This window comes from Alosa alosa, chromosome 10 (assembly GCF_017589495.1).
Source record: "Alosa alosa isolate M-15738 ecotype Scorff River chromosome 10, AALO_Geno_1.1, whole genome shotgun sequence".
In the NCBI taxonomy this organism is placed as follows: Eukaryota; Metazoa; Chordata; class Actinopteri; order Clupeiformes; family Clupeidae; genus Alosa; species Alosa alosa.
The window spans coordinates 4,275,535-4,347,623 of record NC_063198.1 but is presented as its reverse complement, the minus strand read 5'-3'; the positions used below and the strand labels follow the sequence as shown (position 1 = coordinate 4,347,623).

The 72,089-nt window shown below is 41.1% G+C and overlaps 2 protein-coding genes across 6 annotated transcripts in view; both read left to right on the top strand.

Moving 5' to 3' along the window:
• Positions 1-13,828, top strand: part of camkva (CaM kinase-like vesicle-associated a) — a 22,940-nt gene extending 9,112 nt beyond the window's left edge. For both annotated transcript variants that reach the window (XM_048253785.1, XM_048253786.1), the window contains exons 2-11: positions 7,451-7,558; positions 7,921-8,052; positions 8,338-8,412; positions 9,763-9,901; positions 10,280-10,400; positions 10,560-10,635; positions 11,157-11,293; positions 11,507-11,585; positions 11,761-11,848; positions 13,432-13,828. In XM_048253785.1, the coding sequence (XP_048109742.1) occupies positions 7,464-7,558; positions 7,921-8,052; positions 8,338-8,412; positions 9,763-9,901; positions 10,280-10,400; positions 10,560-10,635; positions 11,157-11,293; positions 11,507-11,585; positions 11,761-11,848; positions 13,432-13,716 (1,227 nt within the window). In that variant the 5' untranslated portion in view covers positions 7,451-7,463 and the 3' untranslated portion in view covers positions 13,717-13,828. The remainder of the gene's footprint in view (positions 1-7,450; positions 7,559-7,920; positions 8,053-8,337; positions 8,413-9,762; positions 9,902-10,279; positions 10,401-10,559; positions 10,636-11,156; positions 11,294-11,506; positions 11,586-11,760; positions 11,849-13,431) is intronic.
• Positions 13,829-18,731: 4,903 nt separating this feature from the next.
• LOC125301809 (RNA-binding protein 6) lies at positions 18,732-35,248 on the top strand. 4 transcript variants are annotated; one of them, XM_048254560.1, is made up of 23 exons: positions 18,732-18,807; positions 20,299-20,405; positions 21,901-23,491; positions 23,689-23,778; positions 23,936-24,005; positions 25,215-25,288; positions 28,360-28,434; positions 28,951-29,251; positions 29,484-29,641; positions 29,772-29,872; positions 30,024-30,090; positions 30,312-30,399; positions 30,526-30,584; positions 30,948-31,077; positions 31,258-31,355; positions 31,597-31,905; positions 32,714-32,866; positions 32,990-33,058; positions 33,288-33,512; positions 33,826-33,900; positions 34,070-34,161; positions 34,283-34,334; positions 34,702-35,248. In XM_048254560.1, exons 2-23 carry the CDS (start codon positions 20,359-20,361, stop codon positions 34,792-34,794), a joined length of 4,017 nt encoding a protein of 1,338 aa, XP_048110517.1. In that variant the 5' UTR covers positions 18,732-18,807; positions 20,299-20,358; the 3' UTR covers positions 34,795-35,248. The 4 variants fall into 4 exon arrangements, with proteins under 4 accessions (XP_048110517.1, XP_048110516.1, XP_048110515.1 ...); XM_048254559.1 differs by having other exon boundaries at positions 34,052-34,161; XM_048254558.1 differs by having other exon boundaries at positions 33,826-33,969.
• The last annotated feature ends 36,841 nt before the right edge of the window (positions 35,249-72,089 follow it).

Sequence of the window (72,089 nt, the reverse complement as noted above, 5' to 3'; positions counted from 1 at the left end):
ACATTTCTGACTTTTATATTCATTTCATCCTTGGCGAGTCCTTGGTCAGTCTATGATTGACAGTGGCATGGATTTTTTTGACTGAAGTTTATATTCAGCACTGCAAGCAAATAAAGCCCTAATTGGACACGTTGGCAGGAAACAGATGGTATTGGATACATATGACCAGTTGAAATCTTCCAGAAGTTGCTTGATATTTTCGTGACAACAGGAGGTGTAACTCCCATTTAGCTGTCATGAACATCCTCTCCTCTCCTGTCTTAGTTATACTGTGGCCAAACATATATATATGTAATATAATATAAAAAAAATAATTAAGCACAGGGTTTCATTCCCCAACTCTCTGTGATTTGGTGAGGTACTGGATAGTTGTGTATTGGAAGTGTGTATTGGAATGTTGATGGTACACTGGCTTGCAATAGGGAGAATGGTGTCCCTTTCAGTGCCACAGCATGCCTGGAACACTATTGCACTATACGACTCTAGTGAAGTGGGCTGCAGTATGACACTTTTTATCTCTTTTTAACAAACTTAGCGCCAAAAATAACACTACAGGGGGCACCCAGTACGATAAACAGTGACAATGAGGGGTAAATACCCATTTTTGCATGATGGTGTTGCTCTAAGTGCTACTAGCAGGATTTGTGTTTTCATCCGTAATGTTGGCTAGGCTGTGATCTGGCTGTGAGCTAGAATTCTCAGATTTAAAATGTATCTTGTTTTTTGCAGTGACTGTACAGGCTTTATAAATCGCCCATTGTAATGTCACAGTAATGTCTGCTTAGGTTCTCAAAACATGGCTAAAACATGTCCAAAGTTCACTAAATTCTACACCACTCTATCATTCATCCCATAGTTCTAGGACCACTTTGTCAAATTACCTTATTGTATAAACACAGACCTTGAAATATGCTGTTAAGACTACACATATAATGAAGTAATTAAAGTAAAGAGTGAAGATTGAATTGATGAGTGAATAGAAATGTAGCCCATACAGCCCTTGCACTGTAGGCTGCATTACATCCTCGGAGGCCACAAGCCAAGCCATTCTGCAAAAGTGCTGTATGAATGTGAGGGAACAAGATGGGAGATTCAAACACCTTCATTTGAACAAGATGGTGCAGTAGTTAAACTCTTCTAATGCCCAGGGCCTCTGACACTGTTGGAAATGAGCTGTGAGAAGAATTGTTGAGGAAAAAAAATGATCACATATTTCTGTCAACTTTAATTTCCCAACTATAAGCTGAGGTTTATACATTGATTTTGCTAAATTTCTTCAGCTATGAGGTTAATACACGGGGGCATTTAATATAGTTTTCTAGTGTCTGGCTATACATAAGCTTAATTACATACTCGGTGCATCTACGGTAAGCGAGGAAATCTTTATTTGCTCCATATAATGTTTTTAAACAACCTTCAAAATGTGAAGTACTTGATGGTGTTCATGTGAAAGCACTTACATTTTGTATCGAAGACTTGTTCACGTGTGGAACTTAAGCCAGATTTGTTTAATGTTCATGAGCAGAGAGGGACAGAGAAGCCTTTTTATACTGACCAATCTTTCCCAGGACACGGTACAATGTGCAGGTATAATGAAGGCAAAATCCCATCTACATATCTGAATGTACGGGAAATTGGACAGCCAGTTATTTATGCTTGTATTCCCTTGCATTTATCTGGTGGTTCATAGATGCCATGTTGTCACTGTCAACATCCGACATGGTAGATGTGGAGATGTAGGCAGTCTCTCTTAGCCTAAAGGTCACTAGACACTGATTTCAATGTAATGTGAGTTCTCACCTAGCATACAGTACCCCCTAAGCTGATTAAAGAGCTGGGTCAATGCGCTGCTGGGTCTTATAGCTTTCAAATCGACTCCTGAGTTGTGATGTTTCTAGGGCCAGAGTCTTCAAAACATGCGGTTCCTGGACATGGTTCTCCACTTTGGAAAATTACGATTCCTCTGAAACAATGCTCTGAGTTAGTTGATTTCTCACATTTCTGAACAAACCATTTGAACCCATTTCATGTTGTTCACCTTCTGAGCTCAGATGTCAGAATGTAGAATGTCCACTGATCAGTGGAGCCATAGAATATCAAGGCTCCTGCCCCTTTGTGGTAACTTTCTCTTGGCGCTAAAGCTGCCGGAATTCCATTTAGAACTGCTGAACTGCGCGTGGACCTGTATAGCTAAAGTGACATTTCTCAAAATCCTGCTTTAGAAATATGTTAAATTTCTTTGCTTCTACAGCCTTATTTCCATAACATGTCTGACAGACTTATGTAATATGAGCATGAAATTCAACATTAACGTCAACACCAACAACCAAAATGAACGTGCACGTCTCAAGCCATACCTGTTGTCAGTATTAATAGCAGTAATACTGAGATTTAGGACATCAGATTAGGCTTGTGCCGTCCAGGGCCGGTCTGCTGTGGTAATTGTACTTTTTTCAGTCTATCAGTTTGATACTGAATTATTTGGTCTCTGTGCTGCTCTCAGATGATCCTGCCCTTTTAAGTGGATGGAAATATTTAATGTCCAGATTGCTTAACATAGAAGCAGAGACAGGCACTGTGTGTGTGTGTGTGTGTGTGTGTGTGTGTGTGTGTGTGTGTGTGTGTGTGTGTGTGCGTGTGCGTGCGTGTGTGTGCGCGTGCGTGCGTGCGTGTGTGTTCAGGCAAACGATCAGTGCGGCAGACTGCTCTTTGTCATGCATGCGAAGATTCACACATTCAGATGAATTCATGATGTGTGAAGCTTGGAGGGCAGACTTGGCCAGATTAATGGCAGAAATGTCTGTGTGTGTTGTGTCCTGTGTGATGACTGCTGAAATGTCAAAACCAGACATGAATCTGAAGGCTGTTAAAGCTTTACATTTTAATTTAAAAAGATATAGGTACGACTAGGGGGGCATAGTGCCTTATAACCCCGGTAAAGCTCAGAGGGTATGATCCAGTCAGGGCTGAGTGATAAGACAAAATGTCTAACTTCACATGCGGGGACTTGTTATTATCTGTTCCAAGTCCTAAAGGCTCTCCACTGTGCCCCTCTCTTCTTGATTTTTGAAATATCTGTTGATTGGTTCCCCCTGACTTCCATTTGTAAGCCACTGTTCGTTCTCCCACATAATCTGCCATACTTGTGTTCCAGGTTGATGCTCTCCAGCAACCCTCTCAACTCCTCTTATTTGATTAAACCCCATCCAAAAGCATTAGCATTAAAAATAATGGAATACAGTTAAGAATGGAAAAATAACACAGAAAACAATAGACTCCTTATGGGTCCTCACGCTGTGTCCTTACGCATATTTTGGCATTCAGTGACTCACAGTTCTCATTTAACTGAAGGGGACACTGGACTGAGACCAAAGGTTTATGTATCCTCTACTGAGTTTTAGGACACAGTTTAGGAAAACCTTGAGTTAAGGCCCTGTTGTCTTTTGTCCTTTGAAATCCATTCACCAGTCATTCAATCATTCAGTCTCCAGCTGCCACATAATAAATTTAACAATGCATTTTTATTGTTGTCATACAAAATGACATCATGTAATTTCCCCCTGGTGATGTCATCTTCTAGGTGTCATGGCATGAGTAGTCTTGAGTTGTTATGCAACTACTTGGGATATCTTTTGTCAATCTGAAATTAAGATGAGTCCAAACATACATCAATTGAAATTGCACAATTAGTACAAACTCAAATAAATCCTTTATAAAAACATCCATGCAATGTTTTAAATGAGGTTCTACATTTAAATGAGGTTCTATTTATAATGTGTATTAATATATCTCCATGCTGCCACTTCACATAACATAATTTGTGTCTGTCCTCATATCCTAAGGGACCTAGAGATGGACGAATATGCTAAGCAGATATTTGCGTTGGAAATGATTCACATACTTGTGCTGTTGTCATCTCTCTCAAGAGGATTAGTGTTCGCACACACACACACACACACAAACGGTGTCATTTGGATGTTTCACAATCATGCCACACAAGGCATAGTTATCATGCACATTTGTTCTCCAGCCACTCAGCTGGCCACCCCAGTGTTGCACTGAGGCTCAACTGCTCCGTGAGCTAAAAATACCCCCCAAAAATACACCATGAGTATCAATGCTTTGTGCTGATGATTGCGCCTTCATTGGCTACCTCGCCACTAACCGATTGTTTTGTTGTCCTGCACACAAAGACTGGCATGTTTGGGCAGTTGAGAGATAAATGAGCGAGTTAATAAAACATAAGGGTCCACGTATTGCACACTTGAAATTGTTTCTAAAAGCCCCCCCTGTGTTTCCACTGCAGTGTGGAAATATGAGAGTGCATAATGGGATTGTAGAACAAAGTGTCACTAGGGGCAACATCATCGAAAAAGCTGCAGTAGAATAACTTAATTTGTGCATTTGTGTGTGTGCGTGTGTGGGGGTTGGATCTCATCATTGTCGATGCAACACATTGGTAAAACTGCCATCAAAAATCAAAATAGCATTTTCCATTTGAGAGTACAAAATGGTTATTATGCTACTTTATCAAATCTGAGAGGTTCAGTTTCAGATACGGACAAATTTAGTTTAGATCTTCCTGATGATGATTTTCAGGACATTTCCATGTTATTCCACCACCACTTTCTACACGATCCCGTATAAAAATGACACTAAAGCCCAGATGAACAATGAAAGCAGTTGCTCTGTCCTGTGAGATCTATGAAATCGTGTGTGTGCAACTCTTCTGCTTTATTTGGCTTGAGGTACGAAGTATTTTGTAATACTTCAGTGTTCTGGGCTTGCAGAAGGAGATCTGTGCTATGCTTTGGTTTTTCTCTGCAGGCAGAGGCAGATGTTCTGAGGCAGTTGTGATGCGTGATCAGATATGCAGAGTGATAACCTCTATCTCTTTTTATGCACCAAAAATGTGCACCCTGGTGAGAGAATAGGTTTTCAGCATTTTTGGAGCTTGCATAAAACTGATGAGCTTGCTGGTGTTATGCTAATTTCCCCAGTTAGTCTTAATAGCCCAATACTGGTGCTCTCCGCTTTGCCTCTAACTCCTCTGGTGACAAGAACGGAATAGCATTGCCATCTGTAAACAGTCTAATTGAGGTGCAGAACGACCTTATTGATGACTGAACAAATAAACACTAGAGCAAAGAAACAAGTGGAAGACTAACTAATGCACCTGGATCTGTGTGCAGGCAGGCTGCGATGCTTTGAGGCTGCAGGGTGGAGGACGAGTGGAAGAGTACTCGGCATGACCGTCAGACTATTTCTGCAGAGCAAAAAGCAGGCATCACAAAAGCAATCGGATTTGAAATGTTTTGCTTTACGTTCATGAATAATGAATCAAGCCCACAGTTCAGCCAATAGATGGAATTAGTCGAGGACCACTGTAGGTCCTCCATTCCCTCCACTAATAATTACATCTGCAGATCCCACTGTTTTGTTCAGCTATTTTCTCTGATGTGCAAATGTGCACCATCCCCACAGCCGAGGTGAGGTGTATCAGAAATTCAGCACCTCTTGTGATTCATCGCAGCGCAAACCCCAGAAAAACTGACAATATTTTAATGCGAATGATGCACTTATTGTCAGATCCGTGCTCAGTGGATGTCCATGCATTAGCATAGGAGGGGCGGGCTGGCAGGCAATGCAGCAGTCTATTCAAATGGTCCATTTCCTAACGTGGAAAAAAGTTTTTCACTTTGAAAAGTCCTGAAAGGTGCTTGTGTATGTACTTTGTGCATTAAATATAAGACCTGGGCACTTGTGTAACTCAGGGCATACTGTAGTATTTGGTGTGTCTCGTGGAATAGCTAGGGATGAGCGGTTTTATACAGAGCTGCACTGGCAGTGGATCTTGCTCTTGGCATTTTCAAAAATACCTTTTTCCAACACTACTGGGGGATCATCTGTCTGACAGACAAACACAGCATCACTCTGCCTCTCACTCTGCAGTATAGCTCCCATATGCAACCTCCTATAGCATGGCAAGGCTCAGAGCCTGCAAATAGTTGGGAATAAAATACTAACACTCGTGGAAGTAAATAAATATCAGGAATTTCCCGGAAACATGGTGCGATGACAACCTCCTGTTGTTTGAGTTCTGCTTGGCTCAACAGATGCATAATTCATGCTTACTTCACTGAAAGTCGACACCCGCATTGTTTGCTTTTCGTCTTCTGTCCTCTGGAACAGTTTTACACTTTCATCTGCCAATGGACAGTGCTCCTCTGAGGTCATCTCTGTCTCTCGCTCTCGCAGCCTCTCTCAGGCTCTTTGCACACCGGCCATAATCAATAGTCAGCCCAGACGTGCGCGCAGGGAGCAGAGTAGCCTGCGAGTGAGTCAGGCTCGGCAGCACGGAATACATATCTGCTATTTTACTGAAATAAAGTGAATGTGTGAATAAAATGATGGGATTATAATAAGCATGAATGATTGATGACAGTGCACTAGCAAAGAGCTGAGGTTTTGGGAAGACGATACTGATGGATAGCACTAAGGCAGTTGCCCAGAATACATGGCCCTGGTTATCTACCTGGCTCTTGTACTGGTGCCTTGCATTATGTCCCAGTAGAAATCCTGGATGATTAAGAACACTTTCTTGACTACAGTATACTGTCATACATACTGCATACAAAGACTGCAATGCAAAGTCAAACTAAAAAGATACTCTGAGGTTATGCATAGAGGTGTGCATGGTATAGATAGAGCACATATATTGCCCACCTATAGGTGTGTGCAGATAACTACCGATTGATCTGAGCATTCTGCGGCCTTGTAGTGTCCTATGAAGGCGTCAGTCAAGGGACCGATCGAGGAGGTTTTCTGCTCTTTGGGAAGCAACAGATTTATTGTGTTGGAGGTGTGATGAATAGGGCTTAAGTGCTGCAGCTTTACATCCCAGCGAGTGCTAGCACATTAGCGCCATGCAAGGTCATGACTCCAATATAATCCATACACTTGTAAAGAGGTCATTCAAATTTACTGGACAATGGTTGTTGGCTCCTTTGCTGCTGACACATAAACTCATAAAATGAATTAAAGTACCACAGGACTATAAAATACTGCAGTGTTGTTTGGTGTCAAGAGAATGTAAATTAAGATTTGAATGATTGCCTTGTTGTGGGTTTTGCATATCACAATATGTGATTATATAGAGTAGAAAACATAGGCAAATATCTGAACACAGCATGGAGACAAATAGGAAATACGCAGGCACAAATTTTTGTTATATTGAGCTTATAATCTTTCACAACACCTCCTTTAAAACAAACCCTGATAACATCAGAGATATAAAAAAAATACTGCTCTTCCATCCATTTTGTTTATCTATGTATCTTTTTTTTAGTTTCAAAATGTTTACGGCTTTGAGCTTAGCTGAAAGAGTGTGATATCCGTTGCATGTTGCATGTTTTTCATGTGAAGTCCTGTCTGTCTGTGTTGTGTGTAGGGCTGCTGCAGCCATGCCGTTTGGCTGTCTAACCCCTGGGGAGAAGAAGGATTACAACAACCCCTCAGAGGTCACTGACAAATATGACCTGGGCCAGGTCGTCAAATCGTGAGTGCCCTTCCAAGCAGCTACTCATCTCACAATTTCTCTTAGAAACCTGCTGTGTTTGCTTTCCGTGGTTTGTTGTCGGAGTCGTCATATGTGCCTCCTAATGCCCACTATGCACTTTGATTGTTGGGTTGGGTATTGCTTGTAAAGCTTTTGTTCCTGACTGGACAGAAATGGAGAGAAGCTCTCCTGTGTGTGTGTGTGTGTGTGTGTGTGTGTGTGTGTGTGTGTGTGTGTGTGTGTGTGTGTGTGTGTGTGTGTGTGTGTGTGTGTTTGTGTTTGTGTTTGTGTGTGTGTGTGTGTGTGTGTGTGTGTGTGTGTGTGTGTGTGTGTGTTTTTACATGTGTATGTGGCTGTTGCAGGGAGGAGTTTTGTGAGATTTTCCGGGCAAAAGACAAGAATACTCTGAAAATGTACACCTGTAAAAAGTTCCTGAAGAAAGATGGGAGAAAAGTGCGGAAAGCAGCCAAAAATGAAATCCTCATCTTGAAGATGTAGGTTTGGAACATTCTTGATTTCTTTATAATCCAAACTATCCAATATCCTTTATTGTACATGCCAACTAAATGTAAACACTGTTAGTCTGTTTTAGGATTTCTATCTCTTAAATGCTTTGCAAGATAACTTATACACATCTGTTATGCTTTGCTCTCACTCTCTATTCCTTTTTCCCTGTGCCTCTCGCTCTCTTTCTCTCCCTCCCTCTCACACACACACACACACACACACACACACACACACACACACATATATATATACACACACGCATGCGTGCGTAGGGTGAAGCATCCAAACATCCTGCAGCTGGTTGATGTCTATGAGACAAGAAAGGAGTACTTCCTCTTCCTTGAGCTGTGAGTGCAATGGGTTTCTTTTTTTTTCTTTTCTTTTTTTCCTTTTTGAGTTTCTTTCTCCCCCATGCTCCTCAAAAGACAGGAAGACATGGGAATGATGCAGTATGTGCATTTTATATCCCCCAAAGAGGATAACAGGCCGTTACACTTTCTGTACCCTAGTCATATTTTGTACATTGTCAAAAAGAATACTCTGATATCAGAGAATAGCCATGTTTACATGGACACTTTTAATCCGATTAGAAATGAAATAAATGCTCAATCGGAATAGAAATGATCATATAAACACCACAATTGGAATAAAAATGGCTGATCCGATCAGAATTTTAATCAGAATGAAAGAGGTGGTGTAGTCTGTTCCAATTCCGACTGAACAGCCATATATCGGTCAATTGGATTGCCTGCTTTATCTTCCCAAGGAAAGTAGGCAACAATGGCTATTCCGATCAAAGATTCTAAAGCACTTAAAAGCACCTGATCAGAATATAACCTATCCCATGCAAACAGACGGCACAGATTTTTCAATTGGAATAGTTTAATCGGAATGACAAAGAAACTGTCCATGTAAACGTGGCTAATGACTCATGAATTTAGCAGACCAGCATAAATCTATCTAAAGGTTTACATTCTCTAAGGCAGTGGTTCCCAAAGTGGGGATTGGGACCCCCTGGGGGTCAATAAATAATACAATAAATAGCATATTTTGGCCATAATTGTAACAAAAGATACAAATAGTAGTTACATTTCAAATAAAAGTTTTTACATTTTCTTTGCCCCTTGTATACTTCTAATAAAAGTATTGAATAAATTATATAATGGATGTTAAATTTTAAATAGGGGGCAGCCGTGGCCCACTGGTTAGCACTCTGGACTTGTAACCGGAGGGTTGCCGGTTCGAGCCCCGACCAGTGGGCCGTGGCTGAAGTGCCCTTGAGCAAGGCACCTAACCCCTCACTGCTCCCCGAGCGCCGCCGATGTAGCAGGCAGCTCACTGCGCCTGGATTAGTGTGTGCTTCACCTCACTGTGTGTTCACTGTGTGCTGTTTGTGTTTCACTAATTCACCGATTGGGTTAAATGCAGAGACCAAATTTCCCTCACGGGATCAAAAAAGTATATATACTTATATAAATAATATTATGGTTGTTAGGCTGTAATGTTCTTTTGTGTTCCATGTTCCATGTTATACTTCATGGGGGTCGCAAGTCACTGGCAGTGCACGGCTTAATACAAAAACTCAGATGAGAGAAGAACTGCTGTCCCTATTCATCCTCTTAGACATTTAAATGTCTTAAAAAGTGTGTCTGGATAGCCCTACACTGCCCAAGTGCTCAACGTCTCCTTGTCCACAGAGCCTCAGGTAGAGAGGTGTTTGACTGGATCCTGGACCAAGGCTACTACTCGGAGAGGGACACCAGCAATGTGATGAGACAGGTCCTGGAGGCCGTCGCTTACCTGCACTCTCTGCACATCGTCCACAGGAACCTCAAGGTACTGTACCTTCTGCTCTGCATTGGCATCTAGTGGACCATTCACAGCACTGCATGGAGAAGAACTGCAGTGAAAAAAATGATGATTGAACAAGCCAGGCTGTCCTAATTAAATATTCACTAAATTAATTCTTTATGGATATACTCCTTTCTGGTTCTGTTGTTTATTATCCAAGTAAAACTAATGGTGATACTAAACATCAACTCAGTGCAAATCTTTTATTTGCTAATATCTTGCTGATGGTCAGTGTTTTAATATGGTCATATCTTTATTTCCCTCACAGCCAAGCAAAGGATACCCGATTGTATTGTTTATTTAATAACTTTAGGTAATGCTTCAAGCATTTGGTTCACATTATCCTGCTCTTCCTTCATGCAGTTAGAGAATCTTGTCTACTACAACCGTCTGAAGCATTCAAAAATTGTCATCAGTGACTTCCATCTCGCTAAGCTGGAGAATGGCCTCATCAAAGAACCCTGTGGTACTCCAGAATACCTTGGTGAGCAGAGAGACAGATAGACGGACAGACAGATAAAAATGAACTTAGTAACAAGCTTAGTGGGCAAATAACCGCCATGATGTTGCAGTGAAGTTTGTGTATGTGTAGACAAGCACATTGTGATGATCTGGATTTGATGTTGATGTCATCTCCCATCAGCTCCTGAGGTGGTGGGTAGGCAGAGGTATGGCAGGCCAGTGGATTGCTGGGCCATTGGCGTGGTCATGTATATACTGTGAGTATATGCCCTCCTTGCAATGTCCTTATACCCATTTGTTGTTCTGCGGTGCTGAACAACCATCACTGTCATGATCATGATAATGATCATCATCATCATCATCATCATCATCATCATCGTCTTCGTCTTCGTCTTCGTCTTCGTCTTCGTCGTCAGCATCGTCGTCGTCATCGTCATTATCATCGGCACTCCCTGAGAATCCCCTAGTTCTTCCCATTGGCGTGTGAATAATGTTCATCTCTCCTGTAAGTTCTTGTGGCTCTCCAGGTCGTGTCCTCATCAATCACGGAGGATTTGAGTTGTACTTTCATGAGACCCATTTACTATACTGGGCATCTTATCTGTGGTTGGGAAAAATTGTTGTAACTTTTATTATCTCAGTATTCATTATAGGGTATTTGGGCATTATGAAAACTGCTGTACTATTATAAACCATTTTATTATGGTATTGTGAACTCTTTTGTTGCCATTGCAAATCATCTTTAGGTTAAACTGATTTGCTGTCTCCTATTGGTCAGGTTGTCAGGAAACCCTCCGTTCTACGATGATGCAGATGACGACGATTACGACAATCATGACAAGAACCTCTTCAGGAAGATCCTAGCTGGAGATTATGAGTTTGATTCACCTTACTGGGATGAGATCTCTGACTCTGGTATGCCCTTTCACAGAAACTCCTAGTGAGCCTCTAATGACATGGGTCAAGCTGGATGATTGATAAGCCAAATAAATTGAATCAAATCTGGCTTTGAATGTTTTTTTTTTCTTTTCTTTTTCAATTTTTTTGAGAACTTTCTGTCTCGGTAATAGAGCTTTCTGTCTCAGACATAATGACTAGCTGATTGATGTGTATGGTTCTGTTTTACAGCTAAAAACCTCGTGGCCTGTCTAATGGAAGTGGACCAGGACCAAAGATTGACTGCACAGGAGGCCATTAACCATGAGTGGTACTCAAATGCTCTTGGCTTATCTGTGAAACATAAAATACTAAGAAATTCTATAGGCTACTAGAGCTAAATCAAACTGCATTGTTGATAAACACAGTTTTTCGTCATCATGAGTTTTGATGGTTTCTCATGTTTTGCACATTTGTCTGATCAACTTTCTGACCTTTTTTTCAAGGATATCTGGAAACGCAGCCTCTGATAAGAACATAAAAGATGGAGTTTGTGCTCAAATCGAAAAGAACTTTGCCAAAGCAAAGTGGAAGGTACAGTATGATTTCATGCCTTTTTAAACACTGACACTCAGTGCTGTTACATGTGCAAAACAATCGGAGTAAAGCACGCACCAGTCGGAGTACTATCAGAATTTGGAATACTCCAGTTTACATGCTAGGTGAGATTCATTCGTTTGATTGGCTCCACACGCTCTTACGCCAATCGAATGCGTGACAGTTGGCAGCTAGGGTTGGCTAAGTAAACAAGTAAAAATCCAATTCCCAGAACCCTTCAGCAGGGGAGTTTTGACATTCTAACAACATTCCACAACATTATAAACTCCATTACAAAGACAAATTTAGGTTATCTTCTCCGATTTTTTTTAAAATTGGAGTTCAATCGGAGAACTCAGTTTATATGACATTTTTAATTGGAGTGAAATCGGATTGTTTGTATGCATGTAGCCGCACTGACTGTGTTATAATGTTATAACATTAAATATTGACCTCCACCGCTTAGAAAGACGAATCTGTCATATCAGCACTTTGCTACCTTAATTTTCAGTGATGTCAAAGGAGGCAGGAGTGAAAGGGCTGTATAGCCTTTGATTTATTTTCCTGCAAAGAAACATTTGAGGACAATGATGTTGAGATTAGCCTGTCATGTCATCCCCCTGAGGAACTTTAATTCGTGGAATCAGGTCTTAGCCTCTCATTGCTCAGTTCGGGAAGGGGATTAGTATCCATCAGTAGACATGAGAATTGTTTGGGCTTTTGCAAATTATAAACCATTATTGGCGCAACACTTCAGTTCTTTTGGAGTTATATCCACATGATGAGATGAGAATTGGATTAAGGGAAGCAGAGATAAAACAACAAACTGCAATCAAAATATTTAAATCATGTCATTGTTGTTTCAAGTTCAGTTGTCATATGTTGTGCCTGCAAAATCAGTTCGTCACAATGATTTAAGCCTGTATTGATATGATATTTTTTGCGAGTATTCTAATTTTAGCCTAGTATTATAGCGAATAAAGTACATTAGTGAATCCCTAAACGTTTACACTTTTACTGTTTACCGTGGACTTCTCATATGTGTCGACAATTTCCACAGACAGTACGCTTGAAAGCATATTTCTGTGATCAGCAATTGTGTACTCATACAGGTTGACATTTTGTCAGTTGGCAGATGTTGGTAATTAAACATGGTGTGCAGTAGGGGATGACAAGCTTTTAGTTAGACTCCTGCTCTCTGGGAATTGAGTGACTAACACCATCATTTATAGGTGGATCAGAGAAAGTACACACTCATGTTCACTCACTCCTCTCATGTTTTGTTTATACTGCTGTCCAAATGCTGGGGTGTGTTCGAATTTTCAAACACACGGGAACATTCGTGAAAATTTGCAGTTTTCTCTTTGCTTTGAGTTTTCCACGAATATTTGTGAACACTCGAAACTTTAAAGAGGTAGATCTCTGCAAACATGCGCAGAGGTGGACAGAGGGTTACCATTGAGATGGAATGTTGACACAAAATTGTAATTGGGCAATTTGCTACTGTATGTTCGCCTCACTTAAGAAGTCTAAGTCTTCAAGGAATTTGAACGCACCCTGGTCTCTCTGGCCCTTTTCAGAAAGCTGTGCGGGTCACCACGCTTATGAAGAGGCTCCGGGCTCCCGATCAGAGTGACTCAGGGGCCTCTAGCCCCGCCACGGGCACCTCTGCTGGTCCCGTCACACCCAGCAACACACCCCAGCCACCAGCTGTGACCCTCGAGGGCCCACCTGGCACAACAGAGGCCCCCACTCCAGTTCCAGCTCCAGCTCCAGATCCAGCCCCCGCCCCAGAACAAGCCACTGTCACCGTGGAGACAGCCGTTCCCTCGCAATGCAGTGCTGACACTCTGCCAGAGCCTTGAAACAACCACATAGTTTGAGAGGAGGAGAAAGAATAGGGTGACCCTCCACACACAATCACACACATACACACACACACACACACACACACACACACACACACACATACACACATACACACATAAAATGCACTCTCATTTTGTACGCTTGCATGCAGGCACACATACAGTAAACACACCCTGTGTACACACACACACGCACACACACACACACACACACACACACACACACACACACACACAGAAATGTTGAACACTGCATACACACTCTTTTTTGGCATCATGGATCCAGGTCTCAGTCGTTTAATGTTTTAGCAGAGAGCGTACAGTGTCTAGAGGAAGCCTGTACCACCTTGCACAATGAGCACCTTTTTGTTGTCCTAGAACATTTGATGGTGTGCTTTTCTGTGAGATTTTAGCTTCACTTTAGCCAGACTCTCATCATATCAATTGTGCAAATTTCAGATGATACAGGATATGTAACAGGAAATGGATGGTTGGGAAGCTGGGGTAGATACATTTGATGTATTATATCAGATAGTTGGACAGAAAATATAAATTATATGAAGTCTATTGTATGTTCTCATCTATTCAGTAGGAGCTAATTGCGGACCATATCATAAGTATGAAAGCAATGGATTTGGCTCAGATATAATTGTAGTTGAAAATAGATAAGTTTATTTTTGATCACATGTTTCATGAATGTTTGTCTCTGGGTTAGGTATATGCAGAGGATTCATCTGGTCAAAGTAGAAATGTCCAGTGTGCATGTGTATCAATGAAACTTGATTAATTTTGAGCCATGTGTCATTTTTTACTTTGATACAAATAATGATAATATCTCCCCTCTCAAACAAATTGCTTTAATTCCCTTAAACATAGTCATACCTGACAGATTTAATGTAAATTCAAATGCAAAAGAATGGAATTATAATTTAAAAATAGAACAAATCACTTAATTACTTGTTAAAGAAATATCAATGTCTAATCAAAATTATATTTGTTTGTTTTAGCTATGGGGGACTTTGCAGAGTTCCAATAGCTCGATCTCCCTCTATACCTTTGTATGTATGTGTTGTGGGCACATTAGTGTACACCCTGTGTCTCACAACAAAGCTTGATCTGTCATATGCAGACATAACCACAATGGCACAATGCACAGAATGTTTGCATCACATTGCTGTTCGCTCACTGAGTTAAAATGTCATCCTAACATTGCGCGAGGGGATCACCATCAGAGAGTAGCACCCACCTAGATTCTAGCTGGTAGGAATATACTCTGCATGGGCTGGATATTCAGTAGGGAGAAGGGAGAGACGGAACCGTGTGTGTAATGTATATTGTAAAATAGTATGTACCATGGAATTTCTTTCAGTGTAGCATAAATCTAGCAAAATAGTCAGACTTTTCCTGCTGCCTTCAGATGATGCTAGACTAGCTGTTTTTGTTCATATTGTAGGCTTGCCTGTTCAAACGCTACCTGCAGTTTGTCCGTTGCGTGTAGTTCAACTGTAGTAGTTCCTCCTTCTTTGCTTCCTGCCAGTGGCAAACTGCACTTGAAAACACTGATGCCCTGATTACGTGCTTACACACTACAAAGCGCAATTTAAATCACAGAAAGCAGGCCAAAATCCATCGATAAAATACTGCATGTGTCCTCTGTTTATATGTTCTGTTGCATTAAATATGTACTGAAGAAAATAGTCAAGATATATTGTAATTCTCTCATGTTTTCTCCAACCAGGTTGAATTGATTTGATGTACATTTTTGACAATGATGTATCTAATTTAACATTTTGCAGATTATTTTTTTTTCTGTCAGTATTATATTATACTATGTGCCAAACAGCAAATCTCTTTTCAGTGTGTTGGCAAAGTTTTTTGTTGATGTGCAGTATCAACAAAGCAATACTGTATAATTTCTTGGAAATTCCACCTCATGGGTATTGTCTGTGATGACAGTAGGGTTGTGCAGAGTAATCATGATACAAATAATTATTTACATTACAACGACAATGTAAAGGTTGCAAGCTTTCAAATGGATCAGACATAATCCAGAGATGGCGATCTGTACCTGCTGTCAATGATGCACACAAGTTTGAAAGTTTTCATTAACTTGTGTGTAAGTACTGTGAGTGTGTCTGGCAGGATTGGGTAATCTCCTAATTTCCTAATTTTACTGTATCATAATTTATTCATATGTTAATGAATTAACAAAGCAATGATTCTAATCACTGGTCAGAAGCTCTCATCACTACTTTTGGTTTGTGTACGTCTGTAGCTCAAAAACACGTCTTCTGTTTTATGAATCTGTATTTCTTGATTGAAATGGGGGAAAATAAAGTATATGTATTATGTACAGAATATCAGTCATTACATGTTTTGTAGGTAAAAAAAATGATTGCTATTTTTAAGATATTACATTATCTAAACATGATCTTTTGACGTTCATATTGAACATATCATATTGATTGTCAGTGTAGTGTGACTTAAAGCACCAACTGATAAAAGGTCCTGTCCTCAATTATGAAGAAAAGTTGACATTTAAGCTCTATAGCCAATCACAAATTCAAGTCTCCCTTCCATGCTCTTCCATGCTAGTGAAGCATTTGCTTAGCTGGAATACTGTGTGGAATGTTTTCAGCAGACATTAAATGGAATTCTGGTTTAATGTATTACCATCAAGCGCTTCACCTTTAAAAGTGTTGAAAATGCAGTGTCCTGAATTGAGCATGCTTCACATGGTAACATCCAGTAAATAGCGGTAAACATGGGCTCTAGAATCTAGTAAAGTTAAAACAAGTTTCCCTCTGAAGACATTATATTATACGTACACCAATTTAATAATTCCAGATTTTGATCATACTGTACACATTAATTCACCCCATTCAATTGAAGTATATTGCGAAATGCTTACCTGAGGCCAAATCCCATCTTCATCCCCTGAGAATAAAAACTGAAAGGAGAAGAGTGCTACTATACTCTCATGACATTGCATTCTCTGTACATCAGTGAGGTATTAAAGTCTATGAGACAGATAAATCACTCTTTGGTGTGGAAGCTATCTCAGGCCCCTAGAAATATCCAATAACAATATTGGGTAGCAAAAAATGTGCATTACGCTGTCATCAATCATCTTTTACATCTCTCCAATTTTTGTATGATTTGTTACATCCTTTCACAGAAAATGAATCAAGATGGCAGTAGTATTTTCCCACATTCCTCAGTTGGAAAAAAAAAACACAGAATTGTTATTATTATTTATTTATTTACTTATTTATTTTATTTTGAATGTGCTCTGCTTTGGCCTAAAGAAGTCTACGTGAAGAATAACTGCAGTGATTCAGGGAATTGCAGATTAGACACAAACACAAGGTAAATGCACGGGCTGGCCAAACTTTCAAAAGCTTTGCAAGCCACAGAAGCAATAGTGTGCACAAAAAATAGATTTGATTATAGATTCAACTTTATTGTCATTGTGCAGAGTAAAAGTACAGAGACAATGAAATGCAGTTAGCGTCTAACCAGAAGTGCAAAAAAGCAGTGCAATATGAACAGACAGGTAGTGCAGTGTAAACAGTATATGACATAAAGTGCAGTGTGGACAGTATACAGTTAAGCAAGTGGCATGGTTCACAGTATATGAAATGTGTATTAACAATACCATTATAAGAGCAGAATAAATATGGATATGCAGTATGGACAATATAGACAGATATGTACAGTATGTACAGGTATTAACAGTAACCTTAAAGAGTATTAAAAAGTGGATGTTAACAGTAGACAGATACAGTTGTCTGAAGGCATTAACATTTTGAGAGCAGTAAAATATTGGTACTGTAGTTATACAGTGTCCAGTTGTAATATAAATAGAATGCTATGGGTGGGATAGGGTATTGCCACCTCTGTGTCAAGTGGTCCATGGTTGTGGTGCAGCACAAAGGGTAAGTTGGGTAATTGTCACCAAGGTGCAGAGTTAGTGTTCAGTAGGGTGATAGCTGCAGGGAAGAAGCTTCCTCTGAATATGCTGGTCAGGGTGCGGAGAGACCTGTAACGCCTCCCGGAGGGGAGTGGGGTGAACAGTCTGTGGTTGGGGTGAGAACAGTCTTTGATGATGCTGTGCGCCTTATGCAACTTTGTTTGCCCTGGATGGCCTCGGTGGAGGGCAGTGAGTAACTGGTGATGCGTTGGGCAGTTTTCACCACAACTCTGCAGTGTCTTGTCCACTCATACCAAACTCCCAATATGGGGTTCCAAAATGGTTTGCCACCTTGCTAGGCCTATTAAATCTGCTGATATTTCAAATAAACACAATGTAATAAGATCCATGACATCTTGATGTCAAACTGTTCAAATTTAGGCTAGTCTTTGCTGAGCCTCTGAGGGGCTGTTCCTCGTCAAAGACCAGATTAGCCCTGGGTGATTAAGTAATTTCAAGGAATTGGATCTGGTTTAAAAAAATAAGTTCTCAACCCATTCAAATATCAATCCACACATGTAATCCCAGAACCATGGGGATCTTTGTGGGGTGCTGAGATGTCAGATATGTGTGGCTATAGTGGCTTGTAAAGCCATGACATGATTCTGCACAGTGTGCTGTATTTGTCAACTGACCAATGCAGATTTAAATGAACATAATATAACATACCAATCTACTACTTGCCTGTAACCCATATACAGTATCTAGGCCTAGCCTACATGTTTTCAATAATGACCCTATGAAAATCAGTGAGGTGCAGTGCTCAAAGAGAAAAGTGTCAATACCAATTGCTGATTGAATGCAGCATATTCCAACCATTTCATGTTTCGCGTGATTAGATGAACATTGTTTTGCCTTGTTTTGTTTATTTTCTGTCGTTATTTTTCTTTGTGGACATTCAGTTGAACTTGAATTTTCCCTTGGGGAATCTATCTATCTCTATCTATCTATCTATCTATCCATCTATCTAGTTGCAGATACGAATGCTACATCAGCAGTCTTAAACTCCCAACGATAGGTGGCGATCTTACCAAACTGTATCTGAATGAATGCGGCACAAATCCGGATATCCGCTGGCATTTTCCGACCTTTGGAAGTGTTAGAAAACGAGCACGGTGAGTAATTTATTTATGTAAAAATAGAAATTAAGCTACTGGTATTAATATATAGTCATTTTTATTACCTTTGTAGGATAGGTTAACGCTGGTAAAACTGGGATTTCAAGTAGCGTTGACCTATCCTTTGACAGCGACACCATTCTTTGTTCGACGCTCTTGCTAGCAGCTAACTCCTCCGCTAACGTTACTTCTATTATGCTAGATATCATTAGCATCTCCAGACATACATTTTCCGTTGTCTGTATCATCATTAGTTCGCCGCAGACCGCTGTTCAGCGAAGATGCTGACACAAACCTATTGCTATTAGATTAGTGTTAGTGTTATGTATGTAACAGAGCGGAGTGAGCCATTTTCTCGTTAGCTAACGTTAATGCTAATTATATGCAATTCGCTAATGTAACAGCATAGCAGCCGGTTGTCTGACTCTTGCAGTGGATGGTTTGTGAAAATAAACGTTCAGATATTTTGCTAATAGTAATTGCAAAGTCAATCTAATGAAAACTCTTGGAGAGTATTTTTTCTCATAACAGTTTTATATGGCTTTCTCTTTTTATACAACACTACCGGTTTTGGTATTGGATTAATTGTATACTAGCCTAGGTTAATAGCAGCTACGTCAGTCATATCTCTACGTGTCTTAAGAGGCCCCTAGTAAAATAAGGTTGCCACTTTTTCTGTGTGCACTCTGCCAGTCCAGTCCAAATTTTATGTTAGGCTGCTTGCTTTAAATGTCTAATGAAATCCAATATAGAGATGGCTCATATAATTCTTGAGACAGTCGGTTTGCATTGTCACTAAGTCCCATCATTTCCAGAGCTGTGTGTGCGCACTTTCCCACTCTTTGTCTGATTTGGAATTTGTATGGTATGATACATAGATGTAGTTATAGATCGGGCTGCTCGGTTAATGGCAAAGAACATAATCATGATTATTTTTGACATTGAGATCATGATTATTCAACACGGATCACTCAATAATTTTGGAAACATCATCCATTTGATTAATTGCACAGCCCTAGTTATAGAGGCTTAAGCTAATTAAAAGCACACACAAAGAAGATCATTTTCATTTACAGCAATGTAGCATTCATTTTTTGGAGTTGAAATTATTATATAAGAACACCCAAAGAAATATAGAAAATTAGAGTATGGAATTTTCTGAACCTATTTTCAGGCTTATAAGGTAGGAACTTGGATCACTACATGAGGCATACAGTTAGACTTACTATTAACTAGCCTTGTAGTAAGACTCTCAACCTCTGACGGTATTGTACCCTCCCTGGTCCCATAGACCTTGGATTGATAATATGCTAACATTACAGGAGGCTTGTTCCTCCTGTAATGTTAGCATATTATCAATCCAAGGTTTCCTTGTTAACCTCGAATTCCCCCTTGGGGATCAATAAAGTATCTATCTATCAAGCAGTGTCTTTTCATTGTCTGTAGTGTTAAATATGTTTTTTTATGTCATGCATACCTATGACCTAGGTGTTAGTCTTGGAGTCTGGTGACGGTTACGTGTGAGCTCGCAGCCAGAGTAAAACCGGCATGTGGAATGGTCCGAGATCAGCCCCTCGGGGAGGCCCACCTTTCGGGTAAGAAGAATGACAGTAATGTGTTGATATTGCAAAACCATTTATTTATTGATTTATGTATTTAGCATATTTTAAAGCTTTTGTATTTTTGGACATTTGTATGGTGTGATGAGTCATGAGCCTTTCATTTTTACTGATGGTATAAAGCAGTAAAGGAGGCTTAGAAACACTCACTATGATATAACAATGCAGTCATGAGTTAACCTTCCTGTAATAATATGATAGACCTGATCTGACAAAATGAGTCACAAGTTACACATTCTAATTTTGAAATGCAGGCTGATATTTCTTTTTTTTAGTGATATATGAAATAAGAGGCATTCATAATTAATAGTCAAGACAAGAATGTAAAGTTACAAAAAATATTATTCAAGTCCTACAGTCTGTACTTGCCTGTAACCTGTAACTTCAAACACGATTTCTCAGTGTTTCAATTGGAAAAAGATGGCGAGGGGCCATAATTCAAAATGCTTTATCTTGACAACAATTCAATTATATGACTTTGACCAGGATATCTTTACGATGCTCATGGTATCCTCTGTCCATTGATGCATCTCATTGAATTTTGGGTCACTGTGACTCATTTTGCCAGATCAGGTCACATATACTATATTGTCCTGTAATGATGCCTCATGCTGCTCACATGCATGCCTTCACAGTTCAATAAAAGCAAGCTACATATATACACAACACAAGCTCTGTCGATCACAACAGTATATTGCTCATAACAAACTGTATTATCACAACAATCCATTGCACATGTGCCCACCCTTGCACGGAACACATATTGCACACACCCCATAGTAAACACCATAAAATCATTGCAAACTAAGTGAATAAGTGATGGGTCAGACATTATCATCTGAACTTTCCTAAGACTGCTCGTATATCGACTGAAGGGACTGGTATTCCTTCCTGCCCATCACCTTAGAGCAACACCAAAGAGTTTTTAAAACCCTAAAATAATGTTTCCAAAATCATTTCAGTGGTTCATCAACTCGTAACAGAGTGAACGGCACTTCTGCATTCGCTTTATGGCTCTATATAAATATAACCGCACTATGTAAGTTTTCCAGATCGGGTAGCGGATCTGTAGTTCGATGGAATGAGACATAAGAAACTACAAATTTGAGTTGCATGATGTCATACTTTCATAAAATCATGCAACATATTCTACCTTGTCTGTGGACATTGTTATTTGCAAAGCTGGATAAACAAATAGTGTGCATGCGACAAAGGAAAAGTTCTTTGGTGTTTAACAGACAAGCTTAGTTTTTAGTTGCACAGTGAGGTTGCCAAACCATGTTGACATCCCATCTCTGACTAAGCTGTCAGTGTGGTGTTTCTGCTTTATGTTCCAATGTACAAAGACATTTTTACATTTACTGCATTACAGAATGCTCCCAAGGGTATTGGTCTTAAGGATGTAGAACGGTCCTTTGAAAGGGTTTGCTTGTTATGTACATTTGTAAAAGTTATCATTCTGTTATTGCAGTGGAAATCCCAGGGGTGACATGTTTGAGGGCAGAGATGGACCCATGCCTGATTTTAGGGGCAGAGATGGGATGAATATGGGCCCCAGGCCTCAGGACCGCCCTCCAATGGACATGCGGCGTTTTGATGGTCCTCCAGATATAAGGGGTCAAGATATGGACCCCCGCAATATGGATTTACGTGGACGAGATGGGCCAAGGGACTTCTTCAGACAAGGAGAAGAAACCGACCTGACCCTTAGGAGAAGATATGAGATTGAAATTAGGAGCAAATTGCAAAATGCTGGTAGTTTCCCTGGTGGTCAAGGCCGTCACCAAATGGAAATGGATGGAAGAGACATGCCAGGAGGAAACATGAATGACGGCAGATTTATGGACATGAGGGAAAGGGAACGGATGGGAATGGACATGCCTGGATTCAACCCCATGGACCAGAGGAGGAGACATCCAGGTGAACAAATGGGTAGAAATGATGGTTTCAGAGACATGCGTGACAGGGACAGACCTCGGATGGGCATGGACGACATTGACGGTTTCAGAATGGACATGTCTCAACCTGATCGAGGGAAGATGGACTTTGATCGAAGAGGTGGAATGCTTTCAATGAACAACAGGGGGAGGTTTGAATCTGACATGGACATGAGGAGCCGTGTGGGGCCCTCAGGTGAGTTTAGAGATAAGGACAGGGACAGATCTCCTCTCCGGTTTGGAGATAAGGACAGAATGCCAGTGGAAGGAAGAGGAAGACCTGATGGGCCCCCTGATCCAAGCAGACCATCACTCCGACCTGGAGACACCCTCAGAGATAGAGAATTCCCTGAACCATTAGACAGCTCCGTTGGCTTCAAGGGCAGGGAGAACGAGTCTCCGTCAGAAGAGTGGCGAAGCAACAACAACAACAATGCGAAAGACAAGGATTCTTTCCCAGGCTTGATGAATCGAGGGCTGCCTCCATTTTCAAGAGAAGCACAGTCAGAAAGATTTTTCCCTGGTCGAGGTAGAGATGGAAGAGGAGAGCCTTTTAATATGGATAGAGACAGGCGATCTGGTGAGTTTCCAGAAAAAGATGAGCCATTCATAGGTTTACCTCGATCAGAAAGAGATGCCAAAGTTCCTGAGAATTTCCCTGGAAGAAATCCACTCAAAAGTGGGCTTGAGCAGACCTTCCCTCCGGTGAATCCTGCGTTGATTGCCCCAAATAGGGATAAGGATGGTAAGCCATGGTCAAGGGAATTAGATGCTCAGTTAGATCGAAGTGCACCAAACCTTGGTAGGCCTCCATATACTCCAGACAAGAGCCTAATGTCGGTGCCGAATGTCGAGAATCGTTTTCCAAATGATCGCACACCCTTTAAGGGATTAAAAGATACTCCTCAACCATCCTCGGGTAGAGGGATTTTGGGCCCTTGTCCAGAAGGAATGCAAAGAAATAGTGGAGCAGACCGTAGAGACCAGGACTACAGAGACATTGACTACAGAACTGCTTCTGGGCGAGCATATGACTACAACCTTTCGGATCTTCCTGGAACCGAAAAGGACAGAAAAGAACCCAGGCTGCCTCCACCTCAGAGATCCAGTAATGCAGGCTCCCAGGTTAGTGCATTTCTGTTTGCTTAAAATAAAGTTGTTGGTTTTTTTTAACCCTTATTATTTTATATACCCTTAAGTTTATTTGCTTACCACTGAACTATTGCTAACAGTATCTCAATACTGTTAGCAATAGTTACCCCCGAAAAAGCTTCTCTTTCTATGTACACAATACTGACTGTTCTATGAATTTGTGAACGAAGGATCAAGATTACAGGAGTGCATCTGTTGAGGATAAAGTTTCCAACACCATCTCCATTTCTGGGATTCCCAAGACTGCCACAATGGAGCAGGTGGGCACCAGTCTGTCTCATCAGATGTTCAGTAAACCAGATGAAATGAATGGAATGGAATTTTCAGTAATCCAAATAGTGTGCTATGTACAACACTGCATTTAGTCTCCATTGATTGATTTAAACCATGTTTAAAGGGGCCTATTGTCTTCTGCAGATTCTTGGTGCTTTTGCTGTCCGTGATGGTGTTCCAATGCAAGGCATGAAGATCAAGAATGTTGTCCCAGGTGAGGCCTCTTATTCCATGTAGACGGTTATCTCGCAAAAGTCTCTCGCTCTTTACGATTTTTCGAAACATACGATACCACAAGCGATTTGTGATTGCTTACAGTGCCTTCGATTCCAAAGCTTACCATCAGTGCTTCCAGATGCTTGGGAGAGGTTTCCTTCTTGAGTAGCCATAGACATGTTCCCTCATGCATTCTTGTATGGCAACAGATGGACATGTTATTTTCTAAGCATCTCTCTTGTTTATTAACATCTGCCCAGGTTGATTTGATAAGCAGTGATTCGACATTATCTGGGGGTAATTTCATCATGTGCTTCTCAATCCATGGCTATCTATGCTGCCATGTCCATTACGGTACTGGGTTTTCTTAAGGCCCAGAGTCTACCTGTGTTTTTTTCCTTTCATTCTTCATAGACTGATGTGATGACAAGCTGGTAATGTATTCTAGAGCACAAATCCAAGATTGTCAGGGGTGTCCTCAAGAACATTGGGTTTTTTTGGGGTTTTTTTTTGCAGTCCAGTCTCTCAACAATGCTCTTTTGAACTGCTGTATAGCTACAGACGTGACTCATTAGTTTCCAACAATTCTTGAATTGTTAGCTTTTAGTAGAATACTGTGAATATCATTATACACAACTCAAGTAGTCAAGTAGCCATTTTCAAGTCATCAGTGTGAACTGAATCATGTTAAATTCGCCATCATTTTGTAACTGTTCCCCAGGTATGGTTTGTGAGACCCGAAAACAACCTTGGTATCAACTCACTGTAGTTTTAATTTTATTTAATTTTATTTTACTTTTTTATTTTATTTTATGTTACTTCTATTTAGAAATACTGGAACATTTAATTTACATATTATTTTATTGGGTTTTAGTTCATGATTATCTTGGGTTTCAGTAAATGATTGTTTTTAATCCAAGAAGTTTGATATATGATTTTATGAACACAAACTAAATAAAAATGGTAATCTTTTAGGTGCCATAGTTCATGCAGTGATTTTGTGAAATACTAGTGCATTTCATTGTCCCACGAAGACGATAAATGATTTTAAACTGGTTATTGCCTGTCAAGACGGAGCATTTGCGCATTTTCTGCCTACTCGCATTCGCATTTCCTCTCGATGCTGTGATGCACTGTTTTCTTTTCATTGCCCATGTGACTGGAGCGTACTAACAGAAATCATCTGTATTTCAAATGCTGTCCCCAGGTTACAGCTTCGATATGGCCTATGTGGAGTTTTTAAACCTGGAGGATGCTGTCCACTTCATGGAGTCCAACCAGGTGGCCCATCCTCACATCTCTACAACTGCTGTCCACAAGCAGGAAGACGCCTGGGGTGGGGGGTGGGGTGTGGGGGGTACAAGAGAAGTGGGTGGGGTTGTGGGTGGATTAGAATGTGGGTGGAGGTTGAGAGTGGGGGGGTATTGGAGGTAGAATTGTAAAAAAAACATACTCAGGCCTCTTTGAGATAAAATCCATGCTACACATTTTGTCGTCTTCTACAGAAATGAAGGAAATTGCGCTCTTAAACTTGCATGCTTTAGCCGTGACGTTCTACATTGTGTAAATCTCTTGTTCGGGCCTCGTTTAGATTCGTTTTCTGCCTAAGCGATTCCGAATTAACCTGCTAGCACTGTACTGTGATGTTTAGGTTCCGCTTATCAGCAGGGTTGAATTATTGTCCCAGCCAGCTCTTTTGTTGCTTTCATACCCTCACCGGTTTGTCGACGTGAAGTTATGCAGGTTCTTTTTTTTTTTTTTAAATATGGATGAAAATGGTCTGCAGTGAGAAGGATGTATGTGTGATATTCTGAACACAGAAAAGGCTAGTTAAAGTTAATACGGAGTAATAGCATGTTCTTTTACTTTGGGAAGCTGAGTTAGCCTTGAGCAAGGGTAATTCGTCATGCTACAAGATGATATCAACCCCACTCATGATGACAATAATTCAACCCCAATGACAGTAATTCACTGTGCTATTGCAACGCTTCTTGCAATTTTTCTCCTCCCATTAGCATCCATTGGCATTGTTCTAGTTGAGAACAAAGCTGAAACCGTTTGATGCTGCTCATTGTTCTAGGTCAGCATTGTCGACTAAGTCTTTTAAGATTAACGTCGATGGAACGGTGATAGTTTGGATGACTTTATAATAGGGCACATCAACCCAACTTTGTCCATTCTAGTCTGGTATAAAAATGTATCAATACTACAGAATTGATGTGACCTAGTCACCAAATGGATGAACTTCCTTGCTAACTTATTTATTCCCCTTTTGGTAGTCAAAATCGTAATCAGTACAGATGGGAGATCAGTTCGCTTTTCATTATTTAACTCTCCCAATGTCCCCCTTCCCTGCGTTTTAACTCACTAAATATTTCTTTCTGTCATTCTTTTGTATTTCGAGTCTGCTGTGTGCTCGGATTTAGTACAATGCGCACATAACAGGATAAGACCGTTGAGAAGAGTTCAGGTTGTTAATAGTTGTGGTAATTGTCAATAATATGCTTGGTAATCAAGGGCAGAATTGTCAACTTATAGTAACTGAGAGGCTGTGTTGTGGCAACAACAGTTGCCAGCACTGTACCACTGGTTCTATTTATTTATTTATTTATTTTTTATTTTTATTTTTTTTATTTATCCCATTGCGTTTCTATGTTTCTGACAATGTGCAACACATGATGCAACTGCTTGGATCTCGCTTATCTCTTTGGTGACTTCTCATTGCCTTTTGCTGATTGTTGGAGTTGACAGGGGCCATAGAGACATCTCTGTCTGGCCTCAGTAATCTTCAGTCTTTTGAAGATCCTTCTTCCAGCCCAGCGCACCTTTTTTTCTTTTTTTCAATTAATTGCAAAATTCAATGCTTCCTTTTTCTCAGAGGGACTTCCGAGCCTGGCCTAAAGTTTCCCTTCCTTACTTTAGTCAGGAGGTCCTTTTCTTCAAGACCTCCAGACTTACTTTGTTCCCAGATGTCAAACTGAGTATTCAGAGGAACCAAACACCATGAATAGCAGATGGGCTCCTTCCTGTTTGCTGGTCCATCCATTTATTCATTCATTCAACTTTGAGCTTCCAACGGGTCCAGACCTCTTAGAGCAGTTCAGTGTGACATTGCCTTCCTCATCTTCGGCTGGGCAATGCATTTTTCAGAGCTTTGAGATGAATTAAGCAGACATTTTGAAGAATTGTGTAATGGGCTCAAGGTTAGATATATGAAAGTATGATTACTGGGTCTCTAGTTTGAGAGAAGATGGAAATCATAGCAGGTCATAAGGTTCCTTTTAAATGCCTTAACTGCCTTTGCAAAATGGAGGTGTTAACAGTACAATTTATTGTGCTGCCTTTGCTTTCATCACAGTTTTGTCTTTGGAAATATGACCGTGGGTTTAATTTGTTAGTATGATTTGTAATAGTTCATAGTCCTGAAAATATGGTTTGAGATAAAATAGCACAATGGTGCTTACATTTGTGATATTTTAGGAGTGTTAAGTCACACATGGTGATAGCCAACCACATTAGACCAGATTTTGTTCAAAGATTGGGACAACAGGTTTTGGAAGTATAGGCTGTTGAAGCCTTATTGTACTCCAATTAGAAGTTTTTGGTAGATGTCAGATGTGCTGCTTGAGTTGATCTTAACTCTCAATTCCTCACACATTTCAATTGCCTGCACAGATGGCTATTCTGTGATTGTGCTACCACTATATTACATAATTTGAGATTGGGGATTTCTCGTTGTGAAATCAGAAAACTAGAAAAGATTTTGCTAATGATCATGTAATCCTTGTTAAATTGGTATTGAATCTAGTCCACAAAATCAGTCTACGTTGTACCGATTTTAGTTGAAGAACTGCAGTGTTAAGTTTGGGTGCACTTGGTTGGTGAAGTGTATGGCCACACATTTTTAATCCTGATTCCATAATAGTCATATAGAGTTGTTAGGACTGACTTTTTATATTTTTCAAAACACCCACAGGGATGTACCAAAACCAGCAGACACATACAGTGTATAGAAAAGGTGTTCAACCGCTCTTTCAGTGGACCCTTAGAACAACATTGAAAACACAGTGTTAGAATGCCAGCTATTTACAAGTGTTGTTTTAGGGACTTTGATTGAATCATTAAAAGAACAAGGCTACACAGCTTAAATGTTTGTCTCGAAATCCTGCTCGACAGTTTGCCCATGAGGCCTGACAAACGTTGATAAGTCAGTTGGTGTAAGTCTGCCTCTGCCGTTCTACCCTTAAAAAGGGTTAAACCTGACCAGAGTGCGTCCTGGGAATTATAGAGACATGTGGGGCTGGAAATGTAGATATACACTACAGATGTTGACTCTCCTGTGTGCTTTTCAGGGTTCATTGAGGGTTGGCAATACGACGGCTCTGATGAAATACGTTCAGCCTGACCGAAGCGCCAAAGACACTAAGGTAAGTGAATTGTTAAAATAACGTCTTCTAAAGGCCTCTATTTTCCCATAGAGTTTCTCTAGCCCATGCTCTTGGCAAGTTGCCATGCCCTCTAATTGATATATTACTAATGGTCTGGTCTCATTTTACTTAGCTTGTTCAGTGTTCTTGGGGCCCCTCTTCTCAAATGTCCCATGTAGCACTTTGGACAGTTACAACTCACTCAAACTGAATACAAACCACTGCTGGTTATACGGTATGCCAAGCCAGTTTAACTGTCTTAATGGCTACATGCCTGTCTGACCAGAGAAGATTACATGTAGATCAGTCCCTTTATCATTAGGGTATGAAATGGCTGCAATCAAAGAATTCTTAGCTGTTTTTCTTAAATTACACAAACCGATTATGCGATTACCAAAATAGTTGTCGGTTAATTAAAAAGTCATTAATAAGTAGTAGTAAACTAATCGATTAATTGTTGCAGCCTTAATGTGCTGATTCATGAGGACATTTTCTCCCTTGTGTCTTTCCCCAAAGCCACAGGAGCCACCTCGGAAACCGGCCCAGGTACCCGAGGACCCCACCCCAGCCCGCCCGTCCCCTCAACCCAAAGCCACCCCCAAACCGGACGAGCCACGGTCCAAGCCTGCTGCTGACCCTGCCCCAAAGACCACGTGGCAGCGCAGCTCTGACCTCACACCGGAGGCATGGCAGCAGCAGGTGGACCAGCAGCTCCAGCAGCAGGAGGCCGAGCTGAAGGCCGAGGCTTGGGCCAACTCTCGAAACTCCTCACGGCACCCCCCTCGCGATCTGGATCCTGTCTTTAAGGAGAGCAAGAGTGAGTGATGGGACCCAATGGCTTTCTTTTTTTCATGATGCAATATTAAGAGAAATGTTGTGTTGGGCATTGTAGGCTTTTAAGTTGTTCGAACATTAATTTTGAGCACAGCATTATAAAATGTATTTGTCCAACGCCAGGATGCCGGCTGGGGAAAACCATGCTGGGTTGCCTACTATGCCAGGAGTTGTTGGTTGCATGACAATGATCCACCAATCTGTTTGCTTTTCAGCCATGATCATTAAAAATCTGAAGAACACCACCACTGTGGAGATGATTCTGAAGGCACTGGATCCATATGCCTACCTGGATGAGAGAAACGTCCGATTGGTCCGTAGCAAACCAAACGGATGCAAATGCTTCTGCTTTGTAGACATGGACTCTCATGAGGTACAGCATTGTTTGCATCACACTCCTTCAGTGTCATTTCTCATTGATTAAAATTGTTCCCTCATTGAAATCATGCTTCTGCCCCTTCTGAACATTGAGAAAAATCAACTTTTGTACTCTGTTTGTGCAGCAAGTCACTCGTCTTGTTGACATGCTGACCAGGGCGCGGCCCGTGATGGTGGACGGTGTTCGAATATATGCGGAGGTTGCCAAACCGCTCAAGAACCAGAAGTGAGTTTCGCCCAACTGTGCCACTTCACATATCTTCTACGTTAAACCCCTCAAGATCCTATGTACACTCCCCAGGCTGCAGTTGGAATTGTTTAGAAAGAAGTCTCTGAAAGTCTGTCTCTTATCCCTTGCTCTACCTTTACTCTTACAGCAGCTACAAGAGGGATTATGATAAATCTGGCTCCTCCATCCTGGGCTATCCTCCAGAAGTGTTGGAGGTAAAGCAGTACTCTTTTAACCCTAAACACTCAACACAAGATGTTGCTCCTCTGCAAATACACACCACTGACAAGCATTTAGCTTCACTTACCATGTAGGTGTTGCTTTCATAGGCTACTCTGTCATTTGTTGGCCTGTTGGATATCAGCTTCTTTGACTATTAAAGGCCTGTTGATGCTGTTAACCAGTTAACTTGTTGATTTCACGTCATCCTTTGCAGCATCATCAGCAGATGCAGCAACAGCAGCAGTACTATCAGCCCCAGCCCCTCCGTGGCTCTTTGGGTGGTGCACTTGCTGGAGTCCAAGGTACGGCACCCATTCCTGTTCTAGCAGTGGCACCACGTCTTCCCACACTGCTCTCTGAAGACGATGATGTTGCCCTTTTTACAAGGTTGAGATTTGAGTGAGCATGTGTATATGTGTGGTCTACAGGTGACATGACCTTGCCAGGCAGAGACACCGCCAAGACCGCTGCCACTGCCATCGTGCAGGTGAGTGTCAGTCGTATGACTCTAAAATGTGATCGCTCACTTCATCAGTGGAGCAATCTACAGCAGTCTGACAGTTGGGCTACACCGGGCATGCAATTGACTGTTTGCGGAGCGTAAGAATAGTTTTAGAAGACTAGTTGATTTTTTTTCTGCATGTACGCAGCACGATCACGTCTGGTTTAGCCAGTTCTCTTGGTTATAGTGGAAACTAATTGTTGCAGGTGACGCTCCACAAACAGAGCGCTTCAGTTATGTGCCAGGTGTAGCCTGCCTGTGTCTGTGAATCATGTCCGCACCGATGGAGTGATCGCTCCCATGTTGGGGGCCGCTTGGCACTGACTCTGATCCGGTTCTCCTCCGCAGCACGCTGTGGGCTATCCAGATGCCTCTGCAGTGGAGCTCCCCTACCAGGCCCCAAACCCGGCCGTCGTGGCTGCCGCTGGGACCGTGGCGCAGGGGAGTGCCTCTCAGCACGCGGAACCTTACGGCTTCGGTGAGGGGGCCGACAGCTATCTCTTTTACAGCATAATTACAATATGATTACATGGTCTAGACATGATTTTATGATGAAATAACATGACTAGCTAAATGGAATGTCTGGTGGTGTTGTTTTTTTTTTTAACATGAGTCATGGGTAAAATCTTTCATCTAAAATAAATATTGCTGCATTCAGGCGCCGAAACTCCTGATCTGTCTGCCTACCTATATGACGCCACATCTGGCTTCTACTACGATCCCCAGACCACACTGTACTATGACCCCACCTCCAGAGTAAGACCTCATCGCAATATATGGCAGTCTTGCCTGAATACTGATAACCCCATTAGGCCTTTGAATAGGCCATGTCTACCATTTTGTGTGTGTAAGAGAGCTTGACTGTTCACATAAATTAAGCACTTTAGTGTTAGTCATTACACTGCTACTTTAATATAATATCAGCCATTTTGAAACCGCAATAGATCTGTGTAGGTAGATGTAAGTGTTCATTTCACCTCTGGTTCTACGCTTGCAGTATTTCTACAATGCAGAGACACAGCAGTACCTCTATTGGGACAGCGCCTCAAAGACCTACATCCCAGTGGCAGGCTCCACTATGGATGGCCAGGCCAGCAACCCCGTGCCTGCCCTCCCCGGGGATATATCGGTCCCCTCGGCCTCCGCTGTTGTGCCGGCCCCTGCCGCCGCCCCTCTTGCCGCCGCCGCTCTGCCCTCCGTGGACGAAAACGCCCAGAGGGCCCTGGAGGACGCCGATGCCGCCGGACGCTCTGACAAGAAGGAGAAGGAGAAAGAGGACAAACCCAGAAGCCTGGCTGCCTTTAAGGTGAGACTCAAATGCACAGGGCCCTGGAATGGAACTCCAGCCTGAAGCTACGCAGTTTATGATTCACTTACGTTTATGAGTTTATGAGTCTCTTACTGAGGTTCAACTTTAGAGGGTTTTTTTGTTCGCCCAGGCCATTTAAAAAAAAGCATTTCTAGCTTGAGTTAGGTCTGCAAATTGTTACCTCAGGCTGCCATTGGTGTTGTGACCCTCATTTGCAATCTAAAACAGGTGGCTATGTGAATATTTAAAAATGCTGAGAGAATGTTACAAGTTACAGCAACATCATAGGTTACTTCCCCTGGATGCACAAATACTGAGGGAAACGGGGATTCTGTTAACCTGACCCTAGCCAGATGAATTTCGCTCCACTCATCCATCTGGAACTGATCCATTGGAATGGTGTTTCAGAAGGCTGGGCCTAATCAAAAAATGCTTGCATATGATTGAATAAGCCACTTGTCCGTCATCTATTGACGTGCTACTTCAACCACTCACATCGAAGCCAACCCGTGACGCTGATAACAGTCTCAGTCGCTTCTCCACTACGTCACATCTATGTGACATCTATCACATCTATGTGATCTCCCGCCCTGTGTCCTGATTGGCTGTACAATAAAATCTGGTGCATAAATCACTCTCAATGGAAGAGGTCCCAGATGGATGTGAGTGAAGCTAGGCGGAGCTAAGCGGAAAGAAATTCATCTGGCTAGGGTCAGGTTAGGATTCTGTTGCTCTGTTATATTTGACTTAGGGTGTCTGTTGTACATAATTGAACATTTCCACAATGGCATATCCTGTGTTCTAGATTATGAAAGACATGGAACGCTGGGCAAAGATCCAAAACCGGCAGAAGGAGAGCGTCCGTTCCCCCTCTCCTGTTCTGAAGATGCCTGGGGGTGGCGATGACCAGAGGTCCTCTAAAGCAGCTGATGCAGCATTTGCCATCTTTGAAAGAAAGGTGTAGTGTTATTTTGTGTTGGTAATTGTACCTGCAGTAGGAGAATTCATATTGTGATTTGAGGTAAGAGAAGAGTTACCATCTGGTTACTTTTAGTGAATACTCATACCCCATTACTTGCAGGTCTCTGGTGGAGATGATCTCTTCAAGAAGCCTCTAGCCCCACCCAAGAAAGAGGACAAAGCATCCAAGGTGGGACTCTTCCTTAAGTAGCCATTTTCCTGAACTCACTGAGTATGTCATCAATAGTGGGCATAACCTAGGAGTGTGTTTTGAAGCTCTAAAATGGGGTGGTTGTTTTTTTTTTTTTTTTTTTTTTTTTTTTTTCGTTAAGTCTCATCAATATATCACAGGTTTTTAATACATACACTTAGTGCATGTACTCTGACACACGGCTGGATTGGTTGTTTTATGTGTGCAGCGTGCAATGGGCTCGCTGGGCCTGCTCGCAGCCGACTATGGGGCAGGAAGTGATGAGGAGGAGGAGGAGCGGCACGTGGAGATGTCGGTGCCTTCCAAGAGCCAGCCAGAGGATAAGGAGGACAAGCTGACCGACTGGAAGAAGATGGCCTGCCTGCTGTGCAGGAGGCAGTTCCCCACCAAGGACGCCCTGATCCGCCACCAGCAGCTGTCTGACCTGCACAAGGTATCCCTGACCACTGAACTCAAAGACGGTGTTCTGTTGAGACTCCACATCCATTCGTCTGATTCATCTCCCTCCAGTCATCTGGCCATGGGAGAGCTCTTCAGTTCAATTACAGTATTAGTATTGTTATATTATTAATTATAACAAATATTGAACAAAATGATCTTTGTGTAATAGTAAAATAACATACTAAAATAACAATTGTTATTTTACTATTTCATAAAGATATTTTTTGTTTTTCAAAGGCCCTTGTTGTGTAGAAGTGAGATACAATTCCCCTCAGATCATTTCTTAAACATTTTTCTCCTTTTAGCAAAACATGGAGATCCACTTGAAGATCAAGAAGTCCAAAAAAGAGCTTGAGGCTTTAGAGAATCAGGAGAAAGAGGTGAGAGACTTGCCTCTAAACTCAAATGCCTTGATCTCACGAACGGAACCTCCAGCCAGCTGCTCTAAGGTGATTACAAAAAAAAAGGGGAAAATCCTAGATAAATAGATAATCCAGGGATACTTAACTCTCGTGTCCTCATGTCTTGTAGTCTGATTGCGTCCCGCAGTTGAATGCCAGAGGGCCGAGCGTTTCACCAGAGATGAAGAGGAGGAAGTACCAGCAGCATCAGCACCAGAATTCGTGGGCTGGTGGATCCAGGTTCTACTCTACTCTACTACTATTCAAAATAATAAAACTCACCCCTCTCTTCAGAAAAGGTCATACTGTTCCTACTAACCTACAAGTTGAGTGACCTCTTTTTCTCCCTCCCCTAATTCAGAGACTCACACAAAGGCAGTGAGAGGCCTGGCCTGGGCTCCGAACCAGTAGAGGTGAGTTGATCTGTTAATCTCAAATTATATTCCCACTATTTCCCCAATTACATCAGGATTGTACATTAAAGTGATGATGCTGTACATGGGGCAACTTTTTTGAACAATGTTGCTGGGCAACCACAGAACTGGTTCCACGTGTTCTGATTTGATGATCATGGCAATTTGCCTACTGATGATTAATGCTCTCCAGGAAAAGATGGCTGCCCTTTATCAATGGAAATGTGCCAGAATCACAATACTCAGGAACATTGCTCAAAGGGTTGCCTCGTGTTTCATCAGCGTTAGTGTTAACTACATTAAGTTGACTGGGAAATAAAAGGCTTTTAGTTGGTGGACTCCTCTTGTATGCTTTGTACTCCCACAGAGGAAGAAGAAGGACCCTGTGGCGTGGGACCATGCCACATACAAGCAGGCCGTACGCAAGGCCATGTTTGCCCGCTTCAAGGAGCTAGACTGACAGCTGGCTGCAGCAGAGAGCTTGAATGGGTCAGGCTGAAACAGAATTGGATGTGTGGGTGCACATACACAAAAAAGATCTTTTTTTTTTCATCCAGTATACCATTTATCCTGAAGCTTGACTGCTCCCAAACACAGCTCTATGTTGGATTGTGTATAGCAAAGAGAGAGAGAGAGAGTGTGTGTGTGTGTGCGTGCGTGCTGTTGAATCCACCACCATTAAGAATCAAGCCTCCTTGTTACAGTTGGTTTAGTTCCATGTGAGATTTTTTTTTTTTAGGTTATGTGTTTTACCTCTTACTTAATTTGAACTTTGTACTATATGTTCCTTAAGTTGCTCTTTTTAATGTAATGCTATATGTGACATAAATGCGTGTTCAATGAGGTAACTCCTTGCTTCTCATGTGAAACACACTGATTGTACAGAGCCAATAAATGTTGTTAAGATATACTGACCTGTTTGTCGGTGTCCAATCAGTTTCCAGTTGGATTTAGATATTTATTGAAAACAGAATTTATCTAGTTAATTTTATCATAAAGCTCTTCTTATAATGACAATTTTAATTATTCTCAGGCAAGTAGTTATTGAAGATTATTTTTGCTTTTTAAATATTTGCTTTGATGCAGACCATCTTCTCCCTCCATGCAGGGGGCAGTGTAGCACTGTGGAGACTCCATAGGGAGTGTCAGCTCAGCTGAATGCAGCAGCTCCAAGTAAAGGCTGTGAACTGGATTGGATTGTATTAACACCAATAAAAACCTTTTCATGGACTCATGCTAAGAAAAGTCCTGTTAGTGTTAACCCTTATTGGCTTTTTGTGTGCGTCTCTCACTGTAGCCTATGCAGTGCTGGATCTACATTCCACTCCAGCGGTGGAAAGCTAGTGCTGGTTGAGATCCAGTTTTCCTTTCCTTTGAAATCTGGAATGGATGATACATTTATAATTTATCCTACAACATGCGGTGATGGCTGAGGAGTAGCAGATTTTTTACACACACTGAATACAAAAATGACCTAATTTTGAACATGGTGTTTTTGACCATTATTTCTCACCTTCATTGTTCAACTGGTGCAGCACTCCAAAGAATGCTGGACACCTATCGGACAAAGGCCTGCCATGTAGTTGTCAACCCGGGTTAAATGGTACAGCACAGCAGAGGGGCTTTTATCATTTAGGAAATGTGTTTCTTACCAAAAGGCAAAGCCAAACCTCCAGTCATTCAGCAGACATGGATTTGCTCTGCCTTGTGGCACATCTGTGTCTTTACTGAAGTATTTTAATAAGATAAGATTCTTACCTCTAGGTGTCTTTTTTTTTTACTGTACTGTTTGACTTCATGGGATTCTGTTCTAACTGAGACCATTTTCTACTGGTTTCAGGTTTGTGCTTCAGAGCTGCAGCTATATCAATTACAATTAGCAATGTTCTTTCCAGCTTTAAATAAATATTTTTTTATTTTCATTAGCTCTTCCATTGACTCATTATATTACATACTGAAGTATGCCACATGTTGTAAGATATGCAACTAATTTACCCAATGGGTTTTTGGCTGTGTTAGACATTTGTAGTGAAATTGTTAACCACCTCTTATGGCCAGCCCATAGACCACACAGAGCCTGCCCCAAAACCCGTATTCAAGCAGAGTAAATCACTTGCAAATACATAGTTTCTGTGAGACAGTCACATCTGTAATGAACACTTGCACATATATTTCCTTCAAATTGGAGTTTTGTGTTTGTGTAGCAAGTTCATCTTCATATTTACATGCATGGGGTTGTAAACACCTGTATTTCTGCCCAGATCATTTAGATTTGATTTACATGCTGCTCTTCAAACAATTAAATAATTATAAAATTGTAACAATAGCAGCAAACCACATTATACGCCCCATGGTAACATGTGTGATGCAATGTTCTTTATTCAGTTTATTTCAGTTTTTATTATAGATGAGATCCACTTCCTTTTCAGTTGATGGCTCTGTACACTGAATTGAAACAGGCCTCAAAGCAAATTGTAATTAAGATTTTGTGAAATTCAGTCAATATTGATTGATTGTTGATTGTTTTACAGAAGTAACCATTTAATCAGTTGGAAAAGAGGATGACATATTAGGAACTGTGGTGTCCATATACGAGAAAGATACAAACATATTTGTACTTCTGTAATATCAATTTCTCAAGATGAATCTTTCTTTTCACCTGATGTCTGTTGTAGATATAGTGTGCAAAGGATAGCCAGTGTTGTGTTCTCCTCAGTGAAAAAAAAAAAAGAATCAATTTATCACCTTTGGTTCAGAAGTTATGATTAATTTACTCATAACAGTAACAAGTAGAATTTTTAAAGAGTAGAATGTTTTCATTTCCGGTTTGGCATCTGACCTAAAAATACAGATATAATGGTCATGTAAAAAAAAATAAGCTGTTTTACCATCAAAACAAGCTCAATATGGGATGTCTTACTGTACTCTGAAGAGGCTAAATCAATTGTGGGGAGGACAGATAAAGGCTGAAAGACAGACTAGCTGATTGTAACTGCTTCTCCGTGTGCTTCATTCTACTATGAAAACAAGAATATAGAGACACTGGCACATGTGTTAGGTTTCTGAAAGGGGAAATAAATAATTTTATTTAGAAAAAGTCTTAAACAATGTGATTAAATAACCAGGAACAACAACTTCAGGTAAATAACATAAACATATGTTTACAAACATGCAGTAACTATTAGAACTACAAGAATGACAAGACAACAGTATAACAAAGATCAACAAATCTTACATGGTGAACAAAACATCAATTCATACTAACATTCACACACATATATATAAACAATTAAAACGTTAGAAGAAATTCGATACATTTAACAACCATACAGCATATAATTGATACAATATATAATTATCCATATCATTTTGCCCCACATAAGGTGATACACTACCACCACATTCACACCAGATCCGTGGTGTGTGCATTGTCACAGCTGTGGCATGGTTGTGTGTGTGTGTGTGTGTGTGTGTGTGTGTGTGCATGCGTGTGTGTGTCCATCTAAGCCTAGCAGACGATGGGGTGTAAATGCTATTGGAGTTGGTGTCTCTGTCTGTGTTGGAAGGATAGGCAAAGTGTATGCTTTCTACCTGACATGGGACTTGACCAAACTCAAAATAAAGAAATTGTCAGATAAGAAATATAGAAATTGAATTACAAATCTAACCAAACTATTATCACTATAGTCCCTCTCATTATTGTTATAAGCAACACTCTTATCACAACCAGAAATGTGCTTGTGCCCAGATGGACGCACACACACACACAAACATGCTTACCCAGCTCAGGATGATGGAAGATTATCTCCTCCTGTAGCACATAATTGTCTTCTTCTTCATCCAGAAGCTACCCATCCATGTCCTATGTCCATGCCATCGTGGTCCTTGGGGTCATATTGGCCATCAGCAGTCGGCTGCTTTCACCCCAGTTGCACGCGTTTCTCTCCCTCCATCTAAAATAACAAATCACAGGTCTGATAGTGAATAGGTTGTTTAGTTTTTATTTTACATTACTTCCACATAATCTTAATCACCACCAACCATGACTCTTTTCACTAAAAGTATTATTGTCACTGGAGGACTCCAATATTGCTTGGAGAGGTAACATTAGTCTCAGAGCTCACTACAGTAAGTGTTACTGCCTTGGCTAAACCATACATAGCATACCAGCTTACAAGTAAAAATTGATTTATTAACATGAGTCAGGAGATATGACAGAAAACATCTAAACAGCATATGCATACACATACACACCCGTGCATAGGCTACTGCAGTTGCGTAAAGACAAAACACCCCTTAGAAAATAATGTGTTGACGAGTAGGCTTGGGTGTATGAGCTCCCATCATAGTTAGCCACCCAAAAACCTCATAATCGTAGCAGCCAACCTTACAGCCTAAAAGCTAAACAATACTAAAACACATTTATAACAAATCTTCAGTCATGTATTCATGAAAACAGCAGTCAATGAATAAAATCCTTACGTTACACCATCGGTGATCAACACAGTCTTCACGTCGGTAACGTAACATTAACGTCGTCATTCATGTCAGATGTTTCTATCTAAGTAAGCTAAGCAACTTGGCTACAAACAACTGTAAATTGTGCTATACATATTACGAAAGGAATGAAAGGTTTATTTGACAATAAAATACCGATTAGGTCTACTTGACATAAAGTTGGCAGTCATGAAGCACGGAGTGAACTTAATCGCGACTTCTGGCGTCAAGGACATGTTGCAGCCTCTCCTGATGCTAACGTTACCTAACTTAGCTAGTTTTCTATCAGATGACAAGCAAGCAACATCGTTCAAAATAGAAAAAATCGTTAAAGTTTCAGTCTTAGTAGGTCTGTAATCTTGGTTGACATATAGTAGCCCCCCAAAAATGACTGAAAATTATGAGTTTACTAAAGATTACTGTGTGCTAAAATACCAGCTGTCATCAGCTGAAGTGAACACACACACTCATTATGTTACGACCATGCATACAAGGTGTAATTACCAGCAAAAATAACTTTTAAAAACGATTTTGAAGTAATAACATGGATAACAAGTAATAATAACATAAAAAGACTTGTTTTACCTCAGATGATCCAGTAGTTTCTTCTTTAGACGCGGCGTCAAGATCAACGATGCATAGTGCTTCCTGCTGTTTTTCCACTAGTGGAGGGAGACGCCAACTCTTGATTTTTCCTTCACGTAGTAAAAGAAATTAGCGCCACAAATCCCTTTAACCAATCATATCGCCAGAAAGCCTATGATGTGACGTGTTTGAGGAAGTTTTCAGTGATAAAATTGGTTGGGGTATGGCGGAGTTATTAGACTGAACGTCATCGGTACTGGGGTACCGAAATTAGAATGGGCCGTCTGCAAAGGGTTAACTTCGTTGAATAGGGTGCCAGATTTCTACAGAGCCTTCCACGCGAAAACCCGGCTAAAACACACCGTAAAAAGGCCTTAATATGGCAGCATGCAGGTCACCATTTGTCAAACTATGGGCCGCGGTCCGCAATGTGGACAATGGTCTGCAGAGTGAAATTATTCCCGGGCCATCGTCTGATAATTTGCTGCCCAATTGGCCAAGGGGCCGCGGACAGAAAAAGAAAACAAACATTTCTGCATTTAGTAGGAAATACTTGTTAATTTGGTGTCATCAAACATAGAGGCATAGAATTAAGTCGTGGTATGAGCGTTTATTCAATGCATGCGTGTGCACGTTGGTAGCAAAGGTAAGCTTCAACCTATTGGAAGGCTAATTATGAAACGACATTTAATAGAACGACGTGGATTTATGCAACTTCCATAAAAAACAGAGCACAGACTATATAAAACACTGTTTGTATTAAAGTCAGCCAAAAACTATTAATTAGTCTTAGTTAAAGATAGTTAAAGATCTCCAGATCAGTGATTTATGCATGATCTGATCCGTAATTGTAATTAAATAACATATAAATATTCTATCAGTGTATGATGCTTGCATGAGGGAAACATCCCAAAACAACGGCATATAACTGCAGTTGTTTTGAAGTGCATGTATAGCAATATAGTATAAAAATAATAATAATTCTGATATCATTATGATAATTTAATGGGGGGTGGGAGGAGGGGGTGGGTTCATGTAGGTGGGCCCGATGACCCCAAAGTATGCCTTGACTGGGCCTCAGGTCAAAGAAGTTTGAGAAAGGCTCATGTAGACGACAAAGCAGCAAGGAGGCATCATATGATCATTTAAACAAGTTTTATGACAAGGTCGGTGAGGATGGGAAAAATCGTACATTTGTTCAAACTTTGCCCGCACTTCAGTCACAGTCATTATTCATTTAATCATTAAATAAAATACAGTACACGTCTTGGTTCAATAGGTTACGTGCAGTCATTTTAATATGTTTTAATAAACATTGAACCAGTCCGGCCCTCGGCTTGTAGCAAATTTGTTTTTTTGGCCCTCTAATGTATTTGACTTTGACATCCCTGCTGTAGACCCTGCTTATTAGTACAAGTTGTTTTAAAGCAGAGACTCTGACATGGTATAACCACCTATCTTCATGTTAGGGTCCCACAAGGAAATGTGTCTGAAACATTGAAAACATGATAATGTACATTACTTATTAATCTGTTTCCATTGCATGCCATATGACCAGTGGTTAAAGTGGGATTTGGCAGGTGGGGGAACCCTAAAATCCAGTATCGGTGCAACAGGGAAAAATGACTCACCGATCTTCCCACTTTAATTCCTGCATATGACTGCTGTCTGCTGTGTTGGGTTAATGGAGTAATGCCAAACTAGATCAACATTTTCCCATTTTAAAACCATTTATCACATGAAAAATAACAATGTTATTATCATGTGATAATAACAATAATAACAATACTCTGTGTTTCCAGGATATCATGTTCAAATTGTAAAAATATTTTTTAGTCAATAGTGAAATAGTTTTTTTTGTGAGGTCAGAGTAATATTGACCTTTTACCACCCAAATATAATCAGCCACAAAACTTCTTTTAGATTTTTTTTTAGGACGGTCACTAAAAGGAGCTGTAACAAATATTGGAGGCTGCTGAAAAGGCAAGCCAATGGCTATGGCACTCAAATGCTATTTGGGGTCATGTTGTAACCTGAATTGACTCTGAGACACTGCTGCTGTGTTTCTGGAGTGGTAGTTGTTGGTGCCTACATTAAGGGCTTGCGTTTCGTCTGTGTATGTTGTTGATCAGATCATAAGTGTCCACAGTAATGAAGAGGAATGACTGGAGAATTTATGATATTGCTTGGTATGTTGGTATGTTGCTGAACGGATCATAAATGGCCATAGCAACAAACAGCAATTACTGAAGAATTTGTGACATTGGTTGGTAGTTGGTATCTAAATATTTGTTAGTATTTGTTGGTGTCTGCATCAAAGGCTTGCGGTTTGAATGGGTATGTTAATGATCAGATAATAAAACGCCAAAGCAATGAAGAGGATTGACTGAAGAATGTGTAGGTATTCGTGGGTGCCCACATCAAGGGCTTACAGTTGGTCTGGTTATGTTGCTGATTGGATCAGAAACTGTGGGAGCAAAGAAGAGGAATGACCAAAGACTTTGGTGGTACTTCTTGGTGCCCTCATTAAGGGTTGGTGTTTTGTTTGTTGTATGCAGTAGTTGCTGATGGGATCATAAATGGCCACAGCAAAAAAGATGATTAACTGAAGAATTTGTTGGTATTTGTGGGTTCCCACATCAAGGGATTGCAGTTTGTCTGGCTATGTTGCTGATCGGATCATAAACGGCCACAGCAAAGAAGACAAATTACCCAAAAATGACAACCTATCATGTGTGAAGGGAGCTGGGTCTGAGATGCCAGATAGCACTGTTGAGCCTTATGGAGGTCACTGATGAATGACGAAGACAAAAGTGCAAGTGAATATTTGTACCAAATTTGAAAAAACATCCCTTCAGGCATTTATGATATATAATTTTCTCAAGAATGCAAGGTCCTTGACCTCGACCGTTGACCACCAGATTTATCTGTGAGTCAAAGTGGATATTTGTATCACAAATGAAATTACGTCAGGAATTTTTTTAGATTTATCCACCACAAAGGGATATACTGTACATAAGGTCACAGTGACCTTGACCTTTGACCATTGACAACCAAAATGTTACAAGTTATTATTTGAATCCATGTGACTGTTTCTAGCCCTGAGATAGGTTGGAGATATCACATTTGCAAATATTGGACCTACGGGTATACTGGTGTATGTCACCCAATGATGTCATTTTGAGCTACCTTAAGGAATATATCGCACTCAGGACATTAACTCTAGCCTGGATTTGATCAGTAGACATGCTTGATGATAATATATCTCCATTTGTCCACCATAAATGACCTAAACATTATGTATCAACCAATCATTGAAATAGATATGTATTTGAAATCACTGGCTGGATCACACTATTTAGGCGGTGATAGCGACAAAAATAATAAAAAGGCCAAGCATTTTTCTTTTGATTTATAAAGTCCACAGGTGGCCCTTTCATGTGCAGAAATTTTGAAAAAAGGAGGTTGCTCATCAGAGATATTCAGGTCTGAAAATTGCTTTTTTTGGGGTATTCGCCAAAAGGCATGTGACATAGTGGATACGTGCAGTCCTGGACTGACAACAGTCACACCTTACGCCTTGTAACTCAAGTTTTAAACTAACCTTGAATGCACCTTTGATAGCATGGATTGTTACTTTGCTGTGTTTAAATCTGACAGCAGGAGGGATGTCAACATTTTATGCAATTTTGGGCCTTTTTTTTAGGTTTTTTGGCCTAAAACAAGGACAGGGGCCTAACTCCCCCTGGGTTGTTTCAAATTTTGTACTATTTTGGCTTTTTGAGTTTTTAGGTGGACCCTTCAAACTGTCCAAGTTTCATCAAAATCGGTGACGTAGCATGTATCACCCCCGCCTGGTCCTCTCATGGACACACTCTACTCACCTATGTATTTGGACATGGTGCTAAGAACCTGTTCCAATCCAATCTAGCTAACGTGGCCATCAGTGCCATGATACCGCGGCTATATGGCTTCCAGGTGCAGAAATGTCCATATTTAAATCAGCATAATTTCAGTCCCAAAATATCCCCATGGTCACAGTTGCCAGCAAGTCTGAGGGGTTCCTCATTGATGTTCTAATAGATAGAAGGGATGCAGTGTTAAATGCTATGTGAAAAGGATTTAGGCTCTTCTCTCACGACCTGATTCTGTAGTCCACAGTGACCATTGCCCTGCACATCACGCTAAAGCCATCATGTCATCAGATACATAATGTACCTGATAAATTGCAATACAAAAAAACAGGATTACATCAGTGGCACAGCACAGTGCAATGTCTGTACATTCTTGAATAGGCCACTTTTTCCATATCTCCAGACATGGGGCATCTGGCTCATGGCCCTTCCAGACTCCCAGAGCTGTGGGTCGTGCAACTGACCGGAAAGTCAACAGTGACCATACCAGATAAAAGATCTGAGAGCTCCATGGTCAAAGACTGCTTTCAACTACAGTTTACCATTGCATAGATGTTATTGAAGCTTTAATGTCAGAAATAATCTGTCCCATTTTGACTGCGGTGTCATGGATTTCTCAAATAAAAGTTTCCTTTGTACAAATGGATTAAAGTGTTAAGAGTTTTTTTTCCCATCATTGCATGACATATTTGTTGGTTGAATAAATTAGGAATGAGTCATAAAGCAGCATTAGGACTTCTGAACCATTTAGAGTTTTTTGTTGTCTGCCCACAAGATGCATATGATACTTCATACACTATTCTCATTGTCTTCTTTGTGTGTTAGGGTCTTCATCTGAGATGAATTAAAAGATGAGAGTGTTGGGCATTACTTTGGGCATTGTTAGATATGGTTAGAGGCTTTTTGAGCTTTGTCGTCAATGATGCTGGAATGCTTTGGTTGGGCCACCATGGAAAGAAAATGCCTGCATCTGTGCCACATTCACTTTTTCACATTGTCTTTTTCAGTTGTACCTGTCATCGTACATCCTGATCTCTGTCCGTGACCTGCATGACTGCAAGCTGTCAGATCTGTGCAGAGGTAAATCCCACAACGCACCGACACAATAGCAGGAATGCATCATAGCTTTTGGCATGAGATACACACCTCTGAGTTTTGTCTCACGCAACAATCCCAAAAAAAGTAATCCAGTGACTTCAATCCCCGCTGACACATGTTTTGTTTTCTGTTCTAGTATATTATTATTATTATCATTATTATTATTTCCCTTTGTGAAGCACTTTGGTAAACCACAGGTTGTTTTAAACTGTGTTATAGAAATCAATTGACAGGGTTAGCAGGGTTGCAATATAGCTTTTGGGATGAGATATACACACTTCTGAGTGCAGACTCATGCAACATGCAAAAAAGAGAGAATTCCACTGACTTCAATGCACCTCACATGGAAAAAAAGGCTATTGTTTTGATCATACTTTGTCAATCTCTTGCCAAGTCAGCCTTGAAAGTTGGCAGCCTTGCACAAGCTACAAAGAGAACTGCCATGGCTTTTCTGGTGAGCGTCAGACTGTCAGTGCAGGAGGTATGGGTTTGAATGCTGGAGGAGAAAAGCCTGGTGCATCTAACCTTTCAATAAAGCTAGTATGCCATGAAGCCTTTAAAGGATTTACACATTATGTGTCAAGTAAACTTTTTCTTATCATTTACTGTGTCCAATTTAACTATCTGTTTGATCATGCAGTGGTGATAGTTTGGTTCCACATATTTTATGGTATTCTAAGGATCTTTCAAGTCACAGATTCACCTCTCACTATGTAGCCTAGCTATTGCTTACTTGCTGTAGCAAAGCTGCTGTTTGAAGCAATTTTATGTTGTCAAACTAAATTAACTCTACATTACAGGCTAGTTTCTTTCTCAAATCCATAACTGTATCTTGTACCTATGAATTACATGTTGACATGCTTCACATGTTTTTGCTTTAGTGTTCATTCTTGGTAAGAGTAGATGTAGGGAAATTGGATCTGAAATATATCCTGTTGTTTACAATTGCAATCTTATCATCTCTTTTACTTAACTCTGCCAGACATGTCCTGCTCTGTATCCATTTAATAGCTCTTTGATATCTTTGATATCTTTATGACTCAGTGTCGTACCTATCATACTCACGTTTCCTCCTTTTGCTTGAAACATATGGAGAGTGATGTCAGAAGAGTACATGGCCTGGACCAGAGCAATCTGAGGGAGGCCTGACGTGATCATGTTTGAGAGAGCTGGTTCCCATCTTTGCTTCTAGACAAAGATGGGAAAGGACATAGGGGCCGTTCTCTATATATTTTCTTTCCTTTATAGGAGACATCAAGCTAATCTTTCTAGGCAACCCTAGAAAGATTAGCTTGATGTCTCCTATAAAGGAAAGGAAATATAGGGAATGGCCCCTATGTCCTTTCCCTGTCTCCTTTTTTCCTGTTTTGCCTAACACCCTGATGAAATGAAACAGGTGATACTTTTTTTTCTCATCTTGCCCCCTGGGAGTGATTTTCTCCCCTAGTATCTTTTCTGTTGCCAGATAGAGGTCAGTTCCATTAAGGCAGATATTGCACATCACAGAGTGAGAATATGTAAGGATTAAGTGCTTTGGGTGTGAGAAAGATTGCAATCGTGAACATGATAGCAATGTTGTCGTATTCTGTGACTGGCCTAGGGATAAGAATGATGAATCCATCTAGTGATTCTTGGACCAAGTAGTGTTTTGAAATGACTGAGGTAGACTTTTCCTCAATCTTATTATGCACTGGAAATTGTTCTGGCCTGTAATGTTTGCATGTGTCATGCTGTGCTTTCTAATATTTAATATTCTAATATTTCTAATATTTTTCTATAAGTTTAGGATAGCACACAATCAAGAGCTACTTTATGGCTCTACCAAAATTTGTCAAATATAACATTGTTTTCACTTTACTCAGTGCATTCTTAGCTACACTTTAATATTAAGATTAAGTCAAAAATGGTTTGCTCTCACATTGTCATTATCTATTCTTCTCATGACTTTCCGTTAGTCTAAGATATAGCGAAATATAAGTAAAATATATCCATCTGTTTTGGATTGTTGCTTTTCTTGTTTTTGGTCATGCCTCGTTTCTTTTTTCAGACACTTCTGTACCGTCAGCTCGTTGCTATTTTGAATGTTGAGTGTTTTTGATCTCACTCTAATCAAAAGCAGCCTGATGCTCAATGATGAGGCATGTTTGGCCATGAGTGACTACTCTGTACTCTGCATGGCTAATGAGAAATTTCACAGGGCCTGCTCTGAGGGCCTCCTCTTTCCATATCTCTGATTCTCTCCCTCTCTCTCTCTTTTTTCCTTCCCTCCCTTCTCTCCATCGCTTTCTGTCTCTCTGCTTTATCCATTTTACTCTTGCATCAGTCGTCTTCACAACCCCCCCACACCTGCCTGTTGTGACAGTTGTCATTATCACCTTCCTATTACGGTCGACTGAATCTGATTAATGGGATTGGAGGAAGCTGGACTCAAGGCAGACCTCTATAAGGAGAGAGGGAGGGAGGGAGAGAGAGAGGGAGAGAAAGTGAGAGCGAGAGGGAGAGAAAGAGAGAGCAAGAGAGAGAGAGTGAGCGAGAGAGAGGGTGAAAGAGAATGAAAAATTGAGAGAGAGAATTTACCCACCCTGAAGTGGGATGGAAGGAGTCTCTGCTTTAGTACCCACAGCACGCGCTGGCGAGGCTCTCAGACACCCGGCGTGGCTGCGATGCCGGGCAGGGGGCCTCATTATCCCCGACCAAAGGCTCGGCGAGCGGGCCGAGCCAATGGCAGTGTCCCTGGGAGACGCAGAGATCCGGTTCAAAAGAGCAGACTGTCAGCAGGGCTGCCCAGAGAGAGTGAGCATGCAAGTGACAGACTTTTTGATCACATTCAATGAAGCCTCCTTGAAATGAAAGTTTCAATTTCAGCTCCCATACACTGCTCCATGCCAGATGCAGCCCCCAAAAATGTCATAATGTGTTTATATTACCTATATCTGGTTCCCAAATAAATTGTATTTCATCATACAAAAATCCTGTGCACCCCCAAAAAAAAAAAACCTTCTTTAGAAATATATAGGTTTATACAATTTAATTTGCTTTGCACAGGTTAAAAAAATGAACATTTAGTTGTATGTGCAGCCTTTATGGCAATAAACCAAAACAGCACTGGGTACTCTACACTGCCTCTTTTACGAGTGTATCATGAGAGTACTACGATGGCTCTCAGCACTTCTTTCATCACAGCTTTCATGCACCATGCAATATATTGCTGTTAGTACACGTGGCACGGGAACTATTAGTGTTGTGCATGGTACATTATAGTGATGGTCTTTCTGGAGGTATTAAGTGTTTCTGTTTCAGCAGTTGTTATCTGGAGTGACTAGCACTTCCAGTCGCTCTTGTAGACTTCCTTTGGAAAGATTTGCAGGAATGTTTTTTGTCTGTCAACTCTCTCATTTTGCATTTCACCCTCTTAAGTGCCATGCTTGATCTGACAGTCACACACACACACACACACACACACACACACACACACAGGCCCAGTGTTTCCACTGAGGACCACTGCCAAAAGTCTGAAGTCATTGCAAACTCCTGGCTCTGAAAAACACAAATTTAATAATATTTGGCTTTCGGAATTTTTCCTTAATCACATCATAATGAACACAATCAGTCGCATTCAGCAAGCGGATCCAACAGGCCTTCCCAATCAGCCCCACTCACTTTTGTGTCGAATTACTCTTAACTCCGTGACAGAAGTGACACCAACAATACATCAGGTTTTAATCTTTTAATGGAGCCGCTAATGTGACCGACGAGGGGATTTATTTGGAGGATGGACTGACATCTTGTAAAATAGATCAAAGCCCAAGATTAACTTTTTATCCCATCATTTTGTCAAGTAGAAGATTTTAGGCTCCAGGATGCCTCCTAAAACAAGGGTTTTATCTGTGAGTCAGATTTTTTAGAAAAGAAAAAGTACATGTTGGTGGGTTCAAATACTGAAATTATAGCTTAGGTTCAATAGTAGGTACGATGGAGACCGTTTACCAAGTAGGGGCTCTCTCAGGGAAGCTTTAGAGCTGTTGTCAAGGCAGCTGGGTGCGTGGCTAACCTGAGACAGCCCAGAGTGACAGGCATGAGTAAACATGGCCTCATTTCTTGGCTGCCTGCTCCTGCTGCAGGCTCCGGAGGAGAGCTGTCAGACTCGGGCTACAGGCTTGAGTCACAAGGAGTTCATGGAGAACTGAGGGCCACCAAGAGAGGGGCGAGGAGCTTTTGGACATGGCAGCTGGCAGCAGTTCTATACTGCAGACCCACCTGGAATAATTGAGTGAATAAATGTGAGTGAGTAAGTGTTTGTATGTCTCTCTGTGTGTGTGTGTGTGTGTGTGTGTGTGTGTGTACAGTATGTGTGTGTGTGTGTGTGTGCCTGTGTGTGTGTGTGTGTGTGTGTGTGTGTGTGTATGTGTGTGTGCGTGTGTGTGTGCCTGTGTGTGTGTGTGTGTGTGTGTGTGTGTGTTTGTGTTATACATGCCTCATGCTTTCAGGTAATTACACTTAAGTAGGTTATGTTTTTGTTTGAACTTGGTTTTGTCCGAAATCTTGTACTGAGGCTTTTGGCTGTGAAACCATCACAGCATGCGGGTGCCTTATCTGACAGTTCTAATAAGCACTCACTGTATAGTATATACAATACATTCCCTCCCATGGTGCATTTTAACGGCACATGCGGACCAGACTGAGTTTGCCTTTGGAAATGAAATGTCACTAAAGGGTGGTGCCCCTGAGTATCTGTAGTTGGCTAATGCCAGTCACAAAAGCAGTGGAAATGTCATTGTTTCTCTTGGCCTTCTTCCCCTGCAGCCTATCCAGTAGAAATGAGGTACCACTTTTTGGCCTGCAAAATGGAAGCACTTGGGCAAAGGAAAACACAAAGGAACAGGCCTTTAAGTACAGGTGTGGGGTTCTAACCATGTCAGCATATAGTGCCAGACCACACTGCAGCCATCAGTATGAAAACGTTTGGCTAGTCTGTTTGCCTTTAATTGGGTCGGTTTGACATTCGGTCACTTTATCGTTTGAATGCGTTTTTTTTTTATCTTTCCACTTTGCTTTAACTTCTGTCAGTGTTAACTCTAAATATGGACTGCACATGCTTTTAACTGCAGTGCTAGTCAAATATAGAAGAAGAGAATAGAGGGCAATTGCTTCAGGGTGGGTGAATTTATCGCTTGTGTTTGTTTATACTTCAGTGCTGAAAAGTGATGACATTGTGTCTTTTGAAGTCCAAATTTAGGCCCTTTTCTGTCACTCTTTTCTGGCAAGAATACTGTGTTTGACAATGGAGGGGAAAGAATAGTACACAATTGCACTGCATTTGCACTTCAGAAAAGCTGTGTTTGACACTTAGCTGTGAATGGTATCCTCATCACAGGAGATTGACTTACAGCAGGGTCATAAAGGCACATCCAACACAATAGACTCCTAATAGTTTTTCAGCCATTCTAAAATCAGGATCACTGACGCTGGCTATTTCTCTAGCTGATATGATAGTTTATATATGGAAGTGGTTTATACAATGTTTTTGCCTGCATGCACTGTAGATGTTTGGTCTTGTCATTAGATGTGAGTTAAAAAAAAAACCAGAAATGCTAGTGATGAGTGCACAGATACAATCATCTGTTTTTCTATGTGCACCCCTAGCTGAAACAGGTGGTCCGTAACTGCAGGCATAAATACTGCAGGCTCGCTAGAACATCACTGAGAGGAGTGAGCAAACTTTTTTTTCTAATCGAGCTGGCGATGTCATGTCATGACTGGCCCATGAAGGTGTCAGGCCTCAGGTTAAACTGATTTAACCTCCCCTAATGGAGAGTAATCTCCCCTGACAGCTGATTAATGGGGTCTCTCGCTCTCCGCAAGGCCACAGGAGAGCAATGGAGGGTGAGATCCGGCCGTGATGTACAGTTTGTCATCCGGCCTCCACGGAACGGAGGGATGCCTGGTGCCACTGCAGCCCAGGCGACATCTGTGGGCCCAGGGTGATTTGTCATCCTGCCATGTCTTCAGTGGGGAGGGAACAAGGCTCTCAGGGGTAGCTGAGTTAGATGCAAACTACGGCAAGGTCAAGAAGTGTAAGAACTTTCACTATTTCTTTTGGGTTCTTGTTATTTCCTTGAGTTTACTTGCGGTTTTAGCGTCATCCTCTCCTGGACCCTCGTACTGGACTGCAGGCCTGTGGGATTCTGACCATGTACACACACCCTCAGGAAGCCAGGCGTCTGGCATGTATGTGCACTCATGTGGACTCGTAATAAAAGGGAGCACATGGGGAAGCAGCGCCATGAAGGTCAGTCTCTGACACGGGAGTGCATTCTCCCGCTGCACTCCCCCAGCCCCCACTCGCCAACATCCCACTGTAGCCCCCCCCCCCCAACTTATCACGCTTCCAACAGCTGGCCATGATCGCGTTGATGGACTAATGACCAGAGCTCTGACTCCAGCCTGCCAACTGTGAACATTAATGTTACTTAAGCTGTGGCACTACCTGAGTAAGAGCTGGGCTGTGAAATGTGCACTTCATTAATCCGGTGCTGAAATGGTCTTACAACAAGCCTCCTCACTGGCACTAACTCACTGTAGTCCCAGCCCTCTGCTACAGCAGAGGAAAGAAGAGGCAGAAAGAAAAAATAAAGACAGAGAGAGCAGATGTATGTTTTTTTTTTTTTTTTAAATCGTCACATTAAGATTGGTTTCCCTCTGCTGACAAACCTTTCAACACTCTACTGGGAGAGGAAAGATATTGTGATATTGTGGGTTTTAGTTGTTGGTCTTTGCTGAAGTTTTTATGTCCCCATAACAGCTGTCAGCTGTCTTGCAGTTTGTAACAGTCAGTGCAGTGGGATTGAGCCTCAGAGTGGCCTGTCCCTTCTTAGCATATACTTACATACTGTCAGCGCTCTTTGAGATGAATTAGTAAAGGCAGTGGGTGACATCTAAAATATCTTGTTTTTCCTCATGATTCAGTATACAACATCATAACTGATATAGTAACAAAGTCATAAAGTTCATCATTGTTACTGTATATGGCAAGATGTGTTGTGGTGTCAATCAGTGATCAAGTTGGCAGTGCTAATATTAACAAATACAGTAACCAGAAAACATGATGGATAGTTTTATTTGCAACCTTTTAATTAATTACAAAAAGCACCAAACAGTTTCCGCTGTCTTGAAACTAGAATGTAATAGTGTCTGATGTTCATGACATTTCCATATTATCTTTGGACTACTGAATGAATCCAATAGAATTCTCTTAAAATCTCCTCCCATCCATGAGCTTTTTTACCATGCCTTGTTCCACGCTTTAGAACCGTAAGTCAACAGCAGCCGCTTACCCTAATGTGTTGTTTGGGTGGATTATGAAGCTTATGGCTGCTCACCATTCCCAACAGGACTCTGAATCCAGTATTTCCACAAGCGATTCTCAGAACTCCTTCACCCTTTGTCCGCTTTCACCTGACTGATTTTTATTTATGGTGCCGATTAAATGAATACTGTATGTAGGTATTGTAACCTTTCCCCCCCAGATCATTCTCTCCAAATATTTTCAAAGGCAGGGTTAAGAAAGTTGTTTGTGCTTATAGGACTGCACCTACAATACTGTAAAGCCACCTTTGATTTCTAAGCATGAATAATTCAGAAATACTTAATAAGTTTCCTTAGATAATTGTCTTTGGCAGCCATTTTTATACCAATGTTTTCCTATGAAGTTAATACCACCGTTACACAGTATTTGTGGGGTTTCTCCTCCAGACGTTTTGGTGCAAATAAAACACTAGGCCTACTCCAACAGTTTTCAGGATGTGAAGGCTCAGGAGCCGGGGCTATTTTTATATGGGGGATCAGTTACATTCTTAGAATATATGTATATAAGAATGACACAGATATTAATCTTGCTTCATTGTATTTCTTACATTTTCTTCACTCAATGGCCACAATAACAATTAGAATGAGTTACCAAAAAAATCTATTAAAGAGGTTATCCGTGATTCAGTTTCAGTTTCACAAAAGGTTGTTATAGTCTACTTGTGCTCAACAACCAATAAAATAACACCCCTCTCTTCAACACTCCTGGAGCTTTCTGACTGGGGATTGCCCATGGTTCGGCCGAGCCACTTGTTTTCTCTTTACAGAGCCAGAATCTAGACTACAAACACCATAGATTTTTTCATGTTACTGCACAAACAGCTCAAAGATGAGCAATTCGCTGATTGGGACAAAAAGTGTATGGGATTCGAATTTTTAGAATATTTAGAATGGCAAACTCCTCCTTTAAGACCTTTATTTTGTTCAGTTCATAAATCAAGATTCATCAAAAGCTTATCCAGGTGAAGTTTGAACCAGATTATCACCAGCTGAGGTAAGAGGTGATTACTCCTCCACTCAGATTTCCTTTCCTCTGGTTGTCAATTATGACATGACATCTGTAATAGTTTTCATTTTGTAATTTTCTCTGTCCATATTTATTTAGTGCAATCAAAGGTTGGACAACTTTCATTCCTTTGAGGATGTTCAGCACATGAAATGCCCTGTAATGATAAATCAATATCTAAAATGAATTTGCTGATTAGGAATTCTATTGCGATTATTTTTAGTAGATGGTGAATTTGTGAAATATTATTTTCTGTAATTTTCATGCATCAACATTCATAAAAGTCAATGGTGGACCATGTCTTCATTGAAGAGAAGTCAAATTTAATAGATGTTTAGAATTATTCCTTAGTATTGTTTTATTCTGGATTATCAACCAGAGAGCAGTAGGTTAGCCTATAAAATCAAACTGCTAAGTGGGGTAAAAGGTCATGGAGATTATGAGTGGCTCAAAGATGTGGACAAGAGGTAACGTAATTTTGAGTTTACCAACCACATTGGCAATGACAAGGATATTTCCTCAACTCATTTTTGGGGACAAAGAACAAGAGAAGCTGTCGCACATTCAAATGGACCTTTATCTCCGTTTAGAGCACAACTATTTAGCTAGATGCTATAGATGACTTGCTTATTTTTATGGAAATATTTGTGCTGTAGCCTAAGCTATTTTGCACTTCAGAATTATAACCATGCATACACAGGTGGAATAGTTATGGTGATATTGCAATAAGTTCACAACCACAAAAACATATGGTCCATTTCACAGTTCAGAAATGTTAAGCACTCCATGAAATTATGCCGAAGTGGTCACCTGTGTTTTTCAGCTAGTTCATTTAAGATAATATATTGGTCATTGTAATGGCCATAGCCTACAGGCTATTCCTTTTTCAGGATGTACCCATATCTGCATGATGTGAATGTTTGCATATGGCTTATGTCAGGCTTTATATCAATATTTGTGTCTCCTTATTTGATTTTCTTTATATTTTTGCATTAATGTCACTAGAAAGCATGGCAATATAAATATATTCATTTATCTGTGTAAGTGGGATTGGCTGGAACCTGACAATATAAGAACCATGATAGTGGGATAATCTACTGAGCAATTTACAAAAATGTATGTAGGCCTACTGACAAATAGTTTACATTAGAATACATTATAATTTAAGCCCCAATGAGGCTATGTAGAAATGTGTTGCAATTTCAAAACAGAGGCATGCTTTATCCTCATATTCGATGCGGTTTGCTGTTTATTGTGATATTAGGTTTGCCACATGTTGTGTGAAGGGTTAGTGAGATATTACAACCGAGAGTAATGGGTGTGCACTGTGTGCAAAATGCAAATATGATTAGCCTAAATTGCATCGCCGGTTCAATGATAATTTTCTCGCTTGAAATTTATCACAGCAACTTGGCGCTAATATCATTGGAAAGCTTAGATTCCGCTCGTTCACATGATGTGTGATATCATGTATAGGTTTAGTTTAGTTGAACCTCATCTGCCAGGTATTTGACCTACCACGTTGACACTTCAGCGTGAAAAATACTCAAAGCATAGGCCTACCTGAAGCCGGGGGAATCGCCTGGGATGGCTTTTGAAGTAGGCGTCAAAATGAGAAAAATTTAGAAAATTCCAAAGACAGGGGGTGCTCTTGAACCCTCTCACCGTCTCTGAAAGCATAACCGTGGCTCAACAGGTAGATCTATAGGCTAAACTCATTTTTCAGGCATCTGACCGACCGGGTTGACACTTCAGCGTGAGAAATCGTGGGTGTGGCGTGTGAGTGTGTGAAACTAATCACATGCGTGTGTCTCACGGCCAATGCGTGAGAGTTGGCAGCTATGCAAGTATACTAACACAAGGAATTTGACTTTGGTAGGTGCTCTATACAATTCAACAAATAAACAGACATACTGTACAATAGAGACAACAATATACATTGTGGCAGATACCAACACAATATACAAACCAACTATAGGCTACAAATAAGACATAATACCAATACAAGTACACATGGAGTGGGATATAGAGTGCAAAGTAATACATGGATTTCTATGGAACGTCATGAAAACATGCGTGCGCAACCAAGAGGCAGAAAGCACCATAGAACAGCATAGAGCAATGCAAAAGAGCAAAAGAATAAAATTAGTTTTTGTGCTGAAAACTGCACCAATTCGAAATCACGATGGTTAGAGAATGTTAAATATGTTCAATATCCCTAACGGAATGCATGTCTTCGCCAAAAATGACAAAATACAATGTTATATTAATCATTCAAATGAACGTCAAACTTTGAAATATAGTCTGAAATGAGATGTTATTATCATTGAGACAACAGGGGTATACAAAAAAATCCGATTGTAGCTTACAGCAGCCGACTATTTAGGTTAAGTTTATAACTTTGTGGACGGCCACCAAGCGTCTTCTGCCTCACGGCTGCGCGCGCATCTAGTTTTGTTGGTAAACGGGAAACCTGTGTATAGTGCAAATGTAGTGTGCAAGACGCATATTGGAATGATAAATTAATTAATAATTCCATGGAAATGCATGGATTCCAGTTGCTGCTACTGGAAGCAACTGAATCCATGCATGCACTGAAATATTTTTTGAATCTGATTCCTTATCATACTGTTCGTTCGTACTCGTCGCTCGACTTATCGTGACTAAATTCAAGATGGCGTCGAACGGTAAAATTCCTTAAGGTGCTGTCTGTATAAATCGTCTTGTAAATAAACTACCAGTGCTTTTTCAAAGTTCTCAATGTCTCCTTTTAAATGTCAAGGCCCTCGGAAGTCTACCAATGAAGTATGGAGCTACTTTGAGCCTCGTAAATGGTGTAAATGGTTTTCATGAATACAAACGTTGGGTGACCCTCCCTTCTAGACTAAAAAAGAATAAAAAGACCTGACCCTCCCCTATTTTCCTCCGGTGGTCCATTCCATAAATACCGAACGGTCCCTAAGCTAACATTGCTATTCGCTTTCTGTACACTCTGGCAAGCTTCTTCAATAGGCTAGCTAGCTGATGAACTGTAGAACAGTATGGCCCAACTAGTAGCCTGAGCATCCGAGAAAACACCCATAGTTAAAAGAAATGCATGATTACAGCAGCTTGATGAGACTTTGATGGATTGCCTTTGTCATACCAGCTAGGCCGTGGCTTGGATAATGCTGACGTTCACACCTGTGCGCTCTCTTGGTGCCTCCTGGGTTGCTGTTTCATGAGGTAGGCAGACGTTTTTCTGAGTATAGCTAATTATGACCGCCCTAGCGAAGGTAGGTTTAGTCAGAGTTTTTTTTTTCTTCCGGAGAATTTCCATCAACGATTCCTGGACATAGAGCAGTCTGCACGAAACTTCCTTCCCATATCCACTCATTTGAGGTAAAGCAAAAACGATCAGTTGTAATCTTTGGCTAACATGTTCAAAACTGCACAAAATTTGAAGTGTAAGATCATTATGACACCCTTTGAGTTTCGTTGAACTCCATTCATGGGGGTCATACAATAAATTCATGTGTACATTTTAGTGACTACACCTATCGGCCTGTAGGACACAGTATTCAGTAAATATCTCGAGAACCGTAGGGCCAAGGCCTATAATGACCAAATCATTTTTTGTGTGTTGGTCACCAGGAGGCAGGGCCATGTCAACACATCCCATATCTACTTATTTGAGGTATAGCGCCATCTAGTTAGAAATGAAAAGGCAAAAACGAGGCATTGTAATTGCAGGTATTTTTGGCTGACAGGTTCAAAACTTTACGAAATTTCAAGTGTAGCATCATTATGACTCTCTAAATGCATGCCAAGTTTCGTGGAATTTCGTTTATGGGAGGCCATATCACACACAGACACACAGACACACAGACACAGACACAGACACAGACACACACACACAGACACACACACACACACACACACACACACACACACACACACACACACACACACACACACACACACACACACACACACACACACACACACACACACACACACACACACACACACACACACACACACACACACACACACACACACACACACACACACACACACACACACAGAGTGTGGGTAGCTATGGCCTACTGGTTAGCGCTTCGGACTTGTAACCTGAGGGTTGCTGGTTCAAACCCGCATTTGGAGCATTTTTGGAGCAACCTGCATTTTCAACTGTTGATAAGTTAACAAATCCCCCCTCACAATTAGCGCCTGAACTTCTCTCAACTAATATATGCAATGAGAACAACAAACAGAGGGAAACTTAACTTAACTGTTGCTAGGTTACGGGGACGCTGGCGAGACACGCCGCTCCATCTGGCATCATGTTTTTGTTTGTTTTTATGTAATGTTCGTAATTTTATGTAATGTCATGTTTATTTTTTGTATGGGTTTGTCTAGTTAAATGTTTTCCCTATTTATTTACGCTATTTTTGATAGTTTTCGTGTTATTCTTAGTCCTTTTTACTGCTTCTAAGTCAGCTGATGTCGTTGACATTTGTCCATTGGGAGCTTGCTATGGCTAACGTTAGCTTTTGCCCTAGCTGGGCATCGGACATCCTTCCATCTATCCATGAGCGGTGCAGCACTTCACTGTCTGGTCGAGGGGATCTCTCGGGACAGCTGGACCTAGGCTACTCTGAGAAAGATCTGCCGTGGCCGCCGACCTGTTGCTGACCTGCGAGCTGCCATGCCAACTGCAGACTAACTGGGCCTCTGACATCCTTCCATCCATCCGTGAACAGTGCACTTCACTGTCTGGTCAAGGGGATCTCTCGGGACAGCTGGACCTAGGCTAGCTACTCTGCGAAAGATCTGCCGTGGTCGCCGAGCTGTTGCTGACCTGCGAGCTGCCTTGGCAACTGCAGACTAACGTTAACGGTGAAGAGCTGCAATCTCACAGAGCAACAAACGGTCGCTGTTAAGCCGAATTGCGGATCTACACGATCGCCCAGTATTTTGGACTGTGCTTCCAGTCATCTCCAGACTGCAGTCTACAAGGCCTAGCTTCTAGCTTATAACGTTAACGTTATCTCCAGACTGCCAGTGAATTCACCGGGTTGGTCAGTTGCTAAAGAACTTTGTTGGCATTGCATCGGTTATGAAGACACAGCGCGCAGTTTTCACGGATCATCATTGCCCTTGGACATTTTCAGCTGGTTTGAAATTGGACTAATTTTAACATCACTTTTCTCCCTTTTTAAATATATTTTCTTTTTTTATTTGTTTATTTGTTTTGTTGTCTGTCTTGTATGTCTTGGTACGGGTACGCTCCATCTTGTTGTTATGTGTCTTGTTTGTGGAACGCTTTGGGTTGCACTATGTGCATATTAAATGCGCTTTAAAAATAAATCTGACTTGACTTGACTTGACTTAACTTGATGTCAGAGTTCAGCTTGATAGACTACGAAACACTTGAAAAAATGGTACAGAATCTCAGCTCTTCCACATGTGTCTTAGACTTAGAATTTCTTCAAAACTGTTTTTCACCTCATAGCGGCGGATGTCAAATTGTATCACTGCTGTCTGGCACTTTTCCTAACTCACTGAAAACAGCTGTTGTAAATCCACTTCTCAAGAAGAATAACCTGGATGCCTCCATGCTAAACAATTACAGGCCCATATCTACCTTTTATTGGCAAAATTATTGAAAAAGTAGTCTTTAATCAATTAACCACCTTCCTAACATTAAATGGGTATTTTGATTACTTTCAAAGTGGGGGTAAAAGTGCAGTAGAAGAGGGTTTGGTAGATTAAGTGGCAAGGGCTGCATAAGAAAGGTGAGGGAGGATTGGAATTGGGGGGGGGGGGGGGGGCAACAAGGAGCACCCAAGAGCAACAGGGGCAAGGAAAAACTCCCTTACCAAGGAAGAAACCTTGGGCAGATCCACGGCTCCACGGCTCAAGGGGCTAACCCAACTGCCAGGGTCTTGGTGTGTGTGTTGGGATGACAGGGAGATGGGATAGTGTGCTGTGTATGTGGGGAGAGGGCAGTGTGCAATATGTGTGTTGGAGAAGCTTCCTCATGAGACAATGTGATGTGTATTGGGGGGGGGGTGTGCTGTAAGTATGTTGGGGATGTGTGTTGGAGAAGCTTCCTGATGAAATAATGTGCTGTGTATGTAGGGGAGAGGGGGGGGGAGTTTACTGCAAGTATGGTGAAGGGACTTACTATTGCAAGCAGAGTACTGTATGTATGATGTATGTGAGTGATGAAGATGTGTGTGTGGGCGGGAGGGGAGTGTAGCAGTGACTGTGTGTGTGTGTGTGTGTGTGTGTTTAGTGTGCGTGTGGGTAGGTGGGGGCAGTGTGCTGTAAGTATGTAGAGGATGTGTGTTGGAGAAGATCCTGAAGACAATGTGCTGTGTATGTAGGGATGGGGGCAGTGTGCAGCAAGTAGATCACTGTGTCATCTGCAAACTTGATGATGGAGGTATGACTACTGTTGGCTTTGCAGTCATGTGTGTAGATGTTGTACAGCAGTGGACTCAAAACACAGCCTTGGGGAGCACCAGTGCTGATGGTTAATGAGTCAGATGTCAGACCCCCCACTCTAACCACTTGTGAACGGTTGGTGAGGAAGTCAAATATCTAGTGACACAGGGTGGTGTTTAGTCCTAAGGCCTTCATCTTTGTGACCAAGGTGAGAGGTACTATCGTGTTGAATGCTGAACTAAAGTCAATGAACAGCATCCTCACATAATTCCCATTCCCCTCCTCCAGGTGAGTTAAGGTGGTGTGCATGAGGTTTGAGATGGCATCCTCTGTAGACCTGTTGGCTCTGTAAGCAAATTGGAGGGGGTCGAAGGAGGCAGGGAGGGATGAGCAGATAATGTTTTTCACAAGCTTCTCAAAACACTTCATCACTGTAGACGTCAGGGCTACTCATTCAGACATGATGGATATATCCATGGATATATGAATAGATATATTGCTATAATACACTCCTTTCTTGGACCCAATAAAACCCTCCCTTTAATAGAGTACTTAAAATTCAGCCTATTTGGCTAAAAAGCTGCTAAAACTGACCTGAAAAAAACACATTGACCGAACTAAAATCAGACAACTAAATAGAAAGACTATATCATACAAACATTACCTCAATGAAGAGGTATTTGTCAAATCCATCAAGGAAAAGATTTACAAAGGCTACTTTGTTGACCATCTCTAGTTTAAGTACCATAACATTCAATGATTCAAATAATGTACAAGTTGGTATTTCCTGTTGCTCCTTCACCATACCAGGCACAGTTGTAGGTCACATACAGTAGTAGATCAATGTGTAGGTCTTTTTTGTGGCCTAAATATTTTTTTTTTTATAATTGTTTGTCAGCAGAGTTTGTCTCGTCTTTGGCAGAATCCATCCTGCGTCTATCATAGGCTAGGCTAGCGCATTTATCTGTGTTCAGACATTTGGGAGATCCAACACCACCACACACAGGGGAACATGTGAACATGTTGAGATGAGATTACCAGGTAATGTAAATAGATTTATGGCCCCACCTGAGTTCAAGGCCAAAAGACACATGGGATAGTAATCCTCTTGTGTCTGACCCGCGCATCCGTCCACCTCCTTACAACATTTACATGCACAGTACATTTGGTAGAACATAAATTTAGCATGCATCCTGAGGATCTAATGCATGTTAACTGCAGTAGCTTCACGCTGTGCAGATGTGCAGACCCCAGATTCACTGGAGATGCTGTGGAGATGCATTAGATCAAAGAGAGGTGTAAACCATGACACAATGGAAATGCAAAAGGAAAGGAAAATATTTGATCTTGTTGGACAATATGTCAGAATATGTAATATCATTGTAGTGATGTCATACTGAATTCTTGAAATGAAGTAGGATACACTGTTTCATTATTTTTGAGGGAGTTCCTCATAATTATTACAGGGAACATATTTTTTGGCCAAAGTTATAACAGGAAAGAAAAAAGTTACCGGCTAGGCAATATTTATCTGCAAAAATCAAACAATATTTTTCATAACATAACATATTTCTGCATGAATGTCATTTAGGCTACTAGGCTGAAGTTATTTTATCATACTTTTTGTAATTGTTCAACCGAAACTGACTTAAAGCACTAATCAACAGAAAATCATTAATTAAATCAAGACTTAAGGAGTTCTAAAGACGAAGAGGACCCTCATTTAGTGGTGTTCAGTTTGACACGAATGTTTGGCGAAATGTTCTAACTATTTGCATGAATATAGCAGCACATTGTGAAGCAGATTGGAGTTTGATCCTCTTGAGCCAAAACCTACCTACATATTATAGCAATGCATTGAATCCTCAGATCATTGTACCTATGGGTATACTATGCACCCCATGCTAAGCAGCTTTGTACAGGCTGGCTGAGGATCTGCCCATATATTGGTTTATTAGGCTAGTCCATGTATAGCCTCTGGAAGTTGTGACTAATGATGCCCTTCCTCTCATCTATACTTTCTCTATCCACTTTGCAAACTTGTTGTGCATCATGCTAGGTGAGTTGGAAGAATTTGCTGTGCAGGAACTCTTGAATGATGACCAATATCATCCCTGTACAACTCAAACTTCACAATATCATAAAATCTAGTTTAAATCATTTTCCAATGAGTTTCCAAGATTATGGATTTGATTTGTACATTATTCTCCCAAAGAATTCTCCAATCTATGGACTACATTTATATAGCACTTTTTACTCTTCAAAGCACTGAAAGTGTTTAGAGTGTCTTTTCAATAGCAGGGTAGCAGTTGACCAGTGACAGAATTACAGCCAGTGCTAAGTCATCCTCCTTGCATTCATTTTTGCACTCTTTTTGTAAAAGTAAGTTGATTGGAGCCAGACCTCATTGTTACTTATGTGAAACATTACATCAAATGACATTTCTTGAGTCTACTCATCAGAAACTTTCATTTGTGATAGAAATATGAAACAGTAGACTTTTCATTAGTTTCTATAAGGCTTCACCATATTGCTTACAGCTTTATTAAAAGCCCAGCCCAGCCCAAGTTCCTTAAATGAATTGTGCTAAAGGCTGTTTTGTTGATAATCATTTTGAAAGATGTACAGTTTAAGTGCACACTCTTGAGCTTTATGGTATCACACAAAAAGAATGATAATACTTGTCTAAATGCCCTCAGTGATGTAACTCCATATTACAGTTAGAGTAACTGTCACTTTTGAAAAAAAAACATGGTAATGCACATGGTAATTGCTCCTTTTTAATCTCTGTGCCTGCCAGCATCTTTGTTTTGCCTTCTCATATTCCACACCACTGTACTCAGCTGTCATGGTGAGGGGGGCATGCCATAGAGCTGTTTCTAGTGGGAACAATCAATGTTATGGGGATCTAAAGGACCGGCAAAGTATGATCCTTTTCAATCTAAGCAGTGGTATGATGTTCCGTGCCTTTTGCTTTTGTTGTTTCCATTATGGAGGTGTGGCTGGTGCCTGCAATTTGACACGTCAGCCTTGGGCCCACACATTACTGTGCTGCAGGGGGCTCTAAAAGGACTTGGCAGTAATCCACCATCCTTTACATGGTGAGGGTGTTATGTTCACATGCATAGGTGTCTATAACGAATGACATTTTCCCCTCTTATTTTGAACTGTCTACTCCACAAGGTCAATTTGGTCCTTTGTTGACAAGATCTTCGCAGACACGCAGTAGACATGCTTATGGAAATAATATGTAGAATTTTCTTTTATTGTTATTTATTAATTGTGATTTGAACCGAGCAGTAGAAGAAGGCAGGATGATTGTTTGCTTTCACCTTTTTTTGTATCAATCACTAAAAGGACATTTTAGATCATTTCTCTTTACATCTTCACATGACTCATTCAGCTGTCTCACACCTTATTGTAAGCCAAATATTCAAGCTTTTCTCTGTGAAAGTGAGGTGTTTATGTGCAAGTGTATGAGAGAGAGAGAGAGAGAAAACACAAAACCCCATTGCTTGGCTGTTATTGTAAAGAAAATGTCTGTCAGTGTGAGTGAGACTTCCTCCCTTAGCTTGCACAGAGAAGTCATTGTGACACTGGAAGCCATCTTAGGCTTCCAACACCTCCCTGAGAGGCATTATCGGTCCACCTTTGCCCCAGGGACAGATTAGCTTGTGTATCTCCTTAAATATTCAGCCCTTTTCTTGGAACAAAACGGCTGACTCTGTTTGAGGGCCTGAGGCTGACTGGAATCCTGCTGCAGAGTGGGCGGATGTCTGGATGAGTGCAGCAAATTTGACACTTTCTCCTTTCTTATTTCTGGACTCTCAAGGCTGGAGTTTTGGCACATTTCCCTGTTTGGTCTTTATTCTGCAATTATATATTCAGCTTTTGTCTTCAATAGTTTACAGGATTTTGGTATTGCACAGTTCTAAATTTAACACAATGCTAATCTCTTATTAAAATGGCTATTCATCTTAAGTAGTCTTTAAAAAGAAGGCATATTGAAATGTGTAGAATGATTTGTCAGATATGATCATGCATATTACTTCTGCAGTATTTGGAAATGGCCATGTTTAATGAGCTTCATACATATGTCCACAGTCTATGTGTGTGTGTGTGTGCATTTTTTACTACACTGAAAGGTCACTGGGTTCCACTAGCTACATTGACACAACCCTGGCATGCCGCTCTCTTGGTAAATGTGCTTTGTCCATTGTCCATTGACCTGTTACAACCGGAGCAGGAAGCTACCAGTGTGTCCCAGTTCTCAGGATAGGAATAGATTGTAAGGCTCATCATCCATATGGAGGAAAAATGCTCACAATTGGACTTTAAATTGCTCCTCTGCAGAGAGAAACTGAAAGAAAATCCCATGATGTCAATTCATTGTACTTTTCCAAGCTAAATGAGGCATGATAACAGTGATTAAACTAACATAAAATGAAGCCTCTTCAAAGGTAGCCTTTGTCCACAGTACATTTTCTCTGTGCTTCTTAACCATTTGGCAAATATGCTACACATCAAAGAAGATGTTTATTTAAATCCAATTTTGATGCCCAAATGAAAAAGAATAATTTGTGAACAATAGTGACTGACTGGTGCTGATCCCTGAAGGGATTCAATCTTAATTATGGTGTTTGACACTGAATGATGTCTAAAAGATATTCTGTCATGCCTGTCAAGAATGTTTTTTTTATACCAGAAAATCTCTGCTCACAAGAGGAACCATTCTATCTGAATGTTTTCATTCAGGATTAAAGTAGTTAAGTCCACAATCATGTTTCAGATTTTTTTGTTTGGCTTGGGCTGGCGAGTTTGCCCGAGCATGTAGAGAAATTCTCAAAAACGTCAAACATCTATACAAGCCTTCAAAGCATTGCCTCCAGTCAGAACTATGCGCCTGTAACTATATAAAAAAGATGCATAACAGCATTATATCATAGCAATAAGGAGAAGGGCAGTGACCAAAGTGCCACAGTAGAACAGATTTGTGAACGACTGCAGCCTCAGCTGAAGGTCATGATCTGTGGACAGTGAATGAATCAACAGCAAGTTGTGATTTGCAGCAAATCATCCTTTCCCCTTTCCTTTAATTGCATGATATGATGGTGCATGTCAAACTTAAAGGTCACCCGAGTATAAATAGAAGCGGCTCTTAATGAGCTGGTAAAATAATCATCACGCTGCTTAATTGCTGTTTGTGTCCGCGTTGTTTGTGGTTCAAAGTTGATGCCAGTGGGGTCAATTAAAAAGTGCCTGTCGATAGAACAAGGACAAAAGCGAGGCCTCCTGGCTTTCGTTTTCCATGATAAAGGTTTTTTGCAATGAGAGAGTCAGTGTTGTGTTTCTATAATTGGAGCCCTGCTGTGATGGGACCAGGATTTGGTGGCACTTCTCTAATGGTTTGGCATTGAACTCCAGCACTCAAGGTTACTTGATCTCGGCTAGAGCATTGGTGCTGTCACCATCTTCTCTGAAGCGTCTTTCCTGGGTGTCGTAGTGGTGTTATTTATGTGTTAATGGTCATATCAGGAAAATATGTGTTGAAGGAAACACTTAGTATGTGTGTGTTTTCTCATAACAAAGGTTTCAATCGACAGCTTTTTGATTGTCTTTTTTGTTGCTACCATTATAGAGTAGGTAATGTAAATCCTAAGAGATTAATTCAGAAATGAATGAGACATGTTTGTTGAGTCCTTGGTTGTGACGCTAAAATGAAAAGCAAGACAGAAAGCATCAGTTTGTGGTGTAGTCTTGTGGTCACATGTTGATGACATCACAGAACATCTCGTTTCTGGAAACCAAATTGACCTCTCCTCCGCCCAAATAGTAAAGTTTCCTCGTCTCCATTTTTCCAGCAGTAACTTACTTAGTTATGAACACACACACACAAGCGAGAGAGAGGAACAAAAACATCCACTAGTGGTCCAGTCATCGCATCGTTATGGCAGCACTCCAGCGATGCACAGCTTGTTGCCAGGGACCCTGCTGACCTCTTCCACACTCAAATCCAGTTTCCAGTTGGCCTGTTTATCAAACATCAGACTCTAAAAACCTCACAGGGGTCAAGATCCAGGTCAGCTTTGTCAGTCCCCAGTGTCTCTGTGATAAAGAGCCACTTCTGGTTTAGTTTGTGGGAGAGGGGGTTGGGGAAGGGCAGAGGGGTTGAAAGATATGCCTGTAGGGCAGTGGGGGGGAAATGGCCCCACTTTTCCTGGCGGGACGTGGGCCTCCCACGGAGGCGCAACCTGAGCCGGGCTTTATGAGTCCAGGGCGAGAGTAAGAGGGCCCTGGGGACCGTCTCGCCCTCGCCTGCCACACGTTTGTCGTTCAGCTCTGCGCTCGGGGTGACGGCTAGGGCAGGGAATGGTGGCAGGCGGTGACGGCGTTACGAAGGGAGTGCCGTTGGAATGGTGTCGCACTGTGCCGGGCTGCCAGAAAGCCTCCCAATTCAGCTTAAGGGTTCAACATCACACCTAATCATTCCAGCAAAGTTAACACTCACTCACCTGTGACTTGCAGCCATTTTTTTTACTTCTTTCTGTTAAGTTCAATTGGCTCTCCCTTACAAAAACCCTCTCTCAGTTTCCATTGTGAAAGTTCACTAAGTTTATCCAAAAATTATTGGCATGTTACAAGCATGAGTGTGCATTTGTAAGTGAGGCGTCACGAGGGGCTTTATAGATTACTGTGACTGTGTGTTTGACGTTGTCCCCTGTGGACTGATCCAGGTCACTTGTGTGGAGAAACATGGTGAGCATACGTGTGTTGTGGTATTTGGCCCTGTTTGATCTCCTCTTCAAAGAGTCTGACCTCATTTAGGGATGAGGCTGATTGGATCTGTCGCCTGCAAGGATGCGTCACGTTCCCCCATTGTTCTTTTCTCTCAGCGGGTTCTGGTCGAAATTCAACTCCCAGTCATTGTGTCAGTCAATGAATCTATTCAGCACTTTGTCATTCTGTCAATATGTAGGGCTGTCAGGTAGGGGAACGCTCAAACGTTTACAGCACCTACAATAAGCTACCTACAGCTGTTGGAAGCATGTTAAAGCACAGCGTGGCCTCTCCCCCTGATAGAATTATAATCTCCACCATGGATCACTCCCACCCTGTTGTTTTTAGAATGATTTGGAGAGCGGGCTGGGAGATTCGTGTTACACCATGGCTCTCAGCCTTGCCCACCTTTGCGCGCTGCTCGCTGCGTGAGGATTCCCTCAACAGCCCAGCAGCTGCCTTCACATAAATCACGCGCCGAAATCTGAGCAGGCCTGCGCAAGCGCAGCACGGAGCCTCTCAGTGCCCGCCACGGCCCTCGACTATATATCTTGGCATGGCACGAATGCCTGTTTAAGTGAGTGAAAACAATAGTCTGCGTATGACTTCTACTGAGACCCCTGTGGAGAGGTGCAGAGGGGCAATTAGTTTTTCACATGACCCCTTTTTTCTTTTCCGTTGTGGTTTTCAGTCATTTGACTATCCCAGAGCCTGATCTGCTGTTTGGATATTTAACCACTAACCCTGATTGTGTTGCTTTGCACTCAGACATTCATTTGTCCCTCCGGAGTAATTACACAAGAGAGGCTAAACTTTAGAGCCGCTATATTTATTTATCAGATCTACATTTGAATGAGATCGCTTCCGAACCATAATATTGAATCTAGAATGACTTCCTGACTGTCAAATAGATCAGGAAGAATTGAAATTCTTCTAAAGATAACAGAGGCCTCAGAAGACATCTGTTGAGATCTGTCTCTTTGTTCTGAAAAATGGCATATGGCTATGTCTCTTTCACATGGTCACTAAATAACAAGAGTGCATTGGAAATTGTGGTGTTATATGACCGCATGTTTTGAGAATATCACCGGTAAAACAACTGAAATTAAATTCTCTCTCTCTCTCTCCCTGCATTCTCCCTCACTCTTTCTATCTTTCCACTGTTTCTCTTGTACCCCCAACCCCCTGTCCCTGGCCATTGTCTGAATTTCAACTGTCAGACCCTGAATGAGAAAACTTGCTCTGACATGGTTGGCTGAAATTGCTCTGCACTTCACAGCAATTTATGTGTCATCTTGCAGAGTCTGTGATGGCGCCGAGCCTGCTTCAAAGGCGCTAATTACCGTTATCGTGACTTTACTGCCGTAAAAATATGCCTCAATTCTCTCTTTGTTTGCGAGGAAATGGTGTGTGGCTTGAATATGTATGTAACCACTGATATTGTTTTGAGTGGGATAAAAAATATAATGCACATGCGAATAGGGATAAATGCATGGTTTTAAATGCTGGCATTATCCAGTTTGCTACTATTCTTGGTTTGCTGAGCTCCTTTCTTAACAATCCTGACTCGAATAATACGTCTAGTTAAATTGCAGCTTGAATCTTAGATGAACCTTGGCCATTTCTCCAGGTGTCAGTATTAATTTGTATGATGGGTATAACTGAATTGGAGAAAATTTTCAGAGGAGGTTGCTGCTTGGAAGCCTGAACTAAATTAGTTTGGGATCCAAGTAAACCCAGACATTGCCAGGGCAGCCTCTCCCGAGATGGAGGTAGGTACCGTACATGCCCCTTTGTACAGTAGTTTGTTTCCTTATGTGTTACCATTCCGTATCAATTCCTTCTGACAAGGAATCTCAGGGATCACTTTGAGCTGACCGTGACCTCTTTCCAAGGAGCCGTTGACGTCTTGAGGAGGGATGTAATTTTCCTTTATTAAGAAAATAGAAAGAACAGCAAAGGGATCGGTTACTCTTTCGTGCTGGAACCCCGGCCAACCACAACAGAGTCTAGTGCAGGAGGAGGAGGCGTTATGCTAGCTGAGACACACATAAACTTCTCTGATTTCTCTATCTCTCTCCCCTATCACATGACCACAGGGGGCTGTATTAAGTAGCATACTCTACAGGCCACGGGTGCTCTCTGCTCTCCATCTCCTCACGTCTGCATCCAATACAGACGGTAGACCTTTTGTAGCGTTTCAACTTTTTACATGTATGTTATCGTGATTGTGTTGCACTAATAGTTATTAGTTATCTATAGTTATCTTCATATTTTCTTCAATTGTACAAAACATATTTTATACAAACTAATTATAGCTGTCCATGACCTAGACTTGGACATGATCATGGAAATCCTGGAAAAATCATGGAATTCAGTAAATTCATGGGAAATTTAGGAAACGTTTTGGTGTATGTAGTTAGATCTAATGAAATTGATTATTTAATTATACTCCTCATGGATCATCATGTCATTATGCATTATTCTGCTGTGTTCTCTTAAAGCAACACCAAAGAACTTTCCCGCTGTCGCACGCACGCTTTGTTTATCCAGCAATGGATGGGAAGCCTTTTTGACAGTAATGGGAAACATTTAAATTTACACAATCAATCACTGAATTGATTGGCTTTCTCATCATAAGGTCTCCATAAAGGGTCAAAAACCAGCCAAACGTCAAGCCAGGTACCGCAGAGCACATGAGTCTCCGAACATAAAATCCGACCCGACTTTGCATACAAGTCATTTTTCCGCATTCGGAGGTCAGGATTTCCGAATATCCATTGTGTCATGAAGGTGCCATTTAAAGGATCTTCAGCCCAAGTTAGGACACCTGTTTTGACACGATTTGGGACACGTGTTTGTTTCATTCATTCATTCATTCATTCATTTCATATTCATATTCATTCATTCATTCATTCATTCATATATATGCATTCTCCCAGAGCCTAGAGTCCTCTGTTAATGGCACAAAATGACTGCATTTCCAAGTTGAGGATTACCATGGAGGTGTGATAAATATGTGGTACAGTAATTGCTCTTTAACTACTCCAACATTTAATGGAATTCCTTCAAATCCACAGTCCTATTTCACTGCAGTGCTTTGTTGAAACAACCTTCACTATGAACCCTCAAACCTTCCACAGGATTTGTGTAATTGTGCATTAGTTTCTGCTGACTAAACCAACCACCATACTCCAGAACTGGCAGGAACTGACTGGCAAATACTGCAAAGGATGGTCAGAATTCAGTCACGCCATTTTGATCCTCAGCACAATAAGAACTCCAGACAAACATTGGCATTGAACCTATAACACATTATATCTAATGTGTGCTGTGATATTTGGCAGTAGCATATGTTACTGTTTTGTTCATTCACTTTCCCACCAGTATTACATTTGTACAGGCTGTACTTTTCTTTTACAGATGCATCCCCTAAGGTGGATCTCTGCACATGGTTGTTGAACTGAAACTGACCCATCGTGGTCCCTGTAGTTGTGCACTTGCCGTTATACAATCATATATATATATATATATATATATATATATATATATATATATATATATATATATATATATATATATACCGGTATGTCCTTTACTCTCTGTGTCCATGTCATTCAAAAGTTTTATGGGAATATCTTTGACTATGCTGATGCTAAGTGATAGTGAAAGTCTTGTTCTGCCGTGGTCCTGTGGGAGCGCAGAGCAGATGGAGGAACACTATTTCCATCCTCATTTACTCCGGTCTCTCAGTGCAGACCAGCAGTGGAGGATTGCCACTGCTGCAGGTCTGCCCCCAAAATGGCTCCTCTAGCGACCCTCTGTTTGTGACAGCATCTGCACATAATCTCATTCATTTTTTCTCAAGAATGAGATTCAGCACAGGACTAACAATATTACTTCATTACAACAATGGACTGTATCTCTTTATAGGATTTGAATGCCCTACAGTATTTATCTAGGTGTAGACAAAAGGGGGCAGGCTAGGCGCTAAGACACTGGGCCACTGGGAGTTAAGGACAGAAAGAGGGTAATCAGTATGGTGTAATAGAGGCATTCCATGGCCGAGCTGCACATCGTGTCATTAATGAATCAACCGTGGGCCAAAATGGGAATGCAATCTCAAGCTGTGCCCTGACTAACAGAGATACGAGAATGCTTTTAGGCCAGCCTGTTATGATGTCCTGCTGTAATTGCTTTTTCGTTTAAAGCTCCATTAATCCCAGGTATGTGCACTCTCATTCTCTGTCTCTCTGTGCGTGCATGTGTGTGTGTGTGTGTCTTTGGGTGTGTGCCAGTGTGCTAGTGTGTGCATGTGGATTAGGGGGTCATTAGTGTTCTTGCTGACAGACAGGCAGGCCAGTGAATTCCGCCTTCCAATTCTTTCCAAATGGGACTATGGTTGCAGGGAACTTGCCTGAATCATATCTATGTAGTATCCCTACATTTCTTGTTGTCACAGTAGACTTTGTGCTTACTGCCACATGGTGCATCATAGAGTTCTACTTCATAAATTTGCCATCAGTAATACTAAAAAAGCTCAATGCTGCAATTGTTTGGTCAGTGTCCTGTGCTCCATTTAACATAGGGTTAAGTATTACCAGAGTGGCCAGTCTGTGAGACTGGTGTCCAGGCTAATGAATAGTCATAATCCTCATTACCACAGCCATGATCCTCCACACAAGTGCTCTTATGATCCCCATCCTCCAGCTTTTCTTTGTTGAGCTGCCCCTCACTCCCCTGTGTTGGTAACAGTATCCAAATGGGATTACTTGTACTGACTTTAATAAAGTTATACGTGCTGCCTCAAGAAAAGGAAGCTCGGATGAGTTCACATCCTCTGGTGCAATTAGATGGGGAGGCATGTCTTTCTAGTTGTCTTTTATGACATCCTGGTGCCTGCACTTCTCACCTTAAACAGGATGCTGATTTAATCAGGAGTATGGATCATGTGTCAGGTGATATCGACTAAAACACACTGATAACCTTTACACGTGCACACAAACACTTTCTTATACACACACATTCCTTAGCATTTACTGAGTGTGAAAAAAGAGTGAGTTTATTAGAGTGTTTAGAGTTTTTCCCTCATGCGGCTTGTAATTATTACAATGTGTCAGGCTCTAACGTAAAAGAAAAACAAAAACATAAACCAAGGCATATCATGAGAAAACAATACAAATGTCATCGGGGACACTTTCGACATAAACCATCTGAACCAAAACAAAGAGATCAGTCAGCAGCTCATAAGTTCCAGCCTTTGAGATGAAAGATGGATGGCTCTTGTATATGTTTGACTTGATGCTTCCCACAATTAGTCAGCTCTATGTTGTAAGTCTCCTCTGTCTTTGCCTTTGTTACGCTCGTCTCACGACAGCTATTGCATGGCACACATCCATCTGGAAGGGGGGATATTTTAGATAATCTTTGCATGATCAGATTACTGATCGTGTCCTTGTATTTGCATGTCACACTCACAAGCACGCACACAAACACACAAATGTTAAGTCTCTCTCACACACACACACAAATACACAGTGGCTATACCCCCATATGTTACCCAGATGTATCTATGTGATGGGACGTGTGTCATGTTAGTCGGTCACACCCCTGTCACTTTAAACTATGGGGGGAGGGGGGAATTGAGGATGAAGACAAACAACTCAAACAAAAAGCCACAGAGATTGAAAGTTATGTGTGACTGATGCATCAGCAAGTCGAAGGCAAGAAAATGTTACAAACACTTCGCTAGATGCCTTTTTGGGGAAGGGAAGGGAGTGCATAAAATACATTAAAAAGAGGACAACTAAAATTAAAATATGATGGTTGAAGTTATCTTGACACTGAAAGGAAATTCCTGAGGTGGGATGGGGCAGTGGTTTAAAGATTAAACCAAAGGTCATGGTTGGCGAGGGGAATGCTCCTTAAAAGAAGACATTTCATGATTTTACTGATTCATTACTTTCAATGCTGTATCTGGTTATATGAGGTGAATTCACACAGTGACCCTTGTGGAGAACTCCACATGCTGCTTGTTCAGAAATGTAACATAAACAACCTTCATAATACTTAAAATAT

Coding starts and splice junctions, on each gene's coding strand:
- LOC125301809 (XM_048254557.1), top strand. CDS start 20,359: ATGTGGAATGGTCCGAGATCAGCCCCTCGGGGAGGCCCACCTTTCGG. Junction 23,779..23,935: donor AGACTGCCACAATGGAGCAG/GTGGGCACCAGT, acceptor TGTCTTCTGCAG/ATTCTTGGTGCTTTTGCTGT. Junction 30,091..30,311: donor ATCCTCCAGAAGTGTTGGAG/GTAAAGCAGTAC, acceptor CATCCTTTGCAG/CATCATCAGCAGATGCAGCA.